This window comes from Mustela putorius, unplaced genomic scaffold (assembly GCF_011764305.1).
Source record: "Mustela putorius furo isolate JIRA1106 unplaced genomic scaffold, ASM1176430v1.1 tig00000854_pilon_pilon_pilon, whole genome shotgun sequence".
Classification (NCBI taxonomy): Eukaryota; Metazoa; Chordata; class Mammalia; order Carnivora; family Mustelidae; genus Mustela; species Mustela putorius.
The window spans coordinates 2,444,218-2,516,306 of NW_025421496.1; the positions used below are offsets into that span (position 1 = coordinate 2,444,218).

At 39.4% G+C, this 72,089-nt stretch overlaps 1 long non-coding RNA gene across 2 annotated transcripts; it reads right to left on the reverse strand.

Annotated features, from left to right (window-relative positions):
* Positions 1 to 17,861: 17,861 nt before the first annotated feature.
* LOC106004299 lies at positions 17,862 to 54,883 on the reverse strand. 2 transcript variants are annotated; one of them, XR_006608214.1, is made up of 5 exons: positions 54,844 to 54,883; positions 43,874 to 43,989; positions 22,834 to 22,894; positions 19,568 to 19,696; positions 17,862 to 18,327 (listed from the first exon to the last, which is right to left on the reverse strand). It is a non-coding gene; the product is annotated as an uncharacterized LOC106004299 (long non-coding RNA). The 2 variants fall into 2 exon arrangements; XR_006608215.1 differs by lacking the exons at positions 17,862 to 18,327; positions 19,568 to 19,696; positions 22,834 to 22,894 and adding an exon at positions 43,398 to 43,491.
* Positions 54,884 to 72,089: the final 17,206 nt, after the last annotated feature.

Below are 72,089 nucleotides of genomic sequence, written 5' to 3' on the forward strand. Positions count from 1 at the left end.
CTCCCTTCCTTCATGTGCCTATATACTATATACATCAGTGTATCTATTTATTGGGTTATCTTTGTATAGGCTTATCTATTTTTCTGTCTATCCATTATCCCATTACTCAATCTATATTTACCTTTCTTTCATTAAAATATTTATTCCAAAATATTATACACTCCTTAAAATGGGAAGGAATTTTCAATCATCCTTACTTTTTACGTACTTAAAAGTACATTGTATATAACATTCTTAATGGGATGCATAAAAAATTGAAAGATAATCAAATTGTGTCAGGATCAAGAGAAAAAATATTCATAAACAACATCAAAGGAGGCAGAATTTAAAAAAAAAAAAAGAAACACAAAGTACTCATCAAGGCAATGTGGCAATTGAGGTCAGAATACCCAGAAATATTCATCTTTAAAAGTTAAGGATGAGTAACAAGTCTAGAGTTCAATAAGCCTATGGGTAAGATAAAACTCATGAGAAGGATCCAACAGACAAATAGGGAGCATGGAAATGACACAACATGACAAGATTTCAAATTCAGCCAAGGAACTAGTTCTCTGGATCACTACCATTGAGACCTAAATTTTTCCTTTGTGACTCTTCTGTCTGCACTGTGCTCTTATATCTTGACGGTATCATGACCCAGGAAATTTCAGAAAGCAAAGTTTCTTTCTGCCACCTGTTTTCTTATTTCTTCTATTAGCAGGATCTGGACTGATGACCAGTATAGGCAGGGTTGGGTGTCAGTGCTAAATGAGACTGAGGACCCTGTGATTATAGCCCAGAACTGTGTGCAATAGGGCTCAGAGTACACAAGTTAGAGGACAGCTTAAATGAGTTTAGCCACTGATTTTTTTTTTTAAACAGTTGAGTATACAGCAGACACTGAGTGGGACTCTTTAGTGCAAAATGAGTTAAGCATGGATCCCACTCCCCAAAAGCAAGCAATGTACTTGAGGAGACTGACAATAAAAAAGTACATATAAAAATGAATGCCTAGATGTGTATAAGTGCAATGTTGATGAGTACAACAAACTGGGTGCTAAAATATCAGTTAGATGGGATATGCTACTGGTTGATGAGAAAAACCTTGAGAAGGTGATATTTGAGCTGCGACAAAATATGAAAAACTATCTGATGCAGAGGAAAGTTTATTCTAGTTAGAAAAACACCACAAGAAAAATGGGAAAACTGGTTTGTTCAAGGAATTTATATAAAGAACTCATCTGCAGGATGATGAGGCAGAGGAAGAGTGGTTAAAGGTGGGACAGAGGGAACATCCAGGAATCTGCAGCATGAGATCGCCAATAACATAAACAATTAGAATGAGCAATAAAATCCAAAATATAATTTATAATTGAAAACTGAATTATAATTTGTAATATTATAAATAATAATAATAATTTTATATAAATATAATATTATAAATTATAATTATAATTTAATTATAATTAAAACCCAAAAAAGATGTAATGCTGTCATGGAAATTAACATGAACTGTAAGAATTCACAGTCTTTAAGTGAATCCACTACCTGACGTATAAACTCTACTTCATATCTGACTATACTGTATACTCTGAGAGTATATTATTACTGTTAGTGAACAGAACTATTTTATTTTTGGTTTGAATAATGGCTTTCATTCTCCAAAACAAAACTAAACTCCCTTGATTCACCTCCAAAGCTTTCACACTGGTCTAATTTTGAAGCCCTCTCAGTCACTTTTTTGCTGCAAATTTCTCTCTCTGGGAATGACAATCACTTGGCATCTTTGCTTCTGAAACACATTCCAAATTCAGGGTCACAGAGATGTCATTTTTAACAACACGCTCTACCTCAGATGGAAATTCTGAATGTCTATTGGGTTAATTGCTTTCAAAAGAAAGACAGACAAATGAGATGTTCCAATAATATTGAATGACTGCATATTGCTTTTTTTGTGGAGTTTTTTCAGCTTCTCCTTTTGGGGTTGCTTTTCTCAGAGAACAAGAAATGCATTCCCTGTTTGAGACCAAAGGAATGCCCGAGGGCCCAGAGGCCAAATGCCCAGACTGGAATCCCACTGACCTACAAATTCCTCCTTCCTCCTGTCCCAGGAGACATCATGCTAACCATTAGCACTGTGGCTTTCTTTTCCTCTTTTGTATGCCTGGGATCTGCCTGCAAGGAAGTCTTGAGTACTCCAGATCTTCGGTATTCTTGGGTGGCTTGGTGAGCAATTGGAAAGTGTGGTCTTCCAGCCAACAGGTTTCTTTTTCTGAGATTGTTCTTCACTCTGAATTGATAGCTAGAGTATACAGAGGTGTTCAAGAAAAATTATATTAAAAATTCCAGAAAGCTATTCATGCTGCCTCCTTCAAAAAGCAGAAATTCAAAAATTTCAATGAAAATCATAAATTAAATGGGGGCCTTAAGTCAAACCATTATGTAGCAGCCAACAACTAAAGTTCTCATTTTTAAGCTTTACTCGGTACAAAAAATTCTCCCAAGAAAGAAATCATTTACAGTGCATTAACTTTTGGAGAAATGGCATCTGTTAAGGATTACAGTTTGGTCTTCTTTCTCAGTTTTTAATGATAAGATAGAATAGGGTTTTATTCACCTTATATATAAGTTTTTGCCTTCCACATGTGGGGTGTACACACATATACACACATTCGCACATGCATTGGGGTACAATTTCTATCCTAAGTTTGTATGCAAGCATGTCACCTAGATATAGTCATCCAACAACAGCGGAAGCAGAGGAAATATAATTCAATAAGGTCCACTCCCCACCCCCCTTTTTTTGGCTGGAAATGATTTGGTTTCCACTTTAGTGGGCTGAAAAGAAACTGTGATGGGCAAAAGGAATGGTGCCAGTCCCTATGTCCATCCAGTCCAGGGGATTCCTTTCTGCATTCGAGAGAGAGAGCTTTGTTTTCATCTGAGGCACAAGGACCAAGCTACATTGCTTTGTACTCAAAAGATAATGTGAGACACATAGGATTAGAAAGAGGATGTCACTGCTCTTCAGCATGGTCAGGGGGCAATGCGGCTCTGTTGCTGCTCTGCTCTGAGAATGACCCTGCAGCCCAACTCAAATGTCTTCTGTTGACATGGATGGATCCCTGCAGAAGATGCAAATGGTTTCCTGCATCTTCCTCCTAGAGGTCTTTGTCCTGCAGCATGTTTCCTTGCCCTCAGCTGGCTAACTCTGTGGTACATTTCACACAGTTCCAGAGGGTCCTCAAGGCAAGTGCACCCCTGTTGCCCAGTCACCACAGTGTCTAACTATAATATATACTCATGCACATTCATTATATCATACAGCAGCCCTTCAAGGGACCTGATAGTGACTTGCCTCCCTTGCCTGTTTTACTTCAGCGCTTTCTTTATTATGCTTTCTGAGATCAGCTCTCAAATAAACTCCCTGTATCCATATTCTTGTCTTAGATCTTTTGGTGGAATACAAAATAAAAGTTATCTCAAAGTTCTGCTCTTTAAAAGTATCAGAAGGCAATCCTGACACAGATATTCTTTCTTGTAGACAGGGCATGGGGGCAGGGACAATGGTGGGCAGCGGGCATCAGTGGGAACTGTGCAAGAGGGAAATAAAAATGAAGGAACAATTCATATATATATATATGTACATATATACATACATATATATATGTAACTGAATACAGTATATATATACTACAGTATATATATACTACAGTATATATATATATATATATATATACTGAATATTCAGTATATATATACTGTATTTAGTTAGTTCCAAGAATATCAGAGAGGGAAACTAGAGGAAGGAAGACCTACCTCTGTCATGAAGTTACAGCATCTCTTAGTAAAAGTGACTTCTTATTACCAGAATAAAAGGACCATGAGATCTGGGGTTGTTGTTTAGTGCTATGGAGTCCAGGACCTAAAACAGTGTCTCAAACACAAAAACCTTCCAAAAAATATATATTGAATTAGTGAGTAAACCTGACCACCTTAAAAGCTGAAGGTAGATGAGAGTGATTGAAATATCATACACAAGTATGTGTACACATATATACAAACTCTGCACATTATCTGCAAATAAATGCACAAATAAACACATGGACGTTATAGCCTACTATAACAACTCAACTTTCATTTTTAAGTGGTATTTAAATGTAATGGATTCTATGCCTGTGGCCTCTTCACTTTTCAGGCTGATTGAATCTAGACTCTAGACCTGTTTATCTACTATAACAGAGTTCCTAATAGATGTCAGGCACATTATGTGCATTTCTCTTATTTAATTGGCAATTCTTTCCTTACAGGTTTTTAGATTTTATGTATTATGTAATGTCATAAAGGCCTATACTTACAAGTCTCTTAATAGTCTCCCACATTTTTTTCTAGTATATTCTGCTTTTAGCTTTTACCTTTGCATTTTCTACCTAGCTGGAAAGTTTCATGCTGCAAAGAGTGAGGCATTGATCCACCTTTCCATTCTTCTGAGGAGTTTCGGTCCAGTTCCAACAATGATTTATGAAGAATTCATTTTTTTACTACTGATTTCAAGGATCACCCTTTTCCTGACTTTAATAGACCCCATTTGTATTTGAGTCTATTTCTGGGCTCTCTAACCTGGTGAGTTTTACAATTAGCTTTAAAATAATTTATATCGCTTTTTTAGATTCTATAACTTAGGAAAGTGTTACTGCCTTGGTTCAGTTTTTCCAAGTTAATTCTCAAGGTCGAAGGCTAAAGACAAAATGTTCTTGACTATAGTTGGCTGGGACAGAAAACAGAGAAACGGTTTTTGGCAAGTCTGAGTATAAGAGCAAGTTCACAAATTTTACTGACACTTCTCTCCTAGGAAATAATGTCACCCAACCTGAGACATTTTGGTCCCTGAAAACTTTGCCTCATCACCAAACCATCTGCAGTCATGATGGCATTTTCAGCCTCTGCCTATACAATCTTCATTGTGGATTAGCTATGAAGTTTGAAATCAGTCATTTATTTTTTCAGGACATCAACTAGGTCTTTTTATTTCTGGTAAATTTCTAAAATAAAACAAACATACAAAAATTGTATTTCCACACTTTTTTAAGTAAATTCACAAAAGTTTGTTTAAAATAATCATTTTGAGGGGCGCCTGGGTGGCTCAGTGGGTTAAAGCCTCTGCTTTCGGCTCAGGCCATGATCCCCGGGTCCTGGGATCAAGCCCCAAGTCAGGCTCTCTGCTCAGCGGGGAGCCTGCTTCCCCCTCCCTCTCTGCCTGCCTTTCAGCCTACTTGTGATCTCTGTCTGCCAAATAAATAAATAAATAAAACATTTTAAAAATAATAAAATAAAATAATCATTTTGATAATTGCATTTATATAATTGTGTTGCAAATTGTATACATGAGCATTTCTGTACTCAAATATTTTTGTTTAAATGTATATGAACTCTGATGTTTGGTGATACTTAACTTATAAATGAAAAATGTCACATTTAATGTTAATATAAATGTGCACACAATGTAATTCAATTTATCTTTTTCTCCATGTCTTCTTATTGAGCAAGAATTGCAGCCTTAAAAAACTTTAAAACCTATCTCTGTTGGCATCAGGCCTCCAAAATTTGCTACCAAATTTCTTCTTGGCTACTTTTCCCCCCACCCCATCTTCCTCTCCTTGACCCTCCTTATGCAAGGTTCTCCACTCAACATCCCAGTTTGGAGGAAAATGTGAATCATTCTGTATGTTTGAAAATTTTACAGCATAAAAATCTAAAGAAGTAAATGAGACTGCAGATGTTTCTGAGATTTAACATTTCTAATGAATTATCATGGAGCTCAGGCATCTTTTCTCTTTGCTCGGTGTACATTTAGCAGCTGCCTACTGTTATGCAGAGTGAAGAGAGGAATCTAATTCCAGCTGCTCCTGACAGCTGCTTTGTGTACCACTGGGTCAAAGGCATACAGGTGAACAAACAAAGAAATATATAACTCTGTCTTATCATGAGAAACCCCGATCACAAAAATAACCCATGGCTTCAATTTAGAAAATCATGAGAGCATTAGGACCTGCAGACCTTATAACCTCTACTATTCTTACTGCCATCAGTTACGTTTTGTTAGTCAGACGCTATCTTCCAAAGAGAGTCATATTTCCTCTCAGTGAGAAAGATCATTTCATTGTCACGCTTGTTCAGTCCTCCCTGGAGCAGGAAGTGGTATAATATGTGTGCCCAAGCTTTAATATAATATTTTTTTCTTTTTTATGATTTCAACCTTGACCTCTGACTTGAGAGTCTGCTGTTTTAAACCATTAGTGTTTCTCTAGATCTTAAAGCAAAAGCTACATGTCCAATACTTACGTAAAATGACCTTGGTAAAATATATACGCCACCATATTAGCAATTATTTTTATTTGACATGGTGTAACCACAACTGGCATCAAGTAAGAACCCATAAGCCAATAAATTGCTTTGTTACTTGGCTGTTAGTGTCTCTAGCAAAACCAACCCGAAGCTGAAGTTGCATTTAAAGTGAGTTCTTTCATTGAGGCAAAAGAATGAAAGCGAGAAAAAAAAAAAAAAAAACAGATATATTAATGCCCTTCTTGGAAGATGAGTTCATCCTATCTAATATGCATTAGAAATAATCTACTCATTTGATGAAAGGTTTGCGAGGCATGAATAAAGGGCCAGGCTGCTTGTCTACAGCAGCAATTAACGGAATCACACAAAGCCCATTTCAGTGGCCTATTTTCTCAGGCCAGCCATCAGTGTAATTATCCACATTAGAGGAATTTCCTGAGCTCAAAGAGAGGTTCACAAGTCAAAGGGAGCTGAAGTTCACTCTAGGGAATTTAACTAACTGTTTGGTTTTAATAATTCCTCATCAAATAATCTCTAAGGTATCAAAAGAAATCATTCCCTCTGGTCTCTATAAGGAATCTACATCTCTTTGCTGCACTGGCCCCAGCACCAACCAAGTCCTAACGTGAAGTCACTTCTGCACTCTGAGGAGCCTCTCAGAGGGGAATATGCAAATGATATTCTTGATAAAGAAGGAATAATTCTAGGGGCACCTGGGTGGCTCAGTCCTTAAGCATCTGCCTTGGGCTTGGGTCATGATCCCGGGGTCCTGGGATCAAGCCCCATATTGGCCTCCCTGCTCAACAGGGAGCCTGCTTCTCCTTCTTCCATTCCTTCTGCTTGTGTTCCCTTTCTCGCTGTGCCTCTGTCAAATAAATAACTAAACCCCCCCCCCCAAAAAGGACTAATTTTGTTCAACTTATGAACATGGACATGTGACAAAGGTGAACTCTTTGCCCACATTTTCATAAAGAAGATATATACTGAAAAAATAAACACACCAATACATAGGTTTGCAAATGTTACAAAAGCAACTCTCTTTCTCTCAGCTTTTTATGGTCATTCCCATCACTGTGAAACTCACTGGCATAGTCGAGGGTGGGAAAGTGGCTCTTTCTTTCACAAAAGTAATGAATTAGTGACTACACATACATACACACAAGCAAACACACCATATGTGTATCATTGACATGCGGTATTGATATGAAGACACAGCAGCCATGACAGATATATATTTCTATTTATCCATCTGATTTCATAGAGAGGTCCTTTAAAAAGAGACGGGGAATATCATAAGATAGGAGCTAGGATTTATACACATTCATATATGTGTGTGTGCAAGTGTATGTATATGCGCCATTTTCCTGTTGATATCACATCCCTCCTTTAACATCATTATAGTGGCTCAGCATCAGTGAACACCGAAACTGCCCTTATTAAACTAGTAAAAGAGACCAATCTTTTCTTAGATTAGATGGTTAGATTTAGATAGGCTTTTTCCCAGGTATTTTAGATCAGCAATAGAAAAGCCTAAGAGGGAGAAAGATTTTTCATTGTTCCTATTATACGTATAATGGAATGAAATATACTTGTGGCCAATTTCAACAAAGCTCAATTGGTATTTATGTAGGAGACATTGGCATGAAACTCGTCTGCTAACAATGCACAAAGTGAGGTCTCAGCCCAACAGTTTAAAGTCCTTCAAGTCCTGTGAAAATCTGATTCCCAGAGTAACCACACTTACGTTTATTATTAAGAAAGGACACCCCTGCTCTCCACCACACCTCCACCCCAGCTATATTTCAAGCATCACTGAGTTCTCACAGTGTGAGAATTAATCAGAAGATTGAGAACGAGTTGCTCAAATCTTTCTTTCCCCTCTGCATATTAGCCCAAAGGTGCTCTTTTTAGGTGAAATGGAGGATGAATTAGTGGTGATGAGGGAAAGGAAGATAATAATGGATATCCACATGTCACCTAAATTACTCTGGTTAATATATCTAAGAGATACGGACCATAATGTAAGCTTCTATAGATAGTGAGTTGTTTCTTTGAGATGCAAACTGATCTCCTCTTTGATTACCAGTGGTAATTTATGGTGAAAGATACTAAAATTCAGTCACAGACAAGGGAGTAGCCATTGTGTAGGTTGAGTTGATGCTTTTTCAAAATGCCATTCCTAACACTGTTGTGTGCATCCAACAATAAACCAATCCCACTGCCACATTTATGGGGAAAAAAAAAATTCATGGAGAAACATAAGACTCACTTCTATATGCCAACTGAATGAGCACAACTAATTTTGTTACTGTTCCTACAATCAGATTTACCTAATGGCATATGAAACAATGCAATCTCTTTTTTTTGCCAACATTCTCTGCCTAGACAGCCACTAACATCTCTCCAATATATTCTCACCTACACATGTACCCGCACACCCAAAAATAACTGGTGTGCAGTTTGACCAGTTCAGCTCTCCATGCCAAGGGTACAACAGGACTGGTTCAGTCATGAATATCAGTATGGACAAGAGAGGTGCAATAAACACATTACCTTGCTGGAGTCCAACCAACCACCACAGTATCAATGAGCATGTTTCGGTCTTACAATGTTTCTCAGGCCTGTCAGAAAAAGGTTGTTTGGGAAAAATATACTATTAATAATCATGTATTGTGAAAAGTCGTGACCATTTTTCTTCAGTTTATTTAAGAGAGAATTTGAGCAGAGCTGTGTGATTTAGGAAAATTTAAAAAAAAATCAACCAATAGTTATCTATGGTTTACTTGCCTTATGTGAGGCCTTGGAGAGGTACATCATATATATCTAAAGGAGCCATTTCTATGGTGAAATAGACTAACAGAGAATGATCAGTGCAAAGAGTAATACAAGTAGAAAAGCAATATAAAGTAGTTGGATAAACCTTTCATTTCACAATATGGAAAGAGAGGGGCCAACAGCAATTTCAGGCATGTATAATTGGTATACAACATGAAATATTGTTGGGAAATATTATTTATAACTGCAGTCATGTTAGGATGCTAAGTTTGAGTATACTAGCATAGGAACTAACACTTAGGTGCCTTGAAAGTCAGAATAAAAACAACAGAAGCAATGAATTGCAATCTGAGTCAGTGTGCAAGTATTGGTCAACAATGCTCTCATTAAGAAAGGTTAATTGTCACTTTCTACAGATTCATTTGCCACTGTCTGCTTGGAAATCATGGAAAGCAGGTGCTGGCAATCAGGAGCATGAACATGGGAAAAACAGAAATCCCTTCAGAGGAAAAGAGAAGCTACTGAAAATGGCTGTGCTTATAGGTGATGGCTGAGAGAACACTACTATGAGCTTTCAAGTTCAACTGTTAGCCATGCTCAGTTTATCAAGGAAGCTTCCTCTAGGGAAGCCAGAGGAGCCTTGTGGTAGAGACTTAAGACCCAGACTTTGTTTCTGAGTCTCTACCCTGTTACTGACATCTGAGCAAAGGAAACACTAGAATATTTGCAAAAATGAATCAAAATGGGGGCTCCTGGGTGGCTCATTCATTAAACGTCTGCCCTCTGCTCCTGTCATGATCCCAGGGTCCTGGGATCAAGCCCCGCATTGGGCTCCCTGCTCAACAGGAAGCCTGCTTCTCCCTCTCCTACCCCACCCCCCTTGTGTTCCCTCTCTCATTCTCTCTCTGTCAAATAAGTAAATAAAATCTTTTTTTAAAAAATATGAATCACAATGAAGAGTAATGCCCCCAAATTCCTATCTCATCATATTTAACTATCTTCATATAAAAATGTCACAGCCAGGGACGCCTAGGTGGCTCAGTCAGTTAAGTGTCAGACTCTTGGTTTTGGCTCAGGTCATGATCTCAGGTTCTTGAGATCGAGTTCGATGCTGGGCTCTGCACCAGGTGTGGGGACTGCTTGAGGTTCTCTCTCTCCCTCTCCCCATCCCCACCTTCTCCCTCTCAAAAAAAAAAAAAAAAAAAAAAGTCATACCCAAAGGGGATAGATGCATTAATCTTTGCTACAAAACTTAATATGGAAAAATTATTCTTATAATTTTGCAACCAGTAGTGTTCTTAACCTGAAGGTGTAGCTTTGATCACCTGAGTGATCTGAATAATCATTTATAAAATAAAACTTAGTGTTCACCCGCATTGACAGATCTAGTGTTCAACAGTAAAAGTGTTTACACAAACATTACATTTCTCACCAGGATTATTACCACTTTCATATGCTGCCAACCCTGACCAATGCCTAAGATACTTTTAATTGGACACAGAAATCTGAATAATACATTTGCTAATTATTTCCCTTTTATGTCTAAAAACTATTTGGTCTATATCCAAAATAATAGCATATAAAACTTCTGACTTTACCTAGAATTCAGCCAAATCTTTTTTTTTTAAATAATAATCTGAATTCCTAGACATCTTTCATTATAAAAATGAAGCAAATAAAAATGTTTGACTTTTAGCCATTACAAGTCTTGAATTATACACCACACTGTGAAAAGTAGATAGCTGCATTGTAGAAAGGCAATTACCTTCCCTTACTTACACTACTTACATGTGCTTTTTTTTTTTTTTAAAAAAGCACTAAAAAATAATAAGGACTACATATTTGTGTGATAAGGGAGGGGGAAGGAAATGTAAATTATCTCACTGATTTTAAAATAAATAATTGAACATGTCTTAGAGTCTATAACAACACATTTATAACAAAATTTTTAAGTATATACTTATCTAAATAACTTTTAGGAAATTAAAAATACCAGGCATGGCCAAATCAATCCCCAACAATATCTGAGAAACCCATGAATATATTAAAAAGGAAAAACAAAGATCATTCATCTCAAAGGACTTAAATAAAAGGATGGCAAATCTTGGCATTTGCATGTTGATTCTTATCTCTCCTGCCCAAAGAAGACACTTCCCAAAGAGCCTCAGAATTCCCCTAAACACAGATCTTTAGGCATCATTAGCAATTATTAGGAGTTTTTGTGTGAAATAAAAGATATTTGCAACCCTTGATTTAAAACACTTTACTGTGCCACAGGGAATAACTACATGAAAATAGTAACTTTTCAATATCCTGTTTTGAAAACCAGAGTCAAAATATTCCCCCGTGTCTGGCAAGTTACCACTAACCTGAGCAAACTATGAGGTCCCTTTCCATTTAAAATCTGTTATTTATACATTGTTTGCTTGCTTTAAATATCCAGGAACTTGTGGGAATAATAGCAAGGACTATCACACCTGAATTACCTGCTGGAATGGTTTTTTACACTCTGAATACTTACGCAGTTTGTTTTACTACATAGAACTATCGTATCATTATCTTTAAAAAATTGAATCAGTAAATTGTACAAAGTTACTGGAAACCAAGCTGATAGTATGTATCATGAGCTGCAACATATTTATATTCTTTGATTAAACAGGCCTACTTTTAGGATTTTTTATAAAGATTTCTTTAGAAAGACACAGAAAAAGTGTGTGTGTGTGAGCACACGCTTGCACAGGCACTAGCCTGGGGAGGGGCAGAGGGAGAAGGTGAGAATCCTAAGCAGACTCCCTGCTAATCAGGGAGCCCCAAGTACAGCTCAGTCTCACGGCCCTGAGATCATGACCTGAGCTGAAATCAAGAGTTAGTTGCTTAACTGACTGAGCCACCCACACACCCCTAGGATTTTTTATTCATGTACTCCAAATATCTTAACAACCATTGTAGGCACCATGTTGGTTTTAGCTACATGAAGGAAACATATTAGATAGAACTCTGTCCACATATAGTTTGTTTTGAAGTAGATACAGTCACTCTAATAAATGTAATAACTACAACTATGATAAGCCTTATGAGATGTACTGCTTCTATGAAATAATAAATTAGGGATTTGGCTTAAAGAAGCCTAAAGAAGTGATATTTGAATTATCGTCTGAAGGACAAAATGGTCACAAACTAGATGAAATACCTGGTGAAAGCAGCACCAAGTTCAAGTTCACAGTCCTGGAAGTAGAAGACCCTGGTCCAGGGTGACTAGATCAGAGAGATTGACGGAAATGTAGTATAAGACAAGACAAGAAAAACAGCATTATCAAGGAATACTATGTAGACATTATTTAAAAGCTTCAATTTAATCCTAAAAGAAATGGGAAGTCATTGAAGATTTCTAAGCAAGTTGGTATCATGATCATACTTGTGTTTCGTACATATAACTCTTGAGTGTAGAATGGGGGACAAATTGGAAAAATTTGATCATGAATGTATAATACAGATGTGATGTCAGAGGAATTCATATTGTAAGGACCTATTTAGCCAGAGGCTTCCATCCAGGTTAAACAATAACCTTGTTGTTTAACCCTTAAACTGTCCCTGCCCCCCTTCCCCCAAGGGACTTACTCAAAAACAAGTCTCGGGAACCAGCCCCAGGTAACAAAGCCCAAATACAAGGGTGGGTCAGGCCAGGTGGAGACATCCAATCAGTGGGGGATGCATACTGTCTCCCTCCTTACCAAGGAGTATGGGCCCTGCCTTTGGGCACCTTTTGGGCACCAATTCTGACCAAGGTGATAGGCTGGTTCAAATATCTACTAGGGTAAATTATAATTCAATTGGTCACTTAGCGTGACTGTGCAGCTTTCTCTGTGTGATACAGTTTCATTGGCCACCTGTGCGTGGCCAGGCCCAACCGCATGGCCTTTGCCCTTAAAAGCTAGTCTGTGAAACAGAGAGAAGTCGCCCTCTCTTGCAAGAAGTACGGCCCCGAACGTTCGGTCTGATTCTTGATGCTTGGCATGGAATAAAGCTTTGCTTGACCTTTGCTTTGTATCAGTCTCGCTCCTTTAATCATGGACCCATTATTGGGGGACCTAACAATATCAAGATGTGAGACATAGAAGACAAATCTGAGAGATATTTAGAATACAGTATAGTAAAAGAGGCTCTAAATGAATGACGAAAAATGAGACAGGATTCTAAATTTCTGGACATTCTAAATGGTGCATGATGGTGTCATTCACTGAGATGCAAAATGGTTATGAAGGTCTAGGTATGTGTGTATGGAGGGGGCACTAATCTGTTCATTTCATACTGGTTAAAAGCGATTTTCCTTTAAGTCTTTGAAAAGTTGATGTCAAATAGATAGGTATTCAGAAAAGAACTCTGGCCCAAGGAGAGAAATGTGAGTCATCTGCATATATATAGGTAGTAACTGAAGATGTCGGTCTGAGTGAGATTGGGAAAAGACCATTAAATTAGAGGAGGAGAGCCTAGGACCTAGCCCTCAGGAATTGCAACATTTAATGCCAGTTAGAAGAATATAGTTTGCATGTTCCACATGCAAACTATATTCTTATATAGTTAGAGGGGTTGGAGAAAAACCATACATACATTTTCTGGGTGACAAGGGAAGAAAGGAGCCCGACAGAAAGAAACACTATTATCAAATAAAATGAAGGTAAATAAAACTAGACAGTGGTTTTACCAAAATACAGCTTTTTCAGTGGAATTCAGAAGAGAGAATCAGCTAGTCTGGAGAGTTGGGCTCATGGCTGATGTGAGAATTTCTAGTTTTTGCTTTGCATTTAATTTTGGAGGAATGACTTAAGCACATCTCAGAAACTACAGGGAAGGGCATATTTGGGAGAGAAAGGCTGACAGTTCAAAAGAGAAAAGCAACTAAAAAAGAAAAGTTAGGAGGTGGGAGAGGACAGCACCTATGGGGAAGAATGTAGTGGAGATCTTCCACAGGTAAAGTGGCAGGTCCTCTGCTAAACAGAATGGTCTGTTAGTCATTGTTCTCCAGACAAAAAAAAAAAAAAAAAAAAAAAACCAGAACAGGGACAACTGGATGGCTCAGTTGGTTAAGCAGCTGCCTTCAGCTCACGTCATGATCCCAGCGTCCTAGAATCGAGTCCCGCATCGGGCTCCTTGCTCGGCAGGGAGCCTGCTTCTCCCACTGCCTCTGCCTGCCATTCTGTCTGCCTTTGCTCGCTCTCTCTCCCTCTCCCTCTCTGATGAATAAATAAAATCTTTAAAAAAAAAACCAACAGAACAATAGGGAATATAGAGATAAGTAAGTGGAGATTTATCGGAATTGGTTCATGTGGTTATGGAGGCTAAGTACGCAACAATATACCCTTTATAACCTGGAGAAGCAGGAAAGTAGGTGGCGTAATTCAGTCTTCAGTCTGAAGGTCCAAGAGCCTGGAGTTCCAATGTCTGAACACAGAAGAAAATGGACATCCCAGCTCAAGAAGAGAGAGAATTTATCCTCCCTCTGACTCCTTGTTCTGTTAGGGCCCTCAGATAGGCTGATACCCATTCACATGGACAATGGCACTCAGTCTCCTGATTCAAATGCTAATCTCTTCCTGAAAACATCCTCACAAACACACATAGAAATAATGTCTTACCAGCTGTCTGGGTATCCTTTAATGGAGCCAGACTGACACATATAGTTAATGATCACAGATACTAAAATGGGTGAAAGTTAACGTTTGACATCGGCAAATGCAGGAGTTGCTGTCTTTTGGCATCTACTTAAAAATATATGTGAATCTATAGGGACAAATAAAAGGATGTCTGATGCAGTATTAGTTATAAAAAGTGAAAATCTTGAAATTACATAATAATCATAAAATGGTTAAACAAAATATGGCTCAACTATGTTGAAAAGCTATACAGCTTTCATTAGACATTTTTCAAAGATATTAATGTCACTAAAGATTACTGTCACTAAAATATTGTCACTAATATTCACTGAAATAAGCAAGATACAGCATTATAAAGACTATGGTGTTTAACACCAAATAATACCCATTGTCTAATGACTGGGTACTTTTATTTTTTTCCTTATATTTTTCTTAATTCTTAATTGCTTATTTCTTAAGCAATTAACAGATTCTTCTTTAGAGTCAAGAACACGTATATTTTCAAAAGTAAAATCAGTCTCTGAAACTCAAAAACCCCAAATAACCTAGTCTCATTTAAGTTTAGATGAATGTGAAAAAAGGCAAATTAAAAGTTAGAAGGGACTCAACAAATAGAACTTATTTTTTTCCCCAAGGAATTGTCCAGTTGATTTTTAATGTTCTTTTGGATGAGAGGAAAACCTCTCTAAAGGCCTAATAAACAAAAAGAAGACATTTTTTATTTCTTTCTAAGGCAGTATGACTGTACAGAAACTTTGTTCAAAGCAAAAGCCTGACTTACAGCCTGTCATGCATGTATTGTACATCTGCTTTGCGAATGAGTAGCCTAAAGGAAACCCATCTTGTCCTTGAGATATTGATCAATGCACCTACTCCCTACATTCCTTCATGGTAAAACTTGTGATTCTTGCCTACCTGCTAATCTATAATCTTTTGAGCTTTTACAAGATGTAAAAAAGTATATAACCCTGTAAAAACTGTTCATTCTCCAGAGCACTTTCTTCCCTGTGGAGAGTATGTTTCCCAGGCAGCTGTCCTAACTCAAGCTTGAATAAAACTCTTCCTTAGTTTTAAAGGTTTGTTCACTTTGTGTCAACATTCCTAGCTCATCTCTGGCACGGTTCAGAGGCAGCTGTTGCTAAATGCAAATTAATGCACACTTTGATTTAAAATGATCATTTCAGATTTCATTTCTACCTATTTGTGGTAGGACAGCTTCCTGACTTGGCTCACATCATTCCCCTGGGCAAACAAGACTACTGTCTTGGTTGTACTGACCTTAGGACAAACTCTCCCAAACGACATCTTTTTGTGAAATCATTCTGCTTGAAAATATAATAATATAATGAATATCTTTCTATTTAGTTTCTTAGTTCCAGAATATATTTTTGGTTTGAGCTTTGAGCTTCTTTAATGTTCTGCATTTTATTTCTGCTTACCCTCTCTGAGAAAAACTAGGATCACAGATCAAGAGTATTTGGGGGGGGGGGCAGAAGAGGAATGATTACTAATGATACAAGAAGTCCTACATAAAGTTAATGATAAGCATCTTGTGGTTTTCTCAGAAGCTAAACGCATTTTATTATCCAATTAAGGCATCATCTGGGTAACAGAATAAGAGCAATGCCCCCATTCTACGCCACCGGATTGAATATATAGCAATATAAATATTACAATGAGAATCTAGAGAAAATTAATATAATCCAAGAAAAATACTTCTAAAACTGAGATACATAAATTCTAAATTCAGAAATTCCTGATTCTGCAAATAATTAACAATGTTGATAACAGGCACTGAGCATGCGGAGACCCTTCTTCCATCCTAGGTAAAATAGAAACAACAGAAGAGTGTAAACCTGGCCATTCACAGACCTGTATCCCTGGGGATAAAAATATATGTTTATAAAAAAATTTTTTTTAATTAAAAAAAAATAGAAACAATAATCTTTTCTTATTTTGCATTGCATCCCAGAACTATTGTGAAGCTAAGACAGCAAGTGTGCAAACATAAAGAATTATTAAGCAAATATACTATATACTCTGGGAATCACACACGCAATCACAATCACAATATTTCCAATGAACGATAACATTTTAATACCAACTCATTATTTTTATAGTTTTTATTTACTAGCTTTTCTATATCAGAGTTTCTAAAACTGTTCTACATGCCCTGCAAGATATTACATGAAAAAGAAAACTGCTCTTATCTCTAAGTTCATGAAACAGCAGTACCACCTATTCCTCTCTTACAGATTTATAAAGCACACTAGCATATTACAGTTATGACAAGTCCTAGAGTTTAAAAGAAAAGAGAGGGGATTTAATTTCAAATATTTAATTTCAAATATTCTGGAGTTTCCAGGTTTCTTTGATTTTGCAAGAATATATATTTTTTAAACTATCCAATAACACTTGACATAAATTATCAAGGTCCCATAAAACAGCTAAGGAAATACATGTTTACATTATTTCTGTCATCCTAAATTATTATTCTCTCTCTGTGTGTATGCATGTGATATGACAAAAGCATACTTGTATGATTCTATGCATATAAAGTTTGTTATTTTTCTTGTTGAACCACACTGTACTATACAGCAGCCAGGAGTCCCTGGAAATATGGCAATTCTGAATGAAAGGTGCTGTAAATGTAAAATACACACCAGATTTTGAAGACTTAATTAAAGAAAATGGAAAATATTCAATAATTTTCTGTAGATTACATACTAAAATGACAATTTTTGGATTTATTAAGTTATATAAATTATACTATTTAAATTAACTTACCTGTTTCTCTTTTTAGAAAACCTAAAACAATATATATGGTTCGTGTATTTCTTTTTCTATTGGATATCACTGCTATAAAATTGTTAGAAATTTGAAAATCCCAACAAAATACAAAGAAAATTGTCACTCATAATTTTTTTTTTTTTAAGATTGTATCTATTTGACAGAGAAGGAACACAAGCAGGGGGAGTGGCAGAGGGAGAAGCGGGCTTCCCTTTGAGCAGGGAGCCTGATGCAGGGCTCGATCCCAGAACCCTGGGATCATGACCTGAGCCTAAGGCAGACACTTAAGGGCTAAGCCACCCAGGCACTCCATCACTTACAATATCATCCCCCCCCCCTTTTTTTTTTTAAATAATGTCATCTCCTAAGAACACTTTCAATGCATTTTCTGATGACTGTTTGTCCATGCACATGTTATGAGATTTAGGATCATAATATACACAGATGATAGACAGGCAGACAGATAGGCAAATAGATAGAAATCCATCCAAATCATCCTTGATTTTGAGGGCTGTCCATGGTTGTTGGGCTATAGAATTTGACTTCTTTCCTCTTCTTTTTGGAGAGCCCTGAATAAAATGCAATGACTTCAAGACAAAATCACCTAGAAAATGCACATTGTGAAATGCGCATCAAGTCCAAGGGTTTCACCAGGATGTGTCTGAAGTTGAGTCTGGTTTCAGAGCTTTCTGGTGACCTTGGGAGACAGGCAGAGAGGAAAGCAATCTAGGCTTAAACATAAACAGGCCAGGCTGGGGAAGAATTCTTCATCGGATTTGCCTTTAGTCTAAAAAAAGAAACCACATATAAACCAAACCCCAGCTTGCCGCTGCCATTTATTTAACGAAGTTTTAGAAAAGCAGAAACTTCACTAGAGTCAGTGATTTATTGCCCAGGGGAGTTCAAGGAAACTCCCTCTTGTGAGCTATTCATTTTCTTGTTCTGAACATCCCAAATCATCTCAGCAGGAGGGGATGTGTGTCCCTGACCTTGGCTGCTTTCTCTGGTTTGCGTTTTCATTTGCTAAATAGGTCACAGCACATTGTTTATTCTGGCCCACAGCTCCAGCAACGCTGTGGGATTCCCTTTCCTAGCCTTGCCCTCTGCTAGTCTCTCCTTCAAACCCCCACCCTCTGGGACTTGGATAAGCACTCAAGCAACTTAAATCGTGCTTGAGTCCACAGGAACAACCAGTTCAGCAGTTTCAACAGAATGAGATAGTCTATGATTCTATTCAGTCTACCAGGCAGGCAAATGAATAGAAAACAGTCATGTTTGAAGTTTGCCAGCGTAAAGAGGAAATAACTAGCTTGTGTGGATTTCCATTTCCTAACTACATGTGTTTTAAGTGGACATAGCTTTTTTCTCTTTAGCATTAATTTGATAGATTCTGCTTTCTTCTTCCAATTTTCTTTCTTTTCTTTCTCTCCTTTTAATTTTTTGGTGTCTGTTACACACTCCCCACTCCCCAGCCAGAAACCACATCAAAATAATGCTAATTTATTTTCATAAGATTTCTGATCAAAAGATCACAAATTATTTTGTGGATGATTGAGTCTTATACTCCATCTCTTGAGGCAAGAACAAAAGGGTAATATATCACATAATCTGAAAGACTCTTAAAAGAAAATATAAAAAAGGAAATGAATTATTTTAACTCTGATTCTACCTCTTCTCTATTCAATCTGTTTTTGGTCTTAAAATTTTTCATTTCTCCAATCTCTTTTTGCACAATTGAATTTCCCTCTCTTTTTCTGCCTTTTCTGAGCACATTTTATAATTCTATTTTATCTCCTCTCTTAGTGTATCAATTATACTTCTTAAATAAAATTCCTTAGTGGTTCCCTAGAATTTGCAATATACATTTTTAAATAATCTAAGTCCATGTTCAAATAACACTATAATGCTTCAATTATAGTACAGGTGCTTTAAAAGAAAGTACCTTGATTCTTTTCATATCTGATACACTGTTATTACTTTGAACAGTTCTCTTTTAGATCAATTAAGGAAAAAAAATTGTATTTTACCTTCATTTATGTCTTCTTCAATGCTCCTCTTGCTTTATGTAGATCTGAATTTCTGATTTTTCTTCTCTCTGAAGAATGTCTTTGAACATTTCTCATAGAATAAGTTAGCTGATGAACTCCTCAAAATTTCTGTTGGGGAAAATCTATATTTCTCCTTTTTTTTTAAAAGATTTTATTTATTTATTTGACAGACAGAGATCACTAGTAGGCAGAGAGGCAGGCAGAGAGAGAGGAGGAAGCATGTTCTCCGCTGAGCAGAGAGCCTGATGCAGGGGCTCGGTCCCAGGACCCTGAGATCATGACCTGACCCGAAGGCAGAGACTTTAACCCACTGAGCCACCCAGGCGCCCCTCTCCTTTATTTTTGAAGGATAATTTCTCTGGATAAATAACTCAAAGTTGATCCTTGTTTTTTTTTTGGTTGCTGTAGTTTTTTGTTTTTTCTTTCAATACTCTAAATATGTGACTCCATTCTTTTCTTACTTGCAAGGTTTGTGAGAAGTTCCCTGTAATTTTTCTCCTTTCTCCTCTCAAAGGGTAGCAGAATATGTTCCCCCAAAACATGCCACTTCATCACAGGATTATTTGAAGTTGATGGTAATTGAGAAGAAACAGATTAAGAGAAGCTCTCTGCCCTCCCCCATTTGCCTGAAAGCAGGATATAAATTTGTAAAAGTCTCCAATCCCCCCATCTACACCCTTTCTCCCCACCCACCAGAAAAGACAGAAGGTTAATCATCAAAGACAACTATAGACCCAGATATTTCACCAGAGGAATCTACATAACAAATCTTATTAACTAGTCTTTATCTATCATTAGATTCCCCATAAATTTACTTTCCCACAACATGCTATCCTAGAAACTCAGTCCTTTTCCTTTGTATTGTCACTTCTCTAAAACTTTGGGGATTTTGGTAAGATGCTATATAAACTCAAGTTCTAACCATCCCTTTGGCTTACTAATCACAGAATACTCCCATATGTTAAAAGCCATGCACATGTTAATACGCTTCTTCCTCTTTCTCTTGCTAATTTGTCATTTGTCAGTCTTTTTTTTTTTTAAGGGGCACTTGGGTGACACAGTCAGTTAAGGTCTGGCTCTTTGTTTCAGCTCAGGTCATGATCTCAGGATTATGACGTGGAACCCCACGTCAAGCTCCACACTTAGCATGGAATCTGCTTGAGAGTCTCTCTCCCTCTCCCTCTACCCCCTCTCCCCCCCTCCCATGGCTCATGCTATTTCTCTCTAAAATAGGTAAATAAAACTTTTTTTAAATTACTTTTAAGTAATCTCTACAACTCTCCATGTGGGGCTGGAACTCATAACCCTGAGTGAGATCAAGAGTCACATGTAGAGCAAGCCAGACACTTCTTGTCAGTCTGTTATACAGGGCCTCAGACAATGACCCCAAGATGGGGAGAATGAAAGCAGTTTTTCCTCTCCTGTGCTATATAAAGTGTTTTTTAACCCTTTGGCTTCTTTCAAGATTGTCTTTAATTTTTTTCAGTTTAAATATGAGATGACAAGGTATGTAGGTTTTTGTTCATTTGTTTTTATAATCCTGCTTAGTGTTGTCTTAAATTCCTTGTATCTATGTCTTTCATTAAATTTGGAAGTACTTCGGCCATTTTTACTTCAAATATTTCATCGGTTCCTCTCTCATCTCCTTCTGGTATTCCAATTATGAGTATATTACAGTTATGTTTCAGTTTGGGAAATTTCTATTGACAAATCTCCAAACTCACTGATTCCATCCTTGGCTGTGTGAAGTCTCATGAAGATATCATCAGAGGCATTCTTCATTCCTGTAATTGCTATTTTCGTTTCTGGCATTTCTTTGGATCCCTTCTTAGAGTTTCCCTTTCTCTGCTTACATCACTCATCCCTTCTTGAATACTGTCTACTTTTCCCATTAGAACTCTTAGCACATTAATCATAGTTATTTTAAATTCCCATTTAAATTCCTATTTAAGTTCAAATATTGGTATCCTGTTTCTAATCCTTGCTTTGTCTCCTCTTATTGGTCTTTTCTTATCTTTTGGTATGTCTTATAATTATTTATTGAAACAGGACATGCTGTATTGAGTAACAGGAATTGAGGTAAACAGGCCTTTGGGGTGAGAATTTATGCTAATCTGACTAGAAGTTGGACTGGGTTTAACATTTGCTGTAGCTGTAGCTGTCAAAGGCTCTAAATTTTCTCTCCCAGTTACAGACCGTGGGCTTCCCCGAGAACTCTCCCTCAGAGGCAGTATGCCTTGCAGTTCTTTCAGCTGTAATCCATTGTTATTACACTGGAGCCTGCTAGTGTGGTGTTAAGGTGTGAAGGTGAGGGGGTGTTCTATAGCCTTATGATTGAATCTCAATCTTTCATTAGTCCTGTGTCTCTGGGCTGTGACCTTCACAAGCATATATCCAGTGATATAAGCTTTTTGTTTTGTCTTAACCTCCACCCCTTATTCTCTTCTCTGGCTGCAGTGTTTCTATTTCCTTAAAACTCTGAGTCCTGTTGTCTGTGAGCCCCTTCTCCTTAAGCAAGAGAGAAGGCTACTGATGGAAGAAGGCCCTTCTCCCAACAGTGCTGAGGCTCTGACAAAGTATTTGTCTCAAAGAGTGGGACTTTGCTATGGAAAAATCAGGTATATTTGATAATGGTTCATCTTCCCCTCTGCTACCAGAGCCATGCGAGCATTTTTCTCTGATCTTCATTCACTGGAAGAACATGGTGGAATTCCCAGAGGTAAAGAAGTAACGAGGGGGGACCTCCAAAGACTGCAGCCACCAGAGCTTCTCACTGTCATGCTAGTCCATACTCAGCCTCCAGCCATTTTTCAAAATTACTGTTTTCATGCTATGGTTCTAGCCACTTCTGCTCTAGATAAGCAGATCTCAGCTGTGACTTTCTGGATTCATCTGTATCTTCAGATTCTGGAGTGGAAATCTATCCTGCAAACTTAGTTCTCTGATGGGTCCAAGAAAAAACTCAGTTTGTCCAGCTTTATCTCACAAGGACAAAAGGACAACTTTCAAGCTTTTGTATTCAGAGGTGGAACTGGAAGTATCCCTGTAACTGAATTTTCCCTTCTTTTTGTAGTAAGTTTATCTTTAGGACACTTTATAGTGTTTGATCATAGATGAGCTGGGTCATTGCTATCACCAAGTAATGTTGGTCATCTGTCAAGTGTCTCTCCTGTACTACATCTTCATTTATTTATTTATTTATTTATTTATCTATTTATTTATTTTTCTATTGAGCAAATACTCACCATGGGCCAGTGGGAATAGGATAACCCTGGTCCTCGTTCCTTTGTACATTCATAAAATCCTCTGAAAGTAAATTTCAAAGTTAGTCTATATAAGAGGAGCTACATTAAGTTTCATCATCAATATTTTTTCTAAGCAATGGTAAGGTTTTTTTTTTTTTTAAGATTTTATTTGACAGAGAGAGATCGGCAGGCAGAGAGAGAGAGAGAGAGAGAGGGAAGTAGGTTCCCTGCTGAGCAGAGAGCCCGATGCGGGACTCGATTCCAGCACCCTGAGATCATGACCCAAGCTGAAGGCAGAAGTTTAACCCACCGAGCCACCCAGGAGCCCAGTAAGACTCTGTCTTAACTCAATAGTTGTCCATTGATTAATAAATCAAAAAAGACATTAGAGAAACATAATATGTTAAATTTTGAATTGCCTTGTCACAGAACAGGTAATGGGCTATCAAGAAACTTTAGTGAGAAGCTTATTTTCAGATTTTGGAGTGGCAGAGGAAATCCTATTAAACCCTGAATCATCACTGGAAATGTGAATTCAGCTGAATAAGAACAGTATTTGGTTCTGCCTACTGATGTTATCAATTTCCACATTAACAAACGTGAACATTTCTCCTTTAGAATAAAAGCAAGTAAAACTCCTTTGTCCAGGATACAATAATTGGATGCAAGAAAGAAGAGAAATGTTCTTTACATTAGAACAATGAATATTTATTCTGACATCAAATAAAATAAGTTATGGTTCTGCTATGACCTGATACTTTATTGTATTTAGACATCAAACCACTGTTTAGTCTTTTTAGGTAAAGGAAATGCAAAAGTTCCAGGACTGTGAATAGTATTAATGGATATGTATTTTGTGTGTGTGTGTGTCCCATCTAGTTAAAAAAAAAAATGCTAAGCAATTGATAAAATGTTAGAGATTTAAAGATTCTAAATTTCATCATCTCTTACAGATAAACTGAGTTTACTCTTTGAAAAAAAGGATTAAAGGAAAATAAAGTCTCTATGTACTTTTTACACAAGACCATGGAAACCAAATCCTCAACTAGGAACTACTTGCATTTTGCTATAAAGGTTTATGCTTGTCTGGCCTTAGATTGGCAGGCCAGGAAATCAAGGTGGAATTTTTTTCCCCCTCTAACTTCATTGATGCCACCTGAAAAAATTTGGAGACAGTATTTCTGGAATCAGTTTTATCTCAGTAACTCTCAAATGTGCTTTAGGGTATGGTAGGTTGTATGGAGAATACAACTGTCAAATGTTCAAGCAACTCTTGTTGATTTAAGTGTAATTGATCAGGAGCACTATATGAAAGAACTTGGTACAAAAGACAAAAGGCCTGGGGCTATTTTATGTATTGTTTGTGGCTTATTGTATAAGGCAGGGAATGTCTCCTGTACTCACCAAGCCACAGACCCCCACTGTTTTCTCCTTTTAGAATAAATAAAAAATAGCTAATTTCTTGATAGGAACATTCTATCCTTAAGGGGGTATTGTAATGGCCTCTGGAGCAAGGAAGTATTTATTCTGTGGCAGCTTTGACCTCTAATCATCAGATTCTTTGTAATTTAGAAGAGTCTTTCATGGCCCAGGACTCTTAATAATTGTTTTAACTTATATTTAGTATCTCAAAATTCAATACTGCATGAGTAACAAAATAGTAAGTTATTTCATGCAGTATTTTAGTATGTATGAAATTAATACACTATAAAAATGCAAATCATTAGTAAAGTTCTTTCTGGAGAATTCTATTTGAAAAATCATGTAAGCATGCACAGTGTGCATATGTGCTTTTTTCACTCATTCCCATGTATTTGTGTGTGTTTGTGCATGTTCTTCTGCTAAACATACAACATGATGTCAGGTTTATAAGATGAAGTAATAGTTTCTTCCAAGAATTGTGTGCTTGGAGGGTTAATTCAGGAAGGTTATTGCCCAACAACCACATAGCAGTCATATCTCATCATTCAGCAGGAATAATTTATAGTTTAATCTTACATGCAGGCATATTAAATTAGTATTACTCATCAGAACCCACTTATTAATAAAACAAGCTGAATTAGCCACTGGAGAATCATATTTGGAAATTCAATGACAATTTTACATTTTTAATAAAGGCTCAGAAATATTATTGCAGAGCAGGTGGTAGAGAGAACTGTGGTCAAATTTGACATTCATTAATAATTGAAGTGTGGAACGTGACAGAGGTGAAAATTGATATTGATTTCTTTCCTCTAATATTTGGAGGAGTTCTAAAAGGTAAATAAAATGAGATAACAAGACATATCAAGTCTCACTGATTTCTTTGATCACCTCCTCCCCACATGAGAACACATATCACTCCTTCGCCTACCATGTTTTGAATAATTCAGTGCCCATAGTCTTTCCAGTTCAATGCATTATAAAACACACTCAAGCTGAGTTTCAATCATATTAGACTGAAAGCTGAATTTTTTATGAAGGATTATTTAAAACAAAATGCGTCTTGAGCCCAACAGCCTTTGAAACCAAACAATCCTGGGAGTTCAGTAAGGAAATGTCAACACTGTGGAGAATTTTTCGATTCAGAAAATTAAAGGAATCCTGTTTGATGTATATTAACCATATCAATATTAACAACCTTCTGCTGGATTTCAGCACTGATTTGAGAGCTGAGGTATTATTGGTCTTGTATTTTAACTAGTTGTGAAAGCACTGAGAGAGTTGTTCTTGGGTTGAACTTGACCTGCCTCTGGGAATGCTTTCTGTTCCATCCATTTTTGAAAAGCTTTATTCAAGTGGATTTCTCGCCTACTTCTCCTTATTGCTTGCACACCTTGGGAAAATGAAAGATGCTCAAATATAGATGTCAACACTGCAGATGTTTTGTTTGGCAATAGTGTCTATCAGTTTCCCATCTTTAAAAAATTATTTTGCAGACCACCCATTTCACTTAAAGGCAACTCATTTTAATGACATATACCTGGGTTGGGGTGCCAAAGTGAACCAGTCATTTCAAACTTTCTTTTTAATTCTGAATCATAGCTTTATGTCACAACTCCACTTGTTCAAAAGTTAGATCATGGATGTTCTTTCCTATAACTTTCAAATAATTAATCAAATGGTCTTCAATGGGCTAAGTAGCAAGCAGATTATTACTAATTATCAGCCCCTCTCTTACGTCATACAGTATCTTATAGTTTCAAGTAAGAAAAACTCAAACATAAAGTGGCACAACAGCCAAGCATACTGGCTTTATTATTTTACCATTCGGAATTTTTTTTTTCTGCCATGTTACCCTGAACCTGAGACTACTGAGAATGTCTTCTTGATTAATTTTCAAGGTTCCCCTCCTTTTGTATTAAAAATGGTCACAATTTTGTAAGTAAAATTAAATAAAAAGCATGAAGGTAGGAGGTTATTCAAGATATTCCCACTAGGCATTAAAAATACACAGAGAAAGATGCTCTGGGGGTAAATATCCATCTTCAGTTGCAACTGAACACAGGTCCATTTTCTTAGGCATCAGGAACTTTTAATAATGTTAGTGAGAAGACTGGCTGGACCATCCCTTTCGAATATAATTCCAAGTAGCCTCTATATAGGGTTGTCTAGATCTTGGTTCCTCCTAGTAATCAACTATTCCAACACTGTGGAATCAATCAAATTAGTCTTTCTGAGGCCATGCTAGAAACACAAAGTGAGGTAAACAGCTGAGGTACCTAACAAAAGAGGAGGAGGAGCAAAATATTTTTCTAAATTTCATTTTTTTCTCATTTCTCTACACTGTACAAGGGTAAGACATTTGTGTCTAAAAAACAAAATATGGAGTCCAGAGTATATGAACTATCTTGCATGCAATATCCCAATCTAAAAGGTCTTCCAAAATGAAGGGAGGGTTAACCTTTTAAAAATATAGCCCCTGGGACACCTGGGTTCATTAAGCTGCTGCCTTTGGCTCAGGTCATCCCAGGGTCCTGGGATAAAGTCCCATATTGGGCTCCTTGCTCAGCAGGGAGCCTGCTTCTCTCTCCACCTCTGCCTGCCACTCTGCCCGCTTGTGCACTCTCTCTCTCTCTCTGATAAATAAATAAAATCTTGAAAAAAATATATTAAAAAAATATAGCCCCCAATCGTCTCAGTCTAAACAAATGAACACTAAAAGTATTCTGGACATCTGGCAGACAAATACACGAACCACAATCAAACCAAAGACAGGCTTATGCCATACCAACTGTTAGTGGCTATCTGGAAGGAGGAAGAAAGAATACTCCAATATTCTGACTTGGCAGAACTCAGTACATCTACTAATCTTCTTTCCTAAAGTCAACGCATAAAGAATTTGAATAAAAGTTACTGAAATGTCATTCCCTATATCCCAAAGCAGCTTAAGAAAGTATTCCAAAACCTGGGCAGAGAAAAGTACTTAAAGATTATTTTGGCTCAGGTCATGAACTCAGGGTCCTGAGTTCATGCCCTGTGTGGGCTCTGCATGGAATCCGCTTGAGATTCTCTCTCCCTCTTGCTCTCCCTCTGCCCCTCACCCCACCCCCACATGCATACACTTGGGCTTGCTCTCTTGCTCTTTATTAAAAAAAAAAAAGTCCCTTTTCATATCAATAAACCAAAGAGTTTTGCCTGGGTAATGAAATGATGATTTCATTTTTGTCTTGTTTCTTTTTGTGTTCATCTATTTAAATTTTAACATATAAAAAAAAATCCAATCAGAATGACAGGCATTTCCGTATCAGCATCTTAATCCTCACAAAAGCCATGTTAACAGCTATGTTTACCCTTTAACAAATGTGGAAACTGAGGTTCAGTATAGCAGTTAAGGAAATTTCCTAAATGATCAAAATGCAAATTTGGAATTTGGCTTCGAATCCCCTAAGTCTAAATCAGTTGTTCTCATTACATCTTGGCTAACTTCTTAAAATTCTATACAGGAAGAAAGGAGAGAATGAAGGCTTGAGCATAGAAATGATCTAGAAATTACTGAAGATACAGGGGCTATAGCGCAGTTTTATTTATAGTGGATTTAACTTGCATTTTTGTATCCAGTTTTCTTCCTGCACAACTGTCAGAAAAGATGAAAGAAATTGGGTAAGATTTGCATATGCAACTAATCATAGAAGAACTGCTTTTAGCTTTAATGAAAAGATCCTTTTGTTATCTCAGATTAATATCTTTATTCCTAAATGGAGCAAAAATAACATTTATTGGCTAAGATTATTTCTAATAGACAAGGCTGTTCTGTTTACCACCTAGCAGATAACATTTGTAAGTCTCACTGAGTATGCCAATACAGAAAAAAAGCTGATACTGAGCTCTCATTTTACAAGAGTGTATTTAAATTAACTTCAGTAGCCAGAATTAATGGAACTGGGTAAATGATGCAAAGGTATTCCACAGGGTATTTTGTTTTAATTAGAGATAGGAAATGTGAGTCATTAGAGGTTTTTAAAAATGTTGCCTTCTACTACTCTCCCATATTTTAAATCTAGAAATATAAAGAAAAACTAAAACATGTTAGCCATTATAGTTGTTTTTAATATGTATCAGCTCTGAATTTAAATGGAGTAAATTATAAAGAGTTTGAAAAAGAATATAATCTGGATGCATTCAGGTACATGTAATCTTTTTTTAAAAATTTTATTATTTGACAGAGAGAGAGAGAGATCACAAGTAGGTAGAGAAGCAGGCAGAGAGAGAGAGGGGGAAGCAGGCTCCCCACTGAGCAGAGAGCCTGATGCAGACCCTGAGATCATAACCTGAGCCAAAGGCAGAGGCTTAACCCACTGAGCCACCCAGGTGGCCCAACGTGTAATAAATCTCATTAGAAAGTATCTGTTTACCCATAGGCAGCTATGTCATTTACTATAAAGGTACTACAATTCAAATTTTACAGCATAACTGCATGAATGAACACATATACAAATTAAACAGAAAAGTACATCACAAATAGTTCTGAGTATGTCTTGAAACTTTGATCATGACAAAAGTGAAATTATACTCTAAAAGTCTAAGAATAATCCTTAAAATTGATGCAGAGAAAGCTGTATATCCATTTAAAAGAAAATAAAATTAGGTCCCATACTACACTATATACCATACTATACTGTATACCAAAATAAATTAAACCAATTCCATGTATAAAGAGCTTAAAAATTTGCCACTCCATCCTACCAATAAAATGTGTCTTTTGCAAAGATTTTCTCCTACTCTGGCTTATCTTTTCATTTCTTTACAACAATGTCCACAGAGTAGAGATTCTCAATTTTAATTATGCCTGAATTATTTCTTTCATGTCATGTTTTTGGTGTTTATCTAAAAAGTCAATGTTATACCCAGGGTCATTTAGATTTTCTTCCATGTTGGATCTTTTAGGAGTTTTATAGTTTTGTGTTTTAATTTAGGTCTGTGATCCATTTTCAGTTAATTTTTATGAAGTGTGTAAGATCTGTGTCTAGATTCATTTTTTTGCACATCCAGCTGTTCCAGCACCATTTGTTGATAAGATTACATTTGCTCCCTCCTATTGCCTTTGTTCTTTTGTCAAAGATCAGTTGACTGTATTTACCTGGGTCTGTTTCTGTAATCTTCATTCTGTATCATTGATCTATTCATTCTTCTGCCAAGTACCACACTGTCTTGGAGTGCCTGGCTGGCTTAGTTGGTGGAGCAGGAGACTCTTGATCTTAGGATCCTGAGTTGAAGCCCAACATTGGGTGTGGAACTTATTAAAAACAAAACAAAACCACTGCTTTGATATTGCTGCTTTACAGTAAGTCTTTTTTTATTTTTTTTAAAGATTTTATTTATGTATTTGACAGAGAGAGATCACAAGTAGACAGAGAGGCAGGCAGAGAGAGGAGGAAGCAGGCTCCCTGCTGAGCAGAGAGCCCGATGTGGGACTCGATCCCAGGACCCTGAGATCATGACCTGAGCCGAAGGCAGTGGGTTAAGCCACCCAGGCACTCTATAGTAAGTCTTGAAGTCAGGTAGTATCATTCCTTCAATGTGGTTTTCTCCTTTAATAATATGATGGCTAGGGATGTCTGGGTCGCTCAGTCAGTTAAGCATCTGCCTTCAGCTCAGATCATGATCCCAGGGTTCTGGAATTGAGTCCTATATCGGGCTCCTTACTCAGAGGTGAGTCTACTTCTCCCTCTGCCTGCCACTCCCCTGCTGTACTCTCTAAGTAAATAAAATTGTTTAAAAAAATAGTATGATGGCTATTCTGGGTCTTTTGCCTCTCCATATAAATTTCAGAATCAGTCTGCTGATATCTATAAAAATAATACTGTGTTTTTTTTATTGGTATTGCACTGAATTTCTATAAAGCTGTAAAGAGTTGACATTTTGACAATATTGAGTCTTCTTATTCATGAACATGGAATATTTCTCAATTTACTTACACTTTGATTTTATTCATCAGAATTTTTCAGTTCTCCTTGTACATATTTTTTTAGATTTATACTAAAGTATTTAAAAGTTTTTCATTTTTGGTGGTGTTAATGATGGTGTGTTTTTATTTCAAATTCCACTTGTTCATTGTTGGTATACAGAAAAGCAATTGCCTTTTGTATATTAACCTTGGATCCTGAAACCTGGTTCCCATCTCTTATTAGTTCCAGGAGGGTTTATTTTTGCCAATTCTTTAAGATTTTCTATATAGATGATCAAGTCATCTGTGAACAGTTTTATGTCCTTTTTTCACAATTTGTGCACTATTTATTTCTTTTTCTTGCCTTATCACATTAGCAAGGACTTCCAGTACAATGTTGAAAAGGAATAAGGGAGGACACATCCCTGCCCTGTTCTGAATTTCAGTGGGGAAAGCTTTTAAATTGCTCTCCATTAAATACGATGTTAGTTGTAGGGTTTTTTCAGTTTTTATCAAGTGAAGAAAGTTCCCCTCTCTTCCTAATTTACTAAGAATTTTTACCATGAATGAGTACAGGATTTTCTTAAATGGCTTTTCTGCATGCACTGATATGGTCATGTGATTTTTCTTTTGATGTGATGAATTACATTGATTGATTTTTGAATGTTGAACCAGACTTGCATATCTGAGACAAATCCCTCTTTTTTTTTTTTTTTTTAACACTTTTTAAATTCAACTGGTTAATATTTTGTTAAGGACCTCAGATACAATTTTCATCACATTTCTATTATGGACTTTTTGTGATCCTAATAAATTTAAGCTATTAATTAGTCCTATGTCATTGTGCCCTTTATTCATCACAGCAGAACCCTGAGGGAATGGATAATGAATGGTAAGATATAAACTTTTAATTCTTTTATTTATATCCCAATGACCCCCTCCCTCAACAAGTGCTCACAGCCAATGTTTTACTTTTAAAGTTAGATATTGCTCACTCCATTCATTAATTTAACCGATTCTACATCAGAGGGGAATCTTCTAGGAAACTAGGGAGTATTAGTGGAGTTGCAAGTTAGATAGAAAAACCAAGGAGGTCTAATGATGAAGGTGACATTTGAGAAGAGACCTAAACAAGTAAGTGAACAAGTTATGTAGATACTGAAAAGCATATCAATTCATGCAAAGGGAATATCAAGTGAAAACGTTTGCCTACTATATTGCTGGAGTATACGAGGAGTACACTGTGTCTTAACAGAGTGAGAAAAAGGGAGAGGTAGAGGAGATGAGGTCAAGTATAAACATGGAGGTAATCATGTAGGACTTTGTGCAGCATTGTACAGACTTCAGCTCTGACTTTGAGTGAGAAAAGAATACATTGAAGTCACATAATTTATCTAATTTATATTCTCAAAAGGTTATCTGGTCACTGTGTTGAAAACAGATTTCAGAGAGGATAATAATCAAGGTGGGAGAGAATGAAAGCTTAATCCTGGTAGTAATAGTGGAAGTGGTGACAAATTGTCAAATTCTAGCTATATTTCAAATATAGAACTGACATATTTTGCTGGTGTATTGGATGTGAAAGGAGAGAGAAAGAAAAAAGTCAAAGATAAGTCACAACGTTCTGTAACTGATACGTGGTAGAATGCAACTGCTCTTTTCTATTTTGGAAAGTCTATGGGAAAAACATGTGTGGCTAGGTGTGTATTTGTTTAGACGGTATATTAAGCTTTAAATGCCTATTAAATGACAAAGTAGTGATGTCAAGTAATCAGCTGGATATATGAGATGAGTTCAGGAGGGAAGTCTGGGCTAGAGATAAAAAGTTGAGAATTATTACTGTTAACGATATTCTGAGTTATGAGATTGGAGGAGATCACCACGAGAATTTAAGTGTGGAAAGAAAAAGATGGAAGGCAAGAAAAGCCCAGGAACAGCCCAGCATTTAGAGACTGAAGACATGAGTTGGGAACAGTAAAGGAGGCTAAGGGGAGGGGATGCCAGAAAACTGGGAGGAATACCAGAAGTGTGTGGTATTCTGGAAATCAAGTAGAATTTTCCCAAAAGAAAAGCTGATAATTCTAATTCTATGGATAGGTTAATGCTGTTGAGAAATAAAATCACAGAATTTCTACACAATGTAGACATACAGACTTGCTCTGCATTCTTCCTGTATATTTAATGTTTTGTTAGCTCTCTATTTTGCCTCAGTATCTTAACATTATATCTAATCGCAATGGGTATGAATTATAGATTATGATTTTGTTTACATAAGTGAACAGTATTTAATAAGTAGTATAAATTTTACATTCTAAAATTGTGCTTGATTACTACTGTGTTTTCTTTCTTTTTTTAATACAATTTATTTTTTTTTAGGACACTTTTAGTTTCCTAGAAAAACTGAATGAAAGGTACAGCCTTTTCCCATATACTTCATACTTCCACACATGCATAGTCTCCCCCAACACCAACACCCCCCACCAGAGTGATATATTTATTATAGCTGATGAACCTATAATTATTATCACCCAAAACATCACTATCACCCAAAGTCCACAGTATACACTAGGTTTCACTCTTGGTGTTATATATCAGTAGGTTTGGACAACTGTATAAGAGTATGTATCCATATTATAGTATTGTATAGTTCCGAGGCCCTAAAAATCTTCCGTATTCTGCCTACTTATTCCCCTCCTTTTAATCCCTGGAAACCACTAATCTTCTTACAGTCATACTTTTCCTCTATCCTACCCTTGCCAACTACTGATTTTTAAATACTGTCTTCCCAGTTTTGCCTTTTCCAGAATGTCATATAGTTGGAATCATACAGTATGCTATCTCCTGGGACTGGCTTCTTTTACTTACTAATATGCATTTAAGGTTCTTTTTTATAGCATGATAGTTTCTTTCTTTTTTTTTTTTTTTTAAAGATTTTATTTATTTATTTGTCATAGAGAGAGAAGCGAGAGCAAGCACAGGCAGACAGAGTGGCAGGCAGAGGCAGAGGGAGAAGCAGGCTCCCCGCCAAGCAAGGAGCCCGATGTGGGACTCGATCCCAGGACACTGGGATCATGACCTGAGCCGAAGGCAGCCGCTTAACAAACTGAGCCACCCAGGCCTCCCAAGAGTTTATTTCTTTTTAGTGATGAGTAATATTCACTGTCTGGTTGTACCGTACTTTATTTATCCATTCACTTGCTGAAGGACATCTTGGTTGCTCTCAAATTTTGGCAATTGTGAACAAAACTGCCATAAACATCTCTGTGTAGGTTTTTGTGTGGCTCTAATTTTTCAGATTCTTTGGGTAAATACCAAGGCACATAACTACTGAATTGTTTAGTTAGAGTATGATTAATTTTGTAAGAAACTCTCAAACTATCTTCCATTTTACATTCCCATAAGCAATGCATCAGAGTTCCTGTTGCTTCACATCCTTAGGATTATTTGGTGACATCAGTGTTTTGGATTTTGGCCACTCTAATAGGCATAGTACTATATGCAGCCCGTTTTTTGTTTTGTTTTTGTTTTTTTCTTTTAAAGATTTTATTTTTATTTATTTGACAGAGATCACAAGTAGGCAGAGAGGCAGGCAGAAAGAGAGAGAGGAGGAAGCAGGATCCTTGCTGAGCAAAGAGCCCGATGTGGGGCTCAATCCCAGGACCCTGGGATCATGACCTGAGCTGAAGGCAGAGGCTTTAACTCACTGAGCCACCCAGACGCCCCAGCCTGCTGTTTCAAGTTGCATTTCCCTGATAATACATGGTATGAAGCATCTTTTTATATGCTTATTTGCCATCTTTACAGCTTCTTTGGTGAGGTTCAGTCCTTTTGCCCACTTGTGAATCAGGCTGGTTTTGCTATTGTTAAGTTTAATGAGTTCTTTGTATATTCTGGATAATAGTCCTCTATCAGATATATCTTTTACAAATATTTTCTGTCAGTCTATAGCCTGTCTTTTCATTCTTTTGATAGTGTCTTCCGTGAAGCACAAGTTTTTAATTTTCAAGAAGTCCACCTGATCAGTTCTTTCTTTTATGGACTGTGTATTTGGTGGTGTATCTTAAAAGCCACTGACATGCCCAAGATCATCTAGATTTTCTCCTGTTATTTTATAATTTTGCATTTTACATTTATGTCTATTATACATTTTGAATTTATTTTGGGGAAGGGTCTAAGGTCTGTGCCTAGGTTAATTTTTTTCACATGTGGATATCCAGTTGTTCCAGCACCATTTGTTGAAGAGACTATCTTTGCTGCATGGATTGTCCTCACTCCTTTGTCAAAGATCAATTAACAATATGAATGTGGATCTATTTCTGGGCTCTCTATTCTATTCCATTGATCTATTCTTTCACCAATACCACGCTATCTTGATTACTGTACTTTCTTTATAGTAAGTCCTGAAGTCAGATAGAGTCAGTCCTCTAACATCATTCTCTTTTAATACTGTGTGTTATCTATTCTATGTCTATTGCTTCTCTCTATAAACTTTAGAATCTGTTTGTGGGCATCTACAAAGTAACCTGCTGAGATTTTAAATGGAATTACATTGAATCTTTAGATCAAATTGAGAAGAAGTGACATCTTGACAACACTGAGTGTTCCTGGGGCACCTGGGTGGCTCAGTGGGTTAAGCCTCTGCCTTTGGCTCAGGTCATGATCCCAGGGTCCTAGGATCGAGCCCCACATTGGGCTCTCTGCTCAGCGGGGAGCCTGCTCCCCACCCCCTGCTTCTCTACTTGTGCTCACTCTCTGTCAAATAAATAGATAAAATTTTTTAAAAACATGTTGAGTGTTTGTATCCATGAATATGGAATATCTCTCCATTAATTTAGTTCTTCATTATGGCCAATACTTTTTTTTTTTCACTGTCCTCTAAGATTCATTATTTATGCACCACAGCCAGTCCTCCATGCAATATGTGCCGGCCAATACTTTCTTTTTTTTTTTTTTTAGAGAGAGAGATCCCAAGTAGGCAGAGAGGCAGGCAGAGAGAGAGGGGGAAGCAGGCTCCCTGCTGAGCAGAAAGCCCAATGTGGGGCTCGATCCCAGGACCCTGGAATCATGACCTGAGCCGAAGGCAGAGGCTTTAACCCACTGAGCCACCCAGGTGCCCCCGGCCAATATTTTCAATCACATACATTCTGCTAAGTATATGGTGGTATTTCATGAAAACAGTGTTTTAGAGTTTTTGTGGATTTGTCTATTTCTCCTTGTAATTCTATCAGCATTTGCCTTGCATATTTTGAAACTCTGATATTAGATACATAAACATTTAGGATTACTTTGTTCTCTTGAAGAATTGAAACTTTATCTTTATGAAATGATCCTTTTTATACCTAGTAATATTTTCTGCACTGAAATTTGCTTTGTTTAATATTAACACAGCCATTCCAGCTTTTTTCTGATTACTATTAGCCAGGTATACTATTTTTTTCTCCATCCATTTACTTTTATTTTTTTTTAATTTTTTCAATTTATTTATTTTCAGAAAAACAGTATTCATTATTTTTCCATCCATTTACTTTTAAATTATTTGTGCCTTATGTTTAAAGTGGTTTCTTTTATATCACATATAATTGGTTATTTCTTTTATGTCTCATATAAAAGTCTCACCCTTTTAGTTGAAATATTAAATCACAAGGTTTTTCACTCTGATTAGTGGATGTTGTTTCTTCTAATACTTTCAGATTCTTTTTTCCTTGACTTTGGTGCTTTCCTCACATGCATGTGCTTATCAGCACAAAGCTGAGAATTCAAGGGGGACCCTTTGCAGATCTTTAAAGGTCTTTCTGTGTAATTTGCTGCTCTCTGTTATTATGTCCTATGACCTCTAGGTATCTACATTTCACAATATATATTCTATTATACATAAATAATATATATAATGTACATTACATATTTTGATATATAGTATATAGTATATATTAAAATTATATTATATTATATGTAATATATCAAATATTATTCAGAACAAAGTAGTATGGTAAGACCCAACTGAAAAAAAGTGTAAGCTTACATTACCGAAATAGAGCTCCTCAGGGAAAATGTTCTATAAATAAAGAGTTACACATTTGGGGGCACCTGGGTGGCTCAGTCATTAAGCATCTGCCTGTGGCTCAGGTTATAATCCCAGGGTCCTGGGATGGAGCCCGAGCAGGAAGCCTGCTTCTCCCTCTCCCACTTCCCCTGCTTATATTCCCTCTCTTGCTCTGTCAAATAAATAAATAAAATATTAAAAAAAAAAAGAGTAACATCTTCATGTAATACATTTTCTTTTAGTTTTCTGTACCTAATATATTTGACTTTGTGTGTGTGTGTGTGTCATGATATTCGCCTTCTTGAGTCTCTTTTTTATTATATTCAAATATTTGAGAAATTTCTTTCATTTAGTTTGAGTGACCCAATTATAATTTTTTTACATCATTGTAGGTACAAAACATTTATTTTGTCCTCACATTCAAGTTATAATTTTGCTACTTGTATATTATAATTAAAACCATTTTTCATCAAAATTTGGTAGCACTGTTTTATTTTCTTATAATCCAACTTTAATATTTTTTGTTGTTTTGTATGTAATCTCTATTTTTTTCTTTTAGAAAATTTTGTATTTTTCTTTTTCTTTGATCAACTCAATATCCAGCAGAATGAAGCCTTGGTAAATAATTTTCACCATTTAAACCTTCTCTGCGCTTAATACAACTTTGTAAACTAAAGAACTGTATTTACTTAAGGTCTGAATGATTTTTTTTCAACTCTTTCTTTGGAAAAATAACAACAACCAACAAAAAATAAATAAATAAAATCTTTCTTTATTTCTAGCTGTGTTAGGTAGGCAGAATCACTGCCCACTTCCCTCTCAAAGATACCCATGGCCAACTCTAAGAACCCGAGAGTATGTTAGGTTACATGGCAAAGAGGAATTAAAGTTGAAGAAATTAAGGATGCTCAACATGTAACCTTAAAATAAGATTGTCTCAGATCATAGAGGTGGACCCAATGTTATCATCCTTAAAACACACATCATGCCTCCTTAAAACACAGAATCAGAAGACTCAAAGAAGATATGATAATGGAAGAAAGGTCAGAGTGATGTGATGAGGGGGATACTCAGGTTGTTATTGCTGGATTTGAAGATGAGGAAAGGGACCATGAGTCTAGGAATGGGGGCAGTCTCTAGAAGCTGGAAAAGGCAAGGAAATGGATTCTCTCCTAGAGTCTCCAAAAGGGAATGCAGCCCTACTAACAACTTCATTGTAGGCCAGTGTGACATGTGCTGGACTTCTAATGCATGAAATCATAAGGAATAAATTTGTGTTGCTTTGAGTCACTAAGTTTGAGGTAACTTGTTAATTCAGCAATAGGAAATTAACATAACACTCTCTCATTATCTGTCTTCTTTGTTTTTAGAATGCCTATCATACCAATATTACATTTTCTTTATTCATCCTTTTAATATTTTAGTATATATGAAATACATACTATATATTATATATAAATATATGCTAAAATATACACATATATGTATGAATTTATATATGTACGCATATATATATTTGTATATATTTTAAGTGGACATTTTTTCCCTTACTCTTTTCCCTATTTTTTCACAATGCTAATTAATAAATTTGACTTATTTTATTTTTGACTTGATTATATTTGGTTCTCTGAATTATTCCTGTTTCCTGTGGTCTATTTTATTGTTTGTACACTTTGTTGCTTTCATACAATTTTCCCTGCATTTTCTTGGTTTTGGTTCTCTTTCTTCCTTTCTTTCCTTCATTCCTTACTTATCTACTTATTTACTTCCTTTCTTTCCTTCATTCCTTACTTACCTATTTGTTTACATAAAGCTAGAGTTCATGGAATTGGTGTCTGTTACAAGTCTGCTCTGTCCTTATGAAGATGTTTTCTGCCCAACAGGCCTTTCTCATGAATGAGAGCTCTGTTTACCTACTTAGAAAAAGGGATTCTGGGTGGTGTCTCATTCATTTTCTCAGTTTCTCTGTGTGTATGTGTGTGTGTCCATATATGACTTTAGTCTCCTGAATACTCTTTTCAAGGTCAATATAAAATATTTCCATTTCTTTGGACTATATAATTCTCATGATAATGAGATTTTTAAGGACAAATTTTTCGTATTTTTTCACTGGAAAAGAATCTTTTTTAACAGATTTACTGCATTTTTCTTCTTTCTGTTGTTTCCTTTGTTAGGCATTACAAATAACTTGATTTTAAAGTAAAAGGAAAATTATTCAAAAAACAACTGAAGTTCATGTTTTCAAGCTATGTCTTGAAACTTTAGTCCAGAGATACTTGTAAAATATTTTCACTAATTAGCAGAAATGCCTTCTGTCCTGCAGGATAGGCAGTGAAGATAGCTCAATGATTTGGGGCAATACAGTCCTAAATTAAAGGAGAATATGACAGTGTTCTTCCCAGGTTTTAATAATTCTGAAGCTTTGTATTTCCACATCTGTTTTTGACTGCAGTAAGCAAGAAACAAACATGTAACAAATTCGGCTCATTTTTTTATCCACTAATTTGCTCATCATCTGAGAACTCCTTTGAGCATTGAATTACTCATGTTATCAGAACTATCCTCTTCTTACTCTGTTAGTAACCAGGTCTATTTGGTAAATCCAGCTTACAAAGGGCATCTATCAACCTACTTTGCTCATTCCAAAGACCCACTGAAGTACTTTGGGGCATTGGTGCAAAGAGGGCTTTGCCTGTGCCTATGTGCATGTATGTGTGTTTATTTGTTGTGATACTGTGGTCAAGCCACAGTAGCACTACTTGGGGCTTTCATTTCCGGCAAATTTTTTTGTTTCTTACCAAGAAACAACTTTATCGTGTTCATGCCAAATAAGCATTTGCCTGATTCTTCATACCTCCATTATTTAACTCTTTCCCTAATTTGTACAGCCACAAACTTGGTCAATAGTTGTTAATTTCACCCTTCAATTTGTATACACTCTTACAGAGTTAACTTCTACCACACTGATGGAAGACTCTATCTAAGCATGCTCAAAAGAGCCAATTGGGTTATTCGTGGGCAGAATACTCTCAGAGGCTGACAGTATCAATGCTGTTGATCGACCTAATGGCAAACACATATGGTTCTTATACCTTCCTTTTTCTGATAATAGGCATTGACAGGCTCTGGATCACAACAGTTGAACCCAGCAGGGATAATTTTCCACTATATGTGGCATGACTATGCCTAAGGATATATATCTTACCTAGCACTTATCTTTTTTTTTTTTTTTTTTAATGCCACACAAATATAAAGCTGTCACTTTAGTAGGACAATAAACTTTCTCTGGCTATGACAGATTCAAAGCAGATGCCACTAGTTTAGAAACATTTCTGAATTATGTGACTTGAGTCCCTTGACCAGATTAAAAACACGTTTTCCTCGTTTCCCGTTAAAGGTGACATTATTCTAATCTATGTGACCAAAAAACAAAATTAGTGAAATAACATAGCCCTGTTATTATTATTTTGAGATAATCTAATAAACAATATGGGGATACTGTTTTACTAATAATTAACAGCATTTGAAAATTATTTTATAAGCCATGCATTGCTTTAAGCTTTTAAGAAATTTGCTTATCATTTATTCTTTACATTAACCCTCTGAGATTGTTATGTTTATTTATGACCCTTGATGAAGCAGCTCAGTTTTCAGGTGAAGCAATTTAGGCACAGAGAGGTTAAATAACTTGTCAATGACTGCACAGCTATAGCAGTTGAGCTAAAATTCAAACCCTGACTGCCCAGCTCCTGAACATATACACTAAGCTACTATGCTAGTCAACTTTATCAATCATCATCACATTTATTTAATTGGCCTTTAAATTCAGATAACAATTTTTTCTTGGTTCCAAGGAAATAATTTGACAAGCCCAGATCATAATGCTTGGGATGCAAGTCTGAGTCCACATCTGAGAAAACTAAACCATGTGACTCCTAAAAGCACTGGGTATTTATTTTGAGGCTTATTATATGAGTCTGCATTTTAAAAAAAACAGGTCCTGTTATGAATAAGTGTAAGAATAGCATTCTATGGGTGATATATCCACCAAATGTTAAAATTCCTTTAGCGACAATGAAAAGTGAGAACATTGTTCCCTACAAGGTTAAATGAGTTGATTTGCTTTTGGTGGGCAAACACTGAACTATGTTCAAATAGTTTGAAAGTACTTTGTCAGTATGCTGATATTTTTCTACTCAAAGTCAACCACGCTATCTCCTTTAACAGATAAGAATGGTGGGGTACAGCCTCAGTTGGTATAATATGAATAAACCTGTACTCTAATGAGTTTGGGTTACAGTCTGGGTTAAACCTGTCTAATGAGTGCCTTCAATTTGGGGGAGACATGGATTCATGATTCCCATTCTCTATGCATATTTTATCACCAACTAATTTCAGGAAGATAAAGCTATGGTTACATAGATCCTATGACAGAGGATACAGTTACTCAGGGTACTTTATGAACTCAAATCACTGGTAAACTGAGGGTAAACACTAACCGATGAATTATCCTACAACTGATTTTTTCGGAGAGGTCCTTTATTCCAATGATTTTCACCGCGATCCTTCTCTTTTTCCATTGGAATTAAGACCTAAGTCTCACTTTTAGGTTCACCTTTTAATTCTTCTGCTGTACAACTGGTCACCTTCCCCACCAGATGCCACCAGACGCCAAAAAGAAGCCTGAGTACTTTGAGGTCATGACACAAGTTATTTCTATAGAGAAAAACTTCTGTCCAAGAAGGAATAATACTAGAATAAATATATGAGGAAATATATAGAAAAATGACTTGAAAAATCAATTGAATATATAAGAGTCCAGCAGGGATATATATGTGCATCTGAGTAGGTCTTTTAGAGAATAAGGTTCTCTCTGAGGGAAAAAAAAAATACTCTTATTGCTTCCAAAATTAACCCAAATAATATCTCTAAATAATTTCAAAACCATATGTGTGTGTATAGTTAATGTTAGCATTGTATATTATTCGTGTCATGTTCTCCCTCTATTCACAGGAATGCATTGCCTTTAAGGTTTAACCTTTAATGCTGAAGTTTCACACAGTAAGGATCAGTTCAAGGATTTCTTCCTCCAAGAGCCCTGATATTCTATTACTTAATTTCCTTTCAATGGATGTGCAGATGACAGTCCATGATAGTGCTGGTGGAAAACAGAGGACAACCACATGTGGAAAAGACTCTGGAACTCTTACAATGTGTTTTCACAGTCTGCATCAGAATTCTACGGGTGTTCTGCTGAACTGGCAGTGAAATGAGGATGGAAAGTTAGAGTTAGTGTGTTGGTAACTTTCAGCTTGGTATTTTTTTTTCTTTTCCCTTGCTATGAATTAAAAATTACAAAAAAATCAGGAAAAGAGGAATAGTTAAGAACAAAATAATCTGTCATGATAGAGAAATTCAGAATCTACCAAACAGATGCACAGATTGTTAAGAGCTGGGTTATAAGAGCTGACCTTGTTCCAGCTTCATCATTTTATAGAAACTTAGAGATTCCAAGAGGGAGATGACCCTGGTCAGATCAGATAGCGAATCGTGATCAAGGGGAGACTCTTGGCTTCTGTGAACATGGTATTAAGGAAGTACTACATACCTCTTTACCTAAGAATGTGGGCTTCATCATAGAGTTTAGGGGTCTGGTTTCTGCTTTGTCTCCCTTTTTTATATGGCTATATTCTTTCATTTGTTCTCTAGAACTGAATTTCCTATACATTTATTTCATTAGCCCTTCATTTTCAAATTGTAGGTTGAATTTTTAAGAAGTTGGGAAGACTATTCAATTTCAGAAAGTTAACAGCCTGTTGTTAAAGAAAAGCAAGACAATTACAATGCCTATTTCCCTGGGTATTCCCTGTGCACGTCATAGGTCAAAAGAGTACCTGTAAAGTGATTTCAAAATGTATAAATATTACCTAGGGTATATAACCTACTGGTTCAGAACAAGAGTTCTGAAATTGTTTTGCCTGGGTCTTTTTCTCAACTCCACCACTTCCTTAGTGGTGGGACCTCAGTACTGTTACTTAACTTCTGTGTCTCATTTCCTCATTTGAAAAACAAGGTAATAACTGCACCTCTCTTTTAGTGCTGTGGCATGGAATTAACACATGTTAATGTGTTAGGCATGCTTAGAACTAGGTGCCATTCTGGGACGCCTGGGCGGCTCAGTTGGTTACGCAGCTGCCTTCGGCTCAGGTCATGATCCCAGCATCCTGGGATCGAGTCCCACATCGGCTCCTTGCTCAGCAGGGAGCCTGCTTCTCCCTCTGCCTGCCATTCTGTCTGCCTGTGCTCACTCTCTCCCCATCTCTCTCTCTGATAAATAAAATCTTAAAAAAAACAAACAAACTAGGTGCCATTCTAAAGCTGTTAAGACTGATCTTCTTATTGTCATTTCTATAATTATTATTGTGTTGACTCTTCTTGAAAAAGTTTCCTAGGAGTACTTACTTGCTGTTATTTTTGTCATATGTTCTCTACATCCCACTTAAGATTTCTATCAAAACCTGCGAGGCTGTTTTCAGATATCTTATACCGCTGCACTGTTTGTCACAGCGAAAATGAAAGGAATTTTGGCTTACCTTGATCCACAAGCCAGGATTTTTATTTTCTCCCATTCATACATATTGGTGAAGAGACATGCCACAACGGCTTTCGGTGGGACGCAAATATTCAGGCTCTGTGTAACTCTACACTATCAGGCACATATGTTGGTCTTTTAAGACCCAAAAGAGTGTCAACTAAGGCATCAATATTTTAGGAATATGAGGTATGCTTTTTGTTGACTAGTTGAACACCCCAAAAAAGAAGACGAAGAGATGTTTTCTATCACAACTGTTTGAGAAATACTCAGAACCCTAAGATGTGCCTGACACCTTCCCCATCAGGCAGAGCTTCCCAGGATACCATTATCTTTCACTATGAATAGATTTTTCAAGCAACGCCAATAATTTTGTGACTACACCGCTCAATTCCCCATAGCACTAACACTGAGTACATAAAAGAGAAGTTAAAATATGTCTGACTGCTTCCAGCATAACCCTTAGATTTCTTTTATTTCTCTACTCCCTCAAATATAAGGCAGACTACTAAGACAAATGGTCTCTAAATACTAACAAGAAATGTGGGAATAAATGGGAGACAATCAAGGTGAATTTTGCCACAGCATTAATTTTTTTTTATAAGGAGCCATACACACCGAAAGGCTGTAATTCAGGGGAAGCATTGTCCTGTCTGTTCCCTAGGAATGAGAAGAAGGAGCAAAAGGTGAGAGGACTGAGAGAAGATTTCTGGATAAGTCAAAGAGTTTGCTCCTAATTATAGCTGTATAATGAGGAACAAACTGCCATAGAAGGCTGCAATCTGTCTGAAGCCGAAGAAGACAATGTCATAGTTATGTCTTTCAAATACAGTTGTTCAAGCACAGACTGGTTGATCGTCTGTCAGAGATGCTATAGAAGGGAGAATTTTGTCCCAACTATGAGAATCAATAAGATCACTTCTAGCTCTAAGGCCTAAGGTGTAATTTAATCACTAACCCTACCCATCATTAAGAGTGACCTCAAATAATTCCAAGTCCATTCATATACTCATAACATTCTTTACACACTCAATCAACAAACCTTGATGTCTGACTACATCAGACACTGTTCCAAGGCTGGTGTAGAACAGGAATAAGAAAGGTAACACAATTTCAGCCATTGTGGAGCTTGCATTCTTTGGGAAGAAGCTCATCCAACTGCAAACAGACAAAAAAAAGATAAATGTTATTTTTTATTATTCCATTACTGTTCTTGAAAAATTAGTAAGTGCTGTGAAGGAAATAAATAAAGTAGAATGATAAATTGTGACTAAGTTAGGCTACTAGGATAATCAAGACAAAAATATTTTTAAGGAATGAGTGCCAAGGAACAGAATGGAGCCACTTACGGAAAAGTTTCTGGAAATAATCCAGAAAAACGAAAATGGCAGGAGCAAAGCCCCTGAGGCAAGATCTAGCTAAACCACAACCAAGGAACAAAAAGAAGCTAAAAGGTTAGGTCAGGAGATAACCATATAAATTTCTACCAGCTGGTCCCTAACTTCAACTATATGTGGATATTTCTTGCAGTGAGTCAGACATGTATATCATCCAAAAAAAAAAAATTGTTGATTTGAAATTACATTGGAAATTCTGAGACTCTTGACAAGGGCACAACCTTATTAAAGATCACAGCCATCATTTTCAAAAGCTTCACTTTGGCAATCACTTGCAGACATTTAACAGGGGTGTTTAATATCCTCCCTAAAAGATTGGGCAGGGAAGAACAAACATTCTAGCATGTCTGCAATGTGAACCTAGTGTCTCACAATTGAAAATTGGCTGGAGCTTACCCTGCTGCTTTGCCAGCAGACCAGCATTTAAAGTCTTAAATTCCTGTCCGTTCATCTGTAGTTGTGTTTATGTCTCTCACTTAAGCAGTTTTCAACACACTTCTGTGGTTCTTTTGATACAGTGAACGTGCAGGTGTATGTCTGACTATGCCAGGGATTGTGTCCAGATCTAGTCTTTATTGCTAAAACAGACATCTTTGAGTATTTGAATCATTGCATATGCCATATTTACTCTTGTGTAGGTAGGCCAATTTTCCTCCAGCTAAAGATATAACTTAAAATTATTTCTCCCCACTTACTCCTCCACTCTTCCCATTGCTTATGCTAAATAATTCAGCTCACTGCTCCAAAAGTGAATGTGAGTCACCCAACCCATCTACATTCTTTCAGGGTTAGAGAGAAGGTCAGAGCCTGCAGGAAAAGGAGTCTATACCCAAAAGACTTAGGCAAAAACTCTGGCTATCTGTCTCAACAGATCAAAATAATTGCTTCACCGGGACCAAGATTTTATTTTTATTTTGATCTCATTTCCTGGAAAAGACACACAATTTGGGGAGACTAGTTAGACACAGGGGTGAAAAATGCATTGCAGCTAGCCTATTTCCGAAGTCTCCTCTGAAGCCCAGGTTTTGAAACTTTGCAATTAGGAATTGGAAATCCATGTTACATAATACATTTCTGGAAAAATGCCCAAGACACATATATACTCTACGAAGGTCTAATACTAACATTAATCTAATGAATGGTATATTAGAAAAATGATTTGTGTGCATCCTAATGGAAAGCATATTTCCTGAGCAAAGCTTGTGGATTAAAATGCACAAAATAACTCCATTCCCTAAACATAGCTTCCAGTTACCGCATCAACCAATGAGATCAGTTGGTGCATCTTTGCAGAATGCTGAGTGATTGCTCTTTTTTGTTGTTGTTGCCCAAGGGAAAGCATTTTCCAAATCTTGTGCAGGTGTCTAAGATAAGACTACCTAAAAGGAAAGAAACTGAATTCTCCTTTTTGAGCCCCTGGATGACTCCCTTCATATATAAGCTTTTTTTTTTTTTTTTTTAAACTAGTTCATTTTTCAAATGCAACAAAAAACCAAGCCCCTGTTTATCCCAGGGGGTTAATTTGGTTAAACTTGATACATCATATTGTGACTGCTTCATATTTTACTCCAAAAGCCACATCATCTTTAATTTTTTATTTATAGTGATCTTCATAATCATTTCTCAACTGAGGCAGGTACTTCAGGGAAAGCTGGCATTGAGCCCCAATTTTTTTTTTTTCTCTTTTTGTAATGAGTACTTTTTGGCCCTTAAGAAACAGCACTGACAGCAGTTTTGTTTTGTTTATTTATTTTTGTTTTTTGTATTTAAAAGCAAGAGTTTTGGACTGGGGATTCTTTTTAACCTGCTAAAGAGAGAATCAGCCTTTGTCACTCAGTAGGTGACTTGGCTTTAAATAAATCAGCATCCCACTATTCTTTTTTTTTTTTTTTTAAAGATTTTTATTTGTCAGAGAGAGAGCGAGTGAGAGCGAGCACAGGCAGACAGAGTGGCAGGCAGAGTCAGAGGGAGAAGCAGGCTCCCCACAGAGCAAGGAGCCCGATGCGGGACTTGATCCCAGGACGCTGGGATCATGATCTGAGCCGAAGGCAGCTGCCTAACCAACTGAGCCACCCAGGCGTCCCCCCACTATTCTTTTTTAAAGCACATTTGTCTTCAAAAGCTATGGAGCCTGAACTGAATGTTTCATGTAGCTGACTTCTGATTATTAACAGGTGAGAGTGAGGAGAGGCTCTAAAGAGAGGCTTCAGTGACATAGGAGATGAGAAATTAAATGCTCTCTGCCAAGTACAAATGAATTCGTGGGTAGAACCCAGGGTCAAGGCCAACAGATTCATAACTGCATTTTAAGGAATCTAAATCCGATGTAGTTGTCCTGAGAAGCAGCCAAAAGGAACTTCAAATTAAGGTACACACAGAACTGAGAAATGTCCCGTTTCTCGGGTCATGGGCTGCCAGCAGGGGCAGAGCGGAACTTAAAACTGTAACCCCAGGGTTCGGAGTCACTCTGGGGTGGAGCCATCCAGATTAACACACACCCATGGTGCCAACGGTGGAATTTAGACTTTTAGCCTGAAACGACACTAATCCAGGACTCTTCAACTTCAGCTCCCATGTTATGGACAAGATGCTCCCCTTAGGGCCTCCATTTCCTCCACAACCAGTATTCTCCTGGTACAACCAACACTTTTCCTGTTCTTCACCGAACTCTTTCTTGGGCTCTGCATACAGTTTGGAGTCTGATGGTCTGTTCCATTTCATCACCCTCAGTAGAAACATGGATAATGTCCTCAGAATCAAAGGTGCTCTGTAAATGACATCTGTCAAACATTATTATCATGCTGCATGTAGATCTTTGGTCTTGAGTGCATATTAGGAAATATTATCATCTTTTACTGCTTCTGGCATGATTACAAATTAGTGCTCTTCTAAGAGAGCCCAAGAGAGCACAAAATGAGGATTTTATTAAGAGTCATCCTGATAGGAGATTGCTTGATAAAAAAGGATGGAACTGGGGTCCATGAGCAACCCTGTCACCAGCTAGCTGCAAATAGGCAAGCAAATCACTTAGCTCTCTGGTCTTCCAATTCCTCATGAAAAATGAGATATCTGGGGTAAATGATCTCTGCAATCTCTTCCAGTCCTAAAACTCCAGACACAGAAAAGAGAAGGAATACTACTTCATTAGTGTTCTGGGCTCTCTTTATCTAGTAAGAGATCCTTATCACATTAGAGCATGATTTTTCTTTCTCCAACAGGTTTCCAGAAGGCCCTTACAGGGTTAATTTGCTTAGCTTTTGGTTTAGATTCCTCTGGCACATTGTGTCCAGCCTTAATATTTTACACTGTAAGCCATATCATCTTTTATCTATTATTTATAGTGATCCTCATATTAATTTCTCAATAGCAGCTGGTGCGGCAGGAGGGACAAGTCATTGATCTTCCAATTTATCCACTACTCTTACATATCCTGAGGTCGAGGCAGCCTGGAGAGATTGATGGGAGCGCTGGCACCCACCCAGCAGCTGTGTGTTCCTCATGCATGAAAATCAACCACAGGAAACCAAAAATCGACAACTGGCAGCAATATCAGCTACCTCTGTAATAAATATAACAGGGCATTCTTTAATAATTGAATGGGGTGTCGGATTGGGTAATGAAAAACCTCCTGTATGAGAGTGCCAGTAGAGCTTTGGACTGACCGGGAGGTGGTACATTTTGGGATGGGGCGGGGAGGAGTGGGGGAGGCTGTTTGCAGATGTCAGCCTCTCATATAAGTGAATATTCTTACTCCTTGATTCTCAAGCAACTCATGATACAGAGTCAGCAATACCTCATTTTCTGTAAAGCCAAATACTCCTTGTGAAATATGCATTTTTTTAAATTTTTCAAGAAAAACAACAGATCCTTACATCATGTTATTGCTCAACAATGTAAAAGGAAATGGCCCATTGAGCCCCATCCACTATATTAGTCACAGATACCAGGTGAGCAGTGATGCCCAGAGCTTTGAATCATAGCTTTTCACTGGGACAAACCATTAACTGATTCTTAAAGGAAGGTCTTTATTCCTTATCATGGCTGAGCAGTGGCCTCCAGCAGGCCTAGCTGTGGTCTCAGTTGACTTGAGACCCTGAGAGTAGTTTGACCCTGAGCTAGTGACCTCTTCCCTTGCCTGCTCCTCAGCTAACCTGTCCTATTTGAACTCAGGTGTTGTAGACCTACTTGATCATCAGCTTTGGGTCTGTCTGGATGAAAATGCACCCGCTGAGGCCTAGCTCTCTTTTTTATTTATCTGTGACAGGGAAAACAAAGGTATAGATGATGCTGTGGTGGCAGGGCAGCAAAGAGCCCACAGGTGTGGCTAGTGTGGAACTATGAGGAAGCAAAGCTTCCCCATTAGCAGCCTGTGAAAATATTCCATTCCTCTTGGTTATTACTCAGCATGCATACTATATAGACACACGTATTATCTCTGCATTTTTTTGTATAATAGATTGAATAATAATGCCCTCCAGGGATAAATGGGAGTGTCAAGCTGCTCAGAAATTTCAGGCACAGAACTGCCAGGAATCTATTTACTTCTAACAAAACGTGTTTCAGAGATTTTGAGTGTACATGGGGTTTGAGCAATGTTATGATTTTCACAGATAGAGCCTCACAAAGGGTTCCGCCCAGTGTGCATTTTATCTTCCTCAAATGAACAGAGGCTGAGTCAATTCCTTTGAGTGTCAAAATTACAGTAAGTATGTTAAATGGCTTAATCTCATACAGGACCATTGTCTGAAATAAACAGACAATAAAAATAGATAATTGTTCCAGCAGGACTGTACAATTTAGGCACTTTTTTATTTTGTTTCTCTTTTTTCCTTCAACTTAAATACTATTTTCTCTTTTTGTTCTCTAATCAGGTCTTATTCCATAATTAGCTATAAAATAAAAAATTCTAGTGGAAACTAGCTCCTAGATGAAAACTAAGACATAAAATGTAATATTACCTGTGCAAAGCAAGTCAGATTCACTAAATACAATGGGTAGAGTTTTGGAGCAGCCCCTCAACCAGGGTTGCTATTAACAGAGTGGTAACAGTAACAGTAATTGAGTGAAGGAATAGTAATGATATTGTGTGTTCCTACAGAGTATAACAATCTTCAAAATATTTGTAAGTGCATTGTTTCACCTGACCTTCAAAATAACCATACATGGTAGGCAGGCCGGATGTTCTTATTCCCATATAACGGACAAGGAAACTAAATTTCAAAGATAGTAAAACAATTCACCCATCTAAGAAGCCAGGTAATCAGGTTCTCTACTAGCCTAGGTTCCTCCCTGCGAATTAGTAGACTATTATAAAGCAACAACGTTAATAATCAAGAAAGAAGCCAAAACAACATATCCCCAGAACTTTCCTGTTCAGAGGACTTTGGAGGTAGCTATTGTTGGATGGGGGTTATTAGGAACACAACAAGAATTTGGGGGCTCTGTAAAATGTATCAATCCAGGAGGGGGGAGTGTAGGTAATTTAAAAAATGCAATCTGTAAGATACCATACAATTTGACATTCACCTAAAAATAATTCAAATTGGGGGAGTAAAGGGCTCATATGTCTTGAGACAGTTTAAAAAAAAAACATTCCCTAAAGAAGCATCCTGCTTACCTATATTTTATAGCCTTAGCTGCAGAGTTTATGTGAACTACTTCTTCCACTTTCCCCTCTAAAATATAATCCTCTATGAGACAAGAACACTGCAATATATCACTCTTTTGAGGAAGGAGAGTTCTGGAGGATTGCGAGCCCATGCACACGAAAAAAAAAATCACTTAACTCATGTGTTTACTAACACATGAAGGAGGAAGGTAGGATAATTGATGTCTGTCACCGACTATTAAGGCATTCTTCATCCAGGATGGGATACTTTGCAGCCATAATGCTCCCTGCCACCACTGATCACTTGCCGTGAATCTCTGTGATTCTCCAGGGATCTGCTCAACACTGGCTTCCTGCAGGAGAGCTCTGAAGCCCTCACTGAGCAGGTGTTGGACCCATAACAACTCTCTCTCTACCTATGAGAATCAGGATTATCACGTGAATGATTTAAGCAACCAGGGGATCCTACTCAGTAAAAGTTTAACCGTATTATCCAAGCTCTGAAGAGCTACCAATGAAAATATATAAAATGGTTGGGCGCAGGTACCTAAGCAGCCTCACCTTACTGCACACACAGTTATCTTCAGCTGAATCACATACCCTTCCCTATGCAGTCTGATATTACCAAATTAACAAAACTTAAATATGCCAAAGTGAGTCGAGCAGTATGGAGGCGTCAAAAAAGGGAAAAGTGATCATCCAGATTCTAATGATTCAACACAAACTTGTGTCTTTAAGATGGTGAAGGAGTCTCTGGAGCAAGAAAAAAACATGAAGAATGCTAAGGCATAATAGTGAGAAGAAGCATTTACTACCACTAAGAATATTAATAAGAAGCTGCATCACTGGTTACTTAGGAATTCAGTGCATTTTCTTTGCTTTATCTTCACTAAAAGCCACCTAACATAAATCCCAGAACTGCTGAGAAACACGCTTGTCAAACCTTTGCAACAGCTTGGGACTCTGTTATATAAACTTTGGGAGCCTATTAAACTTGAAATAGAAAGCCCTTTGAAAATAGATGTTCTTATCTGTTTTGGCATATTCATCCCCTTAGGAGAGTTGTGATTCAGAGAATATTAAATAATAATACTTTTTTTTTTAAAAAAGCAGTTGAGAAAACACAGCACTTCAAAAGGCTTAAATCTGGAAGCATTTCAAATACGAGGTTTAGGATTACCAGTATAGTTTATGATCTCCTAATTATTTGAGAATGAGGGCACTTTTATGTATCTCTCTTTTTGGAATCACTGGAAATATCAATTAAACATAACAAATTAAGAGAAATTCCCTGGAGATGTGGGAGCTTATTATGCACAATGGCCTTATGCTAGTGCTTAATAATTTGTCTGTAATCAATCCAGAAAAGTTTCCTAAATCCAAGAAATTTGATGGCAAGAATTCAGGGCTCAATTAAGCATTTGTATCCTACAATCATCAGAATTGCATCTGGCTTTGAAAAATGATAATTTGTGCGTAAGCCATGTTTACCAAAGTTGACACCAACAACTCGATTTCCATGGGGGAACTTCTAGTTTTCTACCGTTCCTGCCCCAGCTATGTTTACGCAGTCTCCACATGCATGAAGCTACATGCATGAAGCTTCATGATGACTTGCCACAGTCACCAGCAGCCACAGACAAATCATTCATTACCAGATGCTACCACTGTGGAAGAGTGGAAGGGGGGAATCTTTGCCACTGGGCATCTTTGCCACCTGAGACAGGGACATGCGTCTTCAAGAGTTCTGTTCCTCCAGTGCAAAGAAGCCACTGGTGTTCTGGTGGATGTGGGGTAAATTTCATTTTCTCCTTTTCTGTAACACATTGCAAGAGGGTATCAAAAACTACTGCTGTGTTATCAATGAATACTACTTTATTACCTTTTATTAAGAATCTCAATTCTCACAAGAATTACAATGTATGTATTTTAAAGGAAATAAACTACACAAAAATTCAGCTGATAGACACCGACTTTTCTGTTCTTTGGTCTGTTTTTCTTAAGAGAAACTTTTGTTCTTAATTTTATAATGACTTTATAAAAATATAATTGACACCCAATACACTGAACAAAAAGAGGGGACAAGAGAGAGAGCACAAGCAGGGGGAGCAGCAGAGAAAGAGGAAGAAGCATGTCCACTGTGGAGCAAAGGACTTGATCCCAGGACTCTGGAATCATGACCTGAGCTGAAGGCAGATGCTTAACTGACTGAGACACACAGGTGCCCTAAAGTACACAATTTAATAAGGTTCCAAAATATGCACATATGATGAAACAATCATACAATAAAAAAAAAAGGACATACCCATTTACCCACAAAAAAGTTTCTTTGTGCCCATTCATAACCGCCTTCCACTCTTCTCCATCCTGCTTTTCCCAATCACCAGGTGACCAGTGATCTGCTTTGCTTTCTATCATTATAGATATAGTGGCATTTTCTAGAAATTTATGGAAATTGATTCCTGCAATGTGGAATCTTTGGTTTCTTTCACTCAGTGTAATTATTTTGTGTCTAATCCCTATTTTTGTATGTATACACTCTTTGTTTTGCTGAGTAGTTTCCAATTGTATGAGTGCCACAGTATACATGTTCATTCATCTGTTGATGGATGCTTGAGGTGGTATAGTATCTAGCTAATAAAAATAAGGTTGTTAAGAACACTCATGTACAAGTCTTCATATGAACACATACTTTAATTTTTACCGATTAATAGCTAGGAGTTGAAGGGCTGGGTCATGTGCTAGGTGCATGTTTAACTTCTAAAGAAACTACCACAGTTTTCTGAACTGATTGTACCATTTTCCTACCCCCAGCAGTGTATAAGAGTTCCATTTTCTATGCTTACTCACCAACACCTGGTGTAGTCAGACTTTTTTTTTTTTTTTAATTTCAGACAATGAGAAGGAAAGTAGCACAAGCAATGAGTGGGGCAGAGGAGAGAGAGAGAAGCAAGCTGCCTATGGAGCAGGGATCCTGCTGTGGAGCTCAATCCCAGGACCCTGGGATCATGACCCAAACCAAAGGCAGATGCTTAACTGACTGAACCACCCAAAAACCAAAGACTTTTTAATTTTAGCTACTGAACAGGTACAAAGTGCTTTTAATTTCCACTCAGTTAATGAATGATGACACAGAGAAACTTCCTGTGCTTATTTGCATTTGATGCATGTCTCTTCGGAGAAAACTCTTTTCAAATATTTTTACCCATGTTTCTAGCTTTTAAAACCTCTCTACACTGAGTTTTACGAGTTCTTGCTCTTCTAGATACCAATATCTTCAGATATATGATTTGAAAAGGTTTTGTACCAGTCCATGGCTTTCCGTACATTATCTTAATAATGTCTTTCAGGGGTGCATTTGTGGCTCAGTGGATTGGGGTCTATGCCTTCGATTCAGCTCATGATCCCATGGTCTTGGGATGGAGCCCAACAGTGGGCTCCCTATTCAGTGGGGAGCCTGCTTCCTCTTCTCTCTCTCGGCCTGCTTCTCTGCCTACTTGTGGTCTCTGCCTCTCAAATAAATAAATAAATAAAATCTTTAAAAAAAAAAAAGGAAACGATACTTAATCAAAGGATATAAACACCAAACTTAACACCAAAGCCAAGAGACTGTGGAAGTCATCAACCACAGAAAGATTCTGATACCTTTCTAGAAGGCAAAAAGTGAAATGTAGGCGTGGTGGACAGAATGATCACGTCAAGACTACCCTGAGAAGGGGCTGCACAAAGCCAGTTTACTTCTGCTGAGCCTCGGTTAGAGTAAAGAGAGAGAAGAGGGGCTGAAAACAAGGAGACAAAAGTCCAGAATAAAAGTTCATGTAATGAGCTCCAAGGATCACTCAGTCGGCCCTCCGTATTACTCTGTATGAATTGCAAGAGATTGTTGGTGAGCGAAATAAGGGAAAGGGAACGAGTGGCCAGCCACAGGTTATTAGCTAGAGTTCACTGTCATTACTACCAATTCCATCCAAGGCTGCCCACCCATGGCTTCATATGCCATAACTGAAGATAACTGCTTTATAAATGGTCAAGGAGGAGTAGTCTTTCTGGCAACTTTATAAATAGCTGTTATTGTTAAAATATTTTCATTCATGACTAAATCAATCAATTTTAAAATTTTTTACCTTGACAAACTCTATCTCAACCTGTCTGCATCTGCCAAGCCATATATTATCTAAGAACAACGACTTCCCAACTAAATTATTTCATCTTACGAGGACAAGTAAGAGAATGGTCTCTATTTTGAAAAAAGCACCCTGTCCCGATTCCCATTTGACAAGAAAAAAGAAGAGGTAGATATTTGGATATCCTTATCCAAATTTCCTTTTACTGTCCTGAAGTCCTAACACACATCATGTTTAATTCTTCCTCCTTTGGGAAAAAAAAGAGATAGAAATCATATGACTGTAATTTATTCTTTTCAGATATGTCACATGTGACCACATTTTTCAGAGATCCTCTAAGTAATCTTTGCCCAAAATTTCTAAAAACTTGCTATTTCTGTTCAAAAAAAAAAAAAAAGAAAAAAAAGAAAATCAAGAAATTGTTCCCTACTGAACTCTCCTCAAATGATATCAAGGAATTATGGCTAAATGTCATAGCTGTAAATCATTTCTCCTCCTAGAGAGTATAGAAAGGCCTTATAATATTTGTCCTTTTCTGCAAGCAGAATGTGCGTCTGAGTGCGACCTCCTGTGTCCCACCAACCTCAAAGTTTCGTAAGGATGGATGTCCACATTTGCTCCACCAACAGAGCTCTAAAACTAATTCTGTAGCATATGAATCATGTCCACAGCTATTTCAAATACAAGAAATAAAAATATATACAAAACTTTAAAATGTATACACATTGTTTTTAACTGATCAGTATGATTCTTGGTTCTGAAACTTTTGCAAGTCATATTCGTAATGTGCAACATCAGCCGCATGAGAGAGAAACACTTCAGTGAAGTAAGTTGAAGGGCTGCCTGGGTGGCTCAGCCAGTTAGGCGTCTACCTTCAGCTCACCTCATAATCCCCAGGTCCTGGGATGGAGCCCCGCCATGGGCTCTCTGCTCAGTGCAAGGCTGCTTCTCCCCATGCCTGCTGCTCCCCCTGCTTGTGCGTGCTCGCTCGCTCGCTCTCTCTCTCTGACATGTAAATAAATAAAATCTGAAAAAGAAAATGAAGTAAGCCAAAGAAAAGAGACTCAAAGTAGGTAGAGCCATGCGTAAGGTAAGATTGTTTTGAAATCTTTCTCAGCGTGCGGAAGCTTCCAGCTCCTAGACAGTAATACACGTTGCCCTTGCCACACTCCCAAGAGTAGGTCTCCCCTCTTGTGCATAAGAACGTCTAGAATTACATGTATGTGCCAACGATGTCGAGGGAACCTGGCTGGCATACTCACAATGACCAAACTGTATTGATCTGACTTTAGTCCATCACACTGCTCCGCTATTAACTTGAATAAATGATGGATTTGCTTTCTAGACATGAACCAGCTTCTCATCTCTATGGAATCATCCACCGGTGCATTCCGTTCAGGTGGATAACAATTTATCTAGACTATAATCTTTATATATTTACATAACATCTTCAAGTACCATCTTACCTATCTGGATCCTTCAAAGTAGACCAAAGAGCAAACCTGAAGGGTCTGCAAGGCTGAATTACGACTGTGGGATGGTACAAGGCTCGCAACTGATGGTCCGTGACTCCCGTCTTCTGAGATCAGAATCCAGTGTGGTCCTTGAACAAAAGAAGACTTCATATTGGGCAGTGGCTGTGCTCACTGTGAGTACAGCAGCACCGTTCTCAGTACCCTAAGAGCTACAAAAAGTAAAAATAAAAATTTAAAAAGCGCTCACACACACTCCAGAGTAAGAGCTCTGGCATCACTCGGGCTGGGCTGGGTTCGAATGCCGACTAAGGCACTACCGTCTGTGTGACCCCTGCCAATTCCCAAAAAGAAAGAGCGAGCTTACCTGCCGGAAAGGGAGGCCACGGAATACAGACAGCATCTAGTCAGGTCAGGGTTAGGAGTCTGGCTCAGAAACCACCTCTGCGGCTTGCCAGGTGACTCTGGTGGCCTGGCTCCAGGCCTCACAGGGAAGCAGGGAAGTTGCCTCGAGCAGCAGGCCACCCCTCGCAGCGCTAGGGGGCTCCCGTGCTCGCTTGTTTGGCGGGCTCAGGGGAGGGCTGGCAACTCAGGGCGGCTGGGGCGGAGGACCGCAGCAGTCCCACAGAGCTCCCCACAATATGGCTGCCCGGAGGCGGCCATATTGGGTCCAAACAACTCAGCCACCTTCAGAAGGAAGTCCCAGGCCCTGGAGGCTGGTGGGCGGGCCTTCCAGGCCCTGGAGGCTGGTGGGCGGGGCTCTGAGGCCTCCTCCTTTGCCCTCTGGCATACGCACTTCCCAACATTGGGCCTGCTCCTCCCTTCTCTGTGACATGCTCCAGGCATATATCACAAGCACCAGGCTGGGGTGCTCAGTGCCTGCTAGACCTCGAGAAGAGTTAGGACCTCCGGAGGAGCTCTCCGAGTTTCATACTCTTGTCTCGCGATCGTTTGGCACACTGCAAGCGCTACATGGGCAATCTGCTTAGTAAGTTTCGTCCCCTGCCCCGCCGCCCAACCCTGCCAGGCCGATGTCGCCCGCTGGTCTCTCCTGCCTGCTCAGCCTCCCATCCTGTCCGGCACCACCCGGCTGCTCCGGCTGCTCCGGCTGCTCCCACACCTTCCCACTGCCCTGGGCACAGGCCATTCCACCGGCATCGTAGGCCTTTACCAGCTAGCTTTCATGTGGAGCCAAAGAGACGGTATCCGCTCCCTCAGGCCGTGTGTTCCCCTGTGGGCCTCCTCCCCTCGGTGAACTGGAGGGACCCTCCGAAAACACCTGTACGGTCTGCTTGTACCTCCATCATGTTCAGACCCTCGAGAACTCTGAGGATCCCTCCACCCCGGCAGAAATTCACTGTCCTGCCTTCCCAACCCCAGCAGACAGTCGAGGCTGTGAAGCCGAAACCATCCAGTTACCTCCCCCGTTCCTGCCCAAAGCCGTTGGGGGAGAAGGTCCCAGAAGTGCCCAGAGAAGGGAAGGATGACTTGGGAGACACCAGAGGGCCGGATGATGGGAACAGGGCCCCCCACAGCACTGGGGATATACTGTTGACATCCAGGCCCCTGGAGACCGGTGGACTGCTCAGTTCCCACCAAGGCAGCCCTGCACCTGGGGACCCATCTCCCAGTCCCTCAGGAGACAGCTTGGGGGCAAACACTCAGACACCTCGGGTGAGCTCCCCCCCTCGCCCCCAGCAGAAAGACCTGCTGTCACTTCAGAGGGCCCAGCTGGTGACGTTGCTCCTCTTCGGAAGCCTGCTCCAGAGGTAGCAGTGCTCTCCGACCCAACCCCAGGCTGCCCCTTGCTGCAGGAGACATCAACACACAAAGTGGGGGCTGAAAACCATCGGCCTAGCCAGAGCACACCAGACCTCTTGAGGAAGGTCACAGAGGCGCATAAAGCCTCGAGGCAAGCCATCCGAGCACCCCTTGCCACCAGTATCTGCCACCAGTAGGCCCCCCAAAAGGAAAATACCCATGCCACTTTCTGTGCCTCTGCCATCAGCAATGCCATTCCAGTGGGGCAGAGGAGAGTTGCCCCCACCTCCCAAGCTTCCTTGCATAGCTTTGGGCAGAAACCTGGGCATTCTGGACAATACCGAGGGGCAGGGGAAGAAGACCTTGGAGGGCGGAGCAGAGATCCTGGCAGACGACGGGGCCACTCAACCTGCCCCTTCCTCCCCCCTACTTGCCTCCAAGACTACAGACTCCCTGCCCCCGGCCATTCACACATCACAGGTCCCTGGTCCTACCACCGACTTGGCTGACCAATCTGCCAGGCCCCCAATCCCATCTGTCCCTCCACCCTCCCCAACAGAGACTACTGATCAGGGAACAGCATCTGGAGCTCCAAACTCTCCCACTCTGGCTGTTCCTACTGGCTCTCCTCCCCCTGGGGAAATTCCACTTCAGAAGGAACACCCTCTTCCACCAATCATCGGTACCACACCTACTTCCGACCCCCCGGCTCCTCCTTGTAACACCTCAACCGTCTCATCACAGCTGCCCTCCTGCAAAGGAGAATCCCCAACTCCTATGTGTGTCGATCCCCCCCCTCTTTTCCCACCCACCCCTCTTCCAGTCCCTTCCCCAAAGAGTCCTGGTATTTTTGTGGCGGCATCAGCCACAAAGGCATCAGCCAACTGGACATCTGGCCATACTTCCAACGCTGATGTCACTGACATGGACACGACTCCTGCTCCTCAAGCTATCACGTTCAGATCTCCCCGGGGCCCCGGGGTGAGCTCTCCTTCATTATCCCAGGGCCGTTGCAACAGGACGCTGAAGCGCCCTGGAAGCACTCTGGCCTCTACCATCCCATCAAAATTGATGGCCACCTGCCCCAACATCGCCCCTCAGCCCACACAGGGGACACGTGCTGGGCAACAGCAGACAGCCGTTCTTCCCAGTGCTGGCATTCCCGCTGGCTTTCTGGCGAATTCTGGAACCACCACCGTTCCAGTAGGCAGCACCTCTGCAAACTACAGCTCTACGCCTGAGCCCATGGATACCTCACCTCCCTCACAGGCCATTGTCTTTCGTTCACTGCCAAAGTCCAGGGCAAACCACTTAGCATTCCACAACACACCACCCAGTAGCAGCCACACCACCAGTTTACCTGGCAAGGCAGCCATGACACGCATAGCAATTCCTATCCACTATGCCCCACAAATCCCCTCTCAGCCCGTTTCTGGGAACCCAAATGGGCAGCAGCTTGGTCATTCCTACCAGCTGGGAAAGCCAGTAGCCCCAACACAAGCCACAGGCCCAACTGCCTCTCTACTCCCACCATCCAGAGATGGCAGGAAGCAAGCAGGCCTTGTAGCCTCTGCATTTGGCACCATTGTCAAAAAGCAGAAGGCCTTTGGTTCCAAGGCAGCTCTTCTCCCCGGTGCCATATCAACTGCTAGTGCCCGGGCAGTTGCCGCTGGAATACGTAGTGCCAGGCTCAGCGGCTCCCTGCTCACACTTGCCCCTCTAGGCCCCCACGTGTCAACAGGACCTGCAGCCCCCATGGACAGTGGGAGCTTTGGGTCTGGTGTGTCTATGCCAGGCCCCGCTCGCTCACAGGTACCCGGAACATCCCAACTTGGGGCAGGGCTGCAGAGGGCACCCAGCACCACTTCCGCTCCTCCTGTTGGTCAGACAACAACGGCCCTCTCTCAGAACATTCAGGCTGCTGCCGGAGGAGGGGCAAGTACTGTCACCTTAAACCCGGTTACCTGGGTCCAACCAGTCCAAAATGTGGGAGGGGCGGTAGTGGGACACCACAGTACAGTTTCCACTGCTGGAGGTGCTGGTGGGCCCAGTACCCTTCAGTGTGCCCAAGGAACACCTAGACAAAGAAAATCGTCTCCACGTGGAACACCAACGACCAAGGGCAAGCGAAACACGTCTACTTCCAACTCGTGCTTGGAGTCAAACACCAAAAGCCAAGCCGCCCAAAGCAGGGGTGGTCCGATTACGGGACACGACAACACGGCTCCCAACGTCAGAGGCTGCAGTGTGCCCGTTACCCGCAAGGGCGTCCACCGTTCAACGAAACAACGAAAGCCATGGGTAAGGGCTACCACCTCACAAAAGAGGAATTTGACATCGAGCGACGTGCATGCTTCGCCAGGAAATCCGAGCCCTAGGGGCCGACCTGCCGAAAGCACGGGCAGCGCACCTGACCGAAAGGACAACGCTCGCCCCACCATCGCAGCCTCTGGTGTGCCCACGACACAGAAGTGCTCACACACAAGGGGCTCGCCTGGCCACACGACCGCTCTTGTAACTCCAGCCTGTAACACCACCATGTCTACTTGTAACACCAACTCGGTGCTTCAACCCACCACTACTTGTTCCCTCCTTCCGCCAAGCACCTGTGGCACACCTGCCCAGACTGGACAAGCTGCCCTTCCTGCATTCCATCAGGATAACTCTGCCCCACCTGATGCAAACTCTATAGACGACATCGTAGCCATGATGGCGGCCCTTTCTATCAGCAAGCGCCCTCAGAAGACTTGCAGACTACCTGACACTGACACAGGTGGTGCTAGGGGAATCAGCACCACATCTTCTGTGACCGGGAACGCCAAGGGTCCCCCATCCACACAGACCACACGGAGCGCCCCCAACCACAGCACTGATGGTGCAATGGGGGGTAGCGCCAAGACCTTTTAGAAACATACCCTCCGAACACGTAGGCCTGCCCCTAGTCAGAGTCCTCCTCTGACTTTGGAGAAACCAGCCATGTGTTCCGAGGGTCCTGGCCTACTGTTCCTGTGCCCTGGACATAGCCGAGTCACCTTCATAAACTGCCCAGGCCTTCCAAGGAAACTACCAAGTTCCTTTCTTTTGGGAAAGGGACATACCAAGTTCCTACCAAGTTCCTGCACATTGTTATGTGACAGTAAATGGACTTTGCTGTGCTGTAGGGGGGCTCAGCCCCTTCAACTGAAACTGAACCTGTTTTCAGTAGTCAGAAGGAAACACCCTTTGCGGGTGTACCTTTTGCAAGGTGAGGGGCACCTGAGCCCAGTTAAGAAGTACACCAGATTCGAGAAGTTCCAGATACAGTTCCAGAATAGAAGAAAGCAGCATGTATCCTCAACGGTGCCCCCCGCCCACCCTGCTGGCCACCCCCCGGTTGGCGTTAACTTGGCTGACCAAAGCTCTGAGCCAGTTTTGCCTCCTCCTGCAACCTCCTGTCTGCTGTCTGCAAAAGTTCCTTTGCCCCATGCCTACTTGCCTCAATGGACCCTTACCTTTCCCAAACTGAACATAGACTTCTCTAGCTATAAAACTTTGTTCCTGTTAACCTGCCTTTGCTCATGTGCCTTTTTGTCTCAACAGTGGAGAAAGAATTAACCTATGTGAGTGGTGATGGGTTCAGCCAGAATTGAGTCTGTACAATTTTCTGTGTAGCAGGGGCTGGGATGTGGAAGTAGCCAGGCTGCTAGTGCTGACTCCTGAGATCTGCATTTTGACTGGAAGGGGTGACAATCCAGGAGGACATACGGTTCAGAGGCGGGAGGGATGAGGTGACTGCCCTCCCCTCTTCCCTCTGTGTTTCGCTCTCCTCTCCCCTCCCCCCACTCTGACCTCATTAGCGGCGCGATAACCCCCGATGTGTCAAAGGAAGCCACTCGACGATTTTAGTTTCTAAACATGTTGAAATGCTTTCTTATGTGCCTTCTTACTTAATTTAGACTTAGTCCCGTCAACCAGTATGTGCCCTCTTCACCCAGAGAGGACAGTCTGAACCTAGAGGAACAAAGGGAGAAGAAGCCCGTGCTTGCTCTGTGGCCTGGCTCTGGCCATTTTCACTGCCTCCTGCTATGAACTCTTAGACTGTAGAAGGCCACCTCTTAGAGAACATTTCTTTGTCATACCTCTTTGACAAATCCCGACTCAACGGGTCCACACGGTAAATGGAGTCACTTGAGCCTCTGGCAAGCCATATATGTCAATACTGGCAAGACCTATAAAACTTCTCCTAACAATCAAGTCTTTGTCTCAAACAAGCCTACTCTGGAAAGCCATCCTGCGAAGTAAGCTAAGGTGGGCAACTGCCCGAGACTTCCCTGACATGTACACTTCCGGGCCCCCTGAAGTCCAGTGCATGTAAACATCTCCTTTGTTCCTTCCTGATTCTGCTCTAGTCAGATGCTCAGCCACCTGCAACTCCCCGAGGTCCCCTTGCTTTGAGCCAGACCTTTGTGTAAGTGACTACAGAAACCACCACTCTCCACACAGTCATCAGCCAAAATGAAAGTATCTTATGTCTGCTTGAGCAGGTTGAATAGTAACCCCTGAAACACGGCCCCCCAGGTCCATATCCTTGCCCTTACAATCTATGATTTTCAGTACATTTGGAAAAAGGTCTTTGTCGATATAATTAAGTTAGAGTTTTGAGGTGGCGGGATCCCTCAATAAAATAAATAGCAAGTATCCTTACACATGGAGGACAGGGGGAGATTTGAGGCAGAAAAAAGGGAAGATGTGGGCACATAGAGGAGAAGGTGATGTATAGACAAAGTCAGAGACTGAGTGATGTGCTCATAAGCCGAGGAAGAGAGCAACCCTTAGAAGCTGAAAGAGGCACAGAGTGGATTCTGCCCTCGAACATCTATACAGCTCTACTGACACCTTGATTGCAGACTTTTGGCCTCCAGAACCATGAGAGAGGGACCTTCTGTTGTTCAAGCCACCACGTCTGTGGCCATTTTCATGACAGCCACAGGGAACTCACACAGCTGGCATTAAACCTTTCCCAGGTCTTCGCGGTTTACTGCACAACACTGTCTGGCCTAACCTCCATGTGTTCAAACTGTTTCAAAGGTCACAATGTCCTACCACCTAAGAAAGACCACAGCACAAAGCCATCTTCTCTGGCAGTACCAAGACAGCCCCCACATAGACATTTTACTTGGCAGACTTTGGCTCCTTTTTATTTCTCAGGGTTCCCATGTAATGCACTAAATGTTAACATCTTTCAAATATCCTAATAAAGTACAAAAACCTTACTACATCTAGGTCTGGAGTAGGGTAGGAAGTAAAAAAGGAAAGAGAGAGACTGAAATATGTTTTTACTTTTATTGATAACCCAGGTTTGAGAAGCCCAGTTTGAATGAAAGCTAAATGGCCCCATAACTGAACTCCAGAATTGGGCAGATTACCAACTAGTAATACTCGGGATGTGAGAAACAGAAGATACCCACTCGCATTCTCGAGGAAGAGAACAGAATTAGTCAAGGCGAGCATGACCGGTTAATTCTTCCTAAACTTTCTATGGACACCATTTGCTCACCTTAGGGGCAGAGTAAATAAAGAAGCAGAGCTGAAATGAGCTAAGGAGCTCTCTCTTGACATGACTAAACGATCAGGAGTGGCGAAGGAACATTTGGTACTCCCTACTCCCACCCCAGCATTTAAAAACAAAACAAAACACACATTTACAATGTAAAACATATCAAACTACTTTAACCCTGATTTACTCTTCCTACAAAAAATAGCCAGTCAGGAGCCTTGCTCAAAAACATCCTGATTAGCTGCTGATAAAATTCTTTGCGAGCAGATCCCTCTACATGACTCAGAGGGAGAATATAGACCTGTATTGCTTCAGGACTTTCTTACCAAGAATCCCTATCATTTGTATCCTATTCTAACAAATACGGCCCATGGCCTGGCTCCACCTTCATCTGCTCTTCCTGGGTTAGTCATAAAGACACGCGTAGAAATAAACAGAAGGCATAAGGTAGGAATGTATAAAATAGTGGGAAAAAACATTCAAAGTGGAGTCCAGTACCACCACCATTTACCAGAGGTGAACTTTCAAGCAGCAGCATTCACATTTCTTTTCTGGTTGATCTGTCAAGTGATAATAAGCAGTACGTACATAACTCCTTTTCATTTTCTGAAATCTGGTGGTTATGGCTAGCCACCATACACCAAGTAACATGCTAAGGCAACATCGACAGATCAAAAATGTCAGTCCCTGGTCTCAAGGAACGTTGCCTAGGAGAAGACAGAGACGTGTAAAAAACACAATTAAAATACAGTGTAGCCCACGCGACTGTAGCCAACGCAACCACCAGGAAGGCCAAAGTGCCATGGTAGCCAAAAGGAGAGTGTGGTCCCAACACTAAAAGGACTGCACAATAAAAATCATATGCAAATTGAGTTTTGAAAAAGGCAGTGGCTTTTTCCAGGTGCACAACAGGGAGAAAGGACTGCTTGGTGGAAGGAGGAGGACAATCCAATATGGTAAACTATTCACATAACCCAGGAAAGTCAAGTGGCGAGTAGCAGGAGTAGGGATTACATAAACTGGGCCGCATCATGACTCTCTGTAAACAGAAAGCCCCTGAATAATGACTCAACTGACAGACCATACGCCCATTTTTGCAAGACTACCTTCATAGAAACGCTGAGGACCCATTTAAGGGGGAAGAAAACAGAATTAGTAACTCCTACCAGAAAGACTAAGGACCCGATATTAACACCAGGAAACAAATGAGAAGATATTCAGAGGCAGAACCCAGTGTGTCTGATGATGAATTCAGATTTGGCGATGAGAAGTCATTAGGAAAGTACAAACAATGGTAATCTTAACATCTTCTGCCTAAAATGTTCTCCCTAAAACAACGTACAAAGAGTTTCTTACAAGTTACAAAGACAAGAATGCTAGTTCAGTGATCAAGTCTATTGGAGTTAATTGGTGATGGCTCTGCTGCGTTCTCTCAGCCTTCTAGTTCCATGGTCTTTTCTCAAGGATTAAATTATCTGAGGATCTGGCTTTCAGTTTTTGTTCACAATTTGTTGGTTCTGATATCTTAGTGCTGGCAGTTGTTCAGTTATTAAGAAATGGTTCAATGTCTTGGTCTCTAGCATCCTTCCAGGCCTTCTTTTCTTGATGTTTTTTGCTTTTGATTCAATCGCACATTTAAATTTTTCTTATCTTGGTAAAATACTTATTGTTTTATTTATTTGTTTATTACGGTAAGACACTTACTGTTTTTATTTTTAATTTTTTTTTCTGGCAAGGGGTCTTCTCAAGAGGTTGTGCTCTTTGAAATCCCATCAGCAACGAATAGGATTCTCTGTTGTCTCACATCCTTACCAGCAAGTAGTACTGTCAGTTTTTGGTATTTAAGCCATTTTATTAAATGGGTGGGGTATCCCACGGGTGTTTTGTTTTTCTCTAATGCACAGTGCATATCCTTATCCAAGAATTCCCCAATGTGTAGCAAATCTTTTTTAAAGATTTTATTTATTTGACAGAGATCTCAAGTAGGCAGAGAGAGAGAGAGACAGAGAGAGAAGCAGGCTCCCTGCTGAGCAGACAGCCGGATGTGGGACTCGATCCCAGGACCCCGAGATCATGACCTGAGCTGAAGACAGCAGCTTAACCTACCGAGCCACCCAGGCGCCCCTGCTGAGCAATTTATAGACGCGTATTTGTCCTTTTTATATACTATCCACTAAGATGTCTACTCCTATTGCCTTTTCATTTTAACTGATTTGGGGAGTTTAGTTTCTTATTATGAAGTTGTTGTGGTCGTTGTTTTTGTTGTTAGTTTACCACTTCTCTGAATATTCCGCATGCATATCTTTCTTTAGATATGTGTTTTGAAAACATATTCTCCTAGCCAGGTGCTTGTCTTTCCATTCTTTGAACACTGTCTTTCACAGAATGGACATTTTAAAATTTAATAAAGTCCACATCATCAATTTTCTTTTCTTTCACGAATCACGCTTTCTGTGTTGTACATAAAAACTGTGCTTCAATCACACATTTAGTCTTTTACGGTGGCAAAATACACGTAACAGAAAATTTTAAATATACACTTCAGTGGCATTAAAATGCATTCACGATGTCCTATAACCATCACCACCATCCATCGCCAGAACTTTTTTTATCATCCCAAAGTGAAACTCTATTCCCATAAGATCAACATCCCAATACCCACGCAGCGCAAGTCCTAGAAACCACCATTTGACTTCCTGCTTCCATGAATTTGCCTATTCTAAATACCTCAGCTAGGTAGAATCATATACTATTTGCCCTTTTGTAACTGACTGACTTCACTTAGCATAATGTTTTCAAGGTTCATCCATGTTGTAGCGTGTATCAGAACATCATGACTTTTTTAGGCAGAATAGCATAACATTATATGCATATATCATACCCAGTACGTACAGTAAATATATGCATACATTTCCTATACATTATAGGAAAATGTAAAAATACGTATTTGGTATTAGAAATCGGGAGAAATCTTTTCTATTTTGAGGAAATTTGTCTAATAACAATTATCTTATATCAGGAGCTCACTACCACTCTGAGAAGATGGGGCTAACCCCCACACTGACTCACTGAATGTCTTCCTTACATGAACAAAAGAAGACTGAACCTACTCTCTAAAAAAGTCTTATCTGGCATAGATCTAAGAGAGCAAAAAGAAAACCTCAAGAGGGTCCGTACTTCTGTTCAGAGAAGCAACCGGAACTTTCGATGATTACCTGGCACTGACCGGACTTGCTTGACGTGAAAATAGAATTGTAAATCTCACAAGATCAGATGACCTTGGAAGAATTTCAAAACTCCCTGCCATTAATTGGAATTCCCTTAAGAACAGCCTTCCTTAAACATACCGATAATATGCTTCACAGATTGATATTCAGAAGCCCATGTTTTGGCTAAAGGAGCTTCAGGAAAACAAAACAAAACAAAACAAAACAAAAGGAGACTTGTGGTTTAGTTCTACCTACTTTGGAGCCTCTGTTTAAATCACCCACTTCCGCTGTACTCTGTCATCTCATCTATAAAACGGAGGCAGCTCTAAAAAGGTGTTGCACAGCTTCATGTGTACTTGCCTTCATTTGTTTAGAATACTGGTCGCATCTAAAATATTACCCAAAGAGTGCACATGCCATTTTGAATCCTCCAGTACAACTCTTTCCAAATAAAGAAAAGAAAAGGGGCCCCAAATAACTAAGAGGTTCCCAAAGGGACACAATTATTTTATGGTCCATCTGGGACAAGAACCCTGTTTATTGGCCATCCCACTCCATTATTCTTTTATTGGGTTCTGAATAATACAGAGAAAGAAAAGCTCCATTCTATGTAGTTGGTGCAGGCCTTGGCAAGGCTGGGATTGGAGCACTGCGCATTAAGAAGTACCTGGAAAATTCTTAAAACTAAATGAGATCTATACCAGGCACACAGAAAACAGTGGTACCTGAAGATGTTTCCACTGAAAGGGCAGAACTGGTAACTGAAGGTATATATGGGCTCTAGTTCCAAACAGGATAAGTGAATTCCCACTTCCTGGCACCTTGGAGGATCCACCCCAATATATAATACTGAATAAACATTTGAACTAGGTCATATTTAACTCTGGATGCTCATGTAAGCTAACAAACTATCTCAGGCGTCACTTGTGTTGTCATTTTTTCATGTTTGATTTTTTTTTTTTTAATTTATTTGACAGAGAGAAATCACAAGTAGATGGAGAGGCAGGCAGAGAGAGAGAGAGGGAAGCAGGCTCTCCGCTGAGCAGAGCGCCCGATGCGGGACTCGATCCCAGGACTCTGAGATCATGACCTGAGCTGAAGGCAGCGGCTTAACCCACTGAGCCACCCAGGCGCCCCTCATGTTTGATTTTTAATTTCTAAGTTTTCCAAGCACAAAACAGAGGTCGGAGAAAGCTATAGGGGAGGCGGCAGAAATAAAATAAGCTCATTTCATTTACTGTGAAAATTAAGGTCCGATGTAATTCTTCAGAGTTCTAAGTGTCCAAACCAACTATTTTCATTTTACAGGCAAGGCTCCTCAAACAATCATGCTGAAGGACTTCTAATTACCCCGAAGTTACCTTATCTGCTTCAATACATATCACTATGTATTATGGGAATTCTTCTGAGTAGCAGAGAAAGACATCCTGGCTAAACACTGGCATGCCTATAATGCAGATATGATGGTCTCAAACCATCCTAAAGGCGTTAGAGCGCACTTTTTCCACTACTCATATCAGCAGAGGACAAAACAATATACTTCTGCTTGTTAAGCTAACTCACTTCTTCATTAAAATGGATGGCCCATAAGTAAGTCTGCAGTGTGGGCATCGCTGGATGCTGAATGTTTTGTAGGTCTTATTAATGTCATGGGTTTCTAGGGAGGCCAGACTCAAAAACTTTGAGTCTAGTTTGACATTTACAACTAAATTATTATGTAACCTTGAGCAGAGTAAGCGTCATAAAAGAAAGATATTAATACTTGCCATCCCTACTTTGTGGGGCTCTTATAAAGTATTAAAGTAAAAGAGGTATATCTATGAATGCATATATTTTCATTGATACTTGTACACACTTGAAAAATAACTCTACTGAATGCACTTATAAAAATCTTGATGATGTGTGTCCCCAAACTAGTTCCCAGTGCTTCCACTAAAACTACTTAAATTAACAAAAACCCATGTATTAGGTTAGTTGTCAGAAAACGACAAATACTGCTTCTCGCAGTACCTTGTCCCAACAATTCACCTTCCTCTTAGCATCAGTCCTCAATTCAGAAACCCTGCAGATCTGTTCATTGATTTATGTACACAATTATTCACTTAGTCAAAAAGATGTATTTATCTTTTACCAAATTTCAGGCACTATTCTTCAGTATGTGCAGGGGATAGATTAGTGAACAACATATATGCACCCCCTCTCTCTAGCGGGGGGCCGGGGGCATTAAAAATAAAGAAACAAATACAGAAACTCAAATATAAACATAACTGAGAATCAAATAAATGGATTAAATAACTAGCATGTCAGGTAAGTGCTAAAGGGAACTAGAAAGCAAGGAAGGGAGATGAACATTGTCAGTTGATGGGAAGAGGTTGCAATCTGAAATAAAGTGATCAATGAAGACTTTATAGGGACAATAAAAAAATTAAAGTTTCTTTTTTATTGAGTTTATTTATTTGAGGGAGAATGCATCCAAGAGGGGAGGGCGAGGGCTGGGGAGGGTCAAGAAGACCACTGAGCAGGAGCCTGACTTGGAGCCGGATCTCATGAAGATCACGACATGAGCTAAAATCAAGAGTCAGATGCCTAACCAAATGAGCCATTCGGTTGCTCCTGGGGAAGGTGAAATTTAAGAAACAATGTAAGGTGAATGTGGGAGATGGCAATGTACATATTTGGGGACTGAATGTTACAAACAGAGGCAACTGTCAGATGGAAAGCAGAGGCAAAAGTGTCCCTGGAGTAGTCAAGCAACAGAAAGAATGTCAGCATGTGGAGGACAGAATGAGCAAAGTGGAGAGGAGAAGGAAGAACTCAGAGAGGAAGCTGGAGGCCTAGACTGCTAGGGCTGTCGAGGCATTTTGAGGATTTTGTTTTTGCCTTGAGCGAGCCGGGACAGGATTTAAGTGATATGATCTGAGCTATGTTTTCACAGAAGCTCCCTGGATGCTGTATTAGAAGCTGAATGGGAGGGAAGACAAGATCAGGAAGACCAAATATTGGTTGAAAAGAAGTGAATTACCGGGGCATCTGGGTGCCTCAGTTGGTTAAGCATCTGCCTTTGATCAGGTCTTGAATCCAGAGTCCAGGGACAGAGCGAGCCCTCCCCGCACCAACCGCCTCCACCCCCCCCCACCTACACCCCAACCCTCCCGCGCCCCGCCCCCGCAACTGCCCTGCTCAGCAAGGAGTCTGCCTCTCCCTGTCCCCCTGCTTGTGCCCCCTCCCACTCTCTCTCATATAAATAAATAAAATCATAAAAAAAAAAAAAAAAGATGTGAATTACCCAAAGATGTACCTTCTACTCAGTGAAGATACAGAGCAGAGGTTGGCAAATACTGATCCACAGGTCAAATCAGGCTCTCAGCCTGTTTTTGTATGATGTATGAGATAATAATGTTTCTTACATTTTAAAAGGTTGAAGAAGGAGATGAGGCTACAGAAACTGCACATGGCCCACGAAGCCTAAACTACTTAAAACATGTTTTCCAGCACCTGATATAACACATCTAGCTGGAAGTAGGCCCTCGACAAAACTATAAGGCGAATACATGAGTAAATTATTTGCCAAAAGTAGTATAGTTCTACAGGTGTCAAGGAACATTTGTGTCTTCACCCCTAACCTTCAAAAACAATGTCACTTCCATTGAGCTATTGAAAAATAGTCTGTTTTACAAATCAGTAACCTAGAAGGCACTTTCTCACATACGCAATGTCCTAAACAACTTTTAGGCAAAGTGAAACAGCAAATTATAAAATAATAAAAAACATTTTTATAGAACTTTGAAACTTTACAAACCATTTTCATGTTCATTATCTTCTTTAAGCCTCAAATCAACTCCATGAGATAGGTATTATTTGTTTTTTAAGATTTTATATAAATATTTGACAAAGAGAGATCACAAGTAGGTAGAGAGGCAGGCAGAGAGAGGAAGGGAAGCAGGCTCCCTGCTGAGCAGAGAGCCTGATGCGGGGCTTGATCCCAGGACCCTAGGATCATGACCTGAGCTGAAAGCAGAGGCTTTAAGCCACTGAGCCACCCAGGCGCCCCTGAGATCAGTATTATTTTCCCATTAGAAATTACTACAACTTCGAATGCCTGGGTGGCTCAGTCGTTAGGCATCTGCCTTCAGTTCAGGTCATGATCCCAGGGTCCTGGGATCAAGTCCCATATTGGGGCCCTTGGGCAGCGGAGAGCCTGCTTCTCCCTCTCCCTATCCTGCTCATGTATTCGCACGTGTGCTCACTCTCTCTGTCAAACAAGTAAAAAAAATCTGGGGGAAAAAAAGGAAATTACTACATCCTAAGTCTTTACTGATTTCTCAAGAAAAGTTGAAATCTTGAATGTTATATCTGTGAATGCTGAGGTTGAGGTTGGGTTTTTCTTTTTCTTTTTCTTTTTTTTTTTCCTATGGAAGTGTTAGATGCTAAAATCAACAGGTATTTTCAGTTCAAGATGGCTGACTAGAAAAACATACTTACTTTCTATTTCTTTTGAAACCATATTTCGGGGCACCAGGGTGGCTCAGTGGGTTAAAGTCTCTGCCTTCGGCTCCGGTCATGATCCCAAGGTCCTAGGATCGAGCCCCACATCGGGCTGTCTGCTCAGCAGGGAGCCTGCTTCCTCCTCTCTCTCTCTGCCTGCCTCTCAGCCTACCTGTGATCTCTATCTGTCAAATAAATAAATATAATCTTTAAAAAAAAAATGAAACCATATTTTGGGGTGCCAGGGTGGCTCAGTGGGTTGGAGCCTCAGCCTTCGGCTCGGCTCATGATCCCATGGTCCTGGCATCCAGCCCAGCAGTGGGCACTCTGCTCAGTGGGCAGCCTGCTTTCTCTTCTCTCTCTCTCTCTCTCTCTCTCTGCCTACTTGTGGTCTCTGTCTTTCAAATAAATAAATAAATAAATAAAATCTTTAAAAAACAACAAAAAAAAGAAACCATACTTAATCAAAGGATAGAAACACCAAACTTAACACCAAAGCCAAGAGACTGTGGAAGTCATCAACCACAGAAAGATTCTGATACCTTTCTAGAAGGCATAAAGTGAAATGTAGGCGTGGTGGACAGAATGATCACGTCAAGACTACCCTGAGAAGGGGCCGCACAAAGCCAGTTTACTTCTGCTGAGCCTCGGTTAGAGTAAAGAGAGAGAAGAGGGGCTGAAAACAGGGAGACAAAAGTCCAGAATAAAAGTTCATGTAATGAGCTCCAAGGATCACTCAGTCGGCCCTCCGTATTACTCTGTATGAATTACAAGAGATTGTTGGTGAGCGAAATAAGGGAAAGGGAACGAGTGGCCAGCCACAGGTTATTAGCTACAGTTCACTGTCATTACTACCAATTCCATCCAAGGCTGCCCACCCATGGCTTCATTTGCCATAACTGAAGATAACTGCTTTATAAATGGTCAAACAAGGAGTAGTCTTTCTGGCAACTTTATAAATAGCTGTTATTGTTAAAATATTTTCATTCATGACTAAATCAATCACTTTAAAAAAATTTTATCTTGACAAAGTCTATCTCAACCTGTCTGCATCTGCCAAGCCATATATTACCTAAGAACAACGACTTCCCAACTAAATTATTTCATCTCACGAGGACAAGTAAGAGAATGGTCTGTATTTTGAAAAAAGCACCCGGTTCCTATTCCCATTAGACAAGAAAAATAAAGAGGTAGATTTTTCTGGGATATCCTTGTCCAAATTTCCTTTTACTGTCCTGAAGTCCTAACACTCATCATGTTTAATTCTTCCTCCTTTGGGAAAAAAAAGAGATAGAAATCATATGACTGTAATTTATTGTTTTCAGATATGTCACATGTGACCACCTTTTTCAGAGTTCCTCTAAGAAATCTTTGCCCACAATTTCTACAAACTTGCTATTTCTGTTCAAAAAAAAAAAAAAAAAAAAAAAAAAAAAAAAAGAAAATCAAGAAATTATTCCCTACTGAACTCTCCTCAAATGATATCAAGGAATTATGGCTAAATGTCATAGCTGTAAATCATTTCTCCTCCTAGAGAGTTTAGAAAGGCCTTATAATATTTGTCCTTTTCTGCAAGCAGAATGTGCATCTGAGTGCGACCTCCTGTGTCCCACCAACCTCAAAGTTTCTTAGGACGGATGTCCACATTTGCTCCACCAACAGAGCT